The sequence below is a fragment of the Ciconia boyciana genome, chromosome 1 (assembly GCF_034638445.1).
Source record: "Ciconia boyciana chromosome 1, ASM3463844v1, whole genome shotgun sequence".
Lineage (NCBI taxonomy): Eukaryota > Metazoa > Chordata > Aves > Ciconiiformes > Ciconiidae > Ciconia > Ciconia boyciana.
Genome location: NC_132934.1, coordinates 99,691,717 through 99,763,805, shown reverse-complemented (window position 1 = coordinate 99,763,805; position 72,089 = coordinate 99,691,717). Strand labels below are relative to the sequence as shown.

The 72,089-nt window shown below is 37.6% G+C and overlaps 1 long non-coding RNA gene across 1 annotated transcript; it reads right to left on the bottom strand.

The window, feature by feature from the left end:
- Nucleotides 1–11,621: 11,621 nt before the first annotated feature.
- Nucleotides 11,622–39,680, bottom strand: LOC140647153 (uncharacterized). The gene is made up of 3 exons (XR_012040679.1): nucleotides 39,558–39,680; nucleotides 25,029–25,090; nucleotides 11,622–11,665 (listed from the first exon to the last, which is right to left on the bottom strand). It is a non-coding gene; the product is annotated as an uncharacterized lncRNA (long non-coding RNA).
- Nucleotides 39,681–72,089: the final 32,409 nt, after the last annotated feature.

Genomic DNA, 72,089 nt, shown 5'->3' with positions numbered 1-72,089 from the left:
AGATCTCACGTTTGCATACTAAATAGGAAAACAAGTTTCTGCCTAATGAAAAAATGTTACAGATTATTAGGAACAGCCACAGAAGTAATCAATCAATTTATCCAATGGACTGGGCCACAGTTTGCTTCCAAGAAGGCTTTTTAATATTTACGGCTCTTGAGTTGCATTGTTTAATTAATTAAATGACATGAAACTTCTAATCTTAGAGATTTAAAGATAAAATATTTTCCTTAAAAACAAATAAAAAGAATTAATGATAGGTTCACTACTCATAAAGAAAGGTGGCCGGACAATCCCCCATTTATTCGGGGAGGAGGCAACGTGCACAGCAGAACAATGCTCCCCATCGGTAGATGCCTCGCCTGCAACTCGATGGGATTGTTCGGAGGCGTGAGAACATTTCCTCCTCAACTTCTGGTACTTATTTATGAAGGTTCTTATTTGTGATGTTGATATCCTCCCCTCCTTCACGGAGACCTGGACTGACACAACGTTTCCACATAAATCATACCAAGAGCAGCTTTTCAAAGTCGTTCAGCCATCATTTAGGCCTCGAAATAAGCATATCTTTTCAGACTAACTGTTTAAGTGTTGAGCTTAAAATATCATAATTGGAAGTGTTGCTGCTTGAATTCATCATAAGGCAGCAGTCCACCATGGGCCAGCCTTGGAAATGGTGACCAAGGAGGAAAAACCCTCCTACGAGCCGCAAAGTAAGTAGATTTACTTGTTTTAAGTATTCTTTGGGAGAGATTTTATGACATAACCCAAAGGTCTCTTAATGTACAACGTTGCCCTGAAAACGCAAGCAGATGAGAAAATGCAGGATGCGGGGGAATAAAAGACAGGATGCAATAAAAACAAATGATAAATTAAGTGTGAAAAGTTACTTTAAATAAGTCAGTTATTTAAAGCTAAGCTATAGCTCTTTCTAATCAATACTTACACAATAATTATGTGAAAATCCAGAAAAATGGATTAACTAGACAGCATAAGAAATTCAGCTTTGAGCAGCAACATAGCTGCAATTGTAATTATGAAGCGACTGCACACCAATTCCATAATGAAAAAACCCATGACTTATTATGGAGATGGAATACAGTAGGAAAGCATGCAAAATGCAAATGCAGTTTAGCTGCAAATTTTCCCCATAAAGGCTGAATCATTTGTTAAGTATGCAATAAAAAGGTGACACTCCAAGCACTTAGACTGAATTTACCTATTTGTAAACAAAAATCTATAGAAGCCATAAAAGAGAAGCTTCACTGGCATTACCGCCAGTTTTCAGAGAAAAGCAACATTTATGTGCAGGAGGGAGTATTACTGTATCATGAACAAGCTTGCCAAATTTCAGCTTGGACTGAGCATTTACAGTAGAAATCTATGAAGCCTGTAAAAACAGACAGTATTATGGAGATACTGGCAGACCTCCAGTAAGGTGCATAATGGCAAGTTTGATTAGTTTATTTTTTTCTTGCAGATCACAACGAATGTTCAAAAAAAAATCTGTTGTAAAAAAAAAACAAAACCCTCAAGAAGTGAAATGATTTATTCTCATGTATTTCAACTAACTGACTGACTTCCCCCCCCCTTTTGGAAGAGACTGTCAGGCAGTATTGGACAATAAATAGGCAGACACATTTTAAAATAAATGTCCCAGTACTCCTAATACTGGAGATCAGGATCCAATTTAGGGAATGCACTTGGAGAGTGCACAGACATATTTCTGTGATCTGGCTGAGCCGGATTTGAAGTATCCCCTTGTCTTTGCAGAGCCAAGCTTGCACACCAACAGCAAAATAGGTCGTCTATTTTTGCTAACTAAAAAACTAACTGCAGAAATAGTTATTGTAAACTACAAGTTTAAATTGCATATTGTAAATAATTTGAAGAGTCAGTATTCACAATACAAGGAAACTCCGTAACAGTTTCATTTCCACAGTGAACTTTTTGCATTTGACAATTAATTGGGTATCTTATTGCATACTTTTTAGCTATAGTAAAGAACACCTGAGATCCCATATATAAATTTGATTCTTTTATATTTCGTGTGGATTTGCTGTTTTTTCTCAAATCCTCTCGCCTCCTCCCTTGTAGTCAAAAATAGGGTTTTCTCCTCTTTACCCTCTTAGAACTGGCACCGTCAAGTTTTATTCACAGTCCAAGGAAGCATCTGGGGATGGAATAAGATTGGTAAAAGGTCATAAAGTAGCATTATCTTAGAAGCCTCAACTTCACATCTAGCACAAAGGTATGAAATAATTTTACAACTTTACTCAGAATGGCAAGACATATATTTGATTGCATGGTGTACATGTAATTAGTACTTCCCAATTAAATGCCTCCCCCAAGAAGAAAATCAGAACTCAAAAGGTGGTAACCTTTTTCAAAAGACTTGTTCCCAGCTCTAATGACTGCATGGAGATGAAGAGTTCCCATTTGCTTCAAAAACTGCTTATTTCAGGTCTTTGCGGAGAGATTAATTAATTCGGAAACAGAGAACAACATCATATATGATGATTAAGAGCTGCATCAATTCAGAACAAATCCTTGTCAGGGTACACAGGTCTTTCAGAAGTTCCTTCACAAAAGCAAATGTATACTCCCAGCTTTTATCCAAATTATTGAGCCTCCAATCAAAATACAGCAAGAGTAACACCATAAAAGTTGAGGGAACCCCCTAATCCTAGCTCCCCGAACCAGACTTGCCCTCAATCATATTCAGCAACATTTGGGTGCAGAACACCTTGTCAGCAGTCTCCCTTGTATCGCTGAATGCCTTCAACTTCTGTCACGGGTGTGAAACATCCCCATCCTCCTGACCCATCATCCCTGCTGACCCTGGGCATGCTCTTAAGTCTTCCAGTGTTTTCTTCTTGATTATAATGACTTAATCACTTTGCCAGAACGGATGAGGTAGCTTTTTATTAATCCTCTATGGCACCTTGGGCAATGAAGAATTGTGGTTTCTGCAAAAGACTAAGCTAACATTATCTAAATATTATTCTTCACAATATTGTTGGTATAATTATCATACAACACATGCAATAAATAATTCTGCATCATTAATATTCTCCCAGCCCAAGAGGAAATAAAAGACCCATAGCAGGACAGTCTGTCAACCTTGGGTCAAGCAATTCTTATCCATTAAATAGGATATTTTGCCAATATATTTTCCCCCCCAACCCGGTGGCCAGCTGCAGCTCTGTGGTGAAGGATCCATCTCCTCAACCTTTCTAACTCAGAAGGCCCACCAAATAGGGCTGCAAATGCAAATATTTCATATTCTGTGCTGCAAATGTGCTATCCATGTCAGGAAAATGTATTACAAAGATTTCTTTTTTTCCTGGATGTGACAAAACGGGTATTTCCCACTGCAACATCAGACCTGGTTTATCTGAACTAAATTTTCAGTATTTTAAACACCTTTATTAATCAGTGTTATTTTTCATGATACAGATAGTCCAATACTTAATGGGACTGTTAGCTTAAGAATTTGCATAAATAGCTTCTCTCATGTTTTTGAGCTGTCACGAAAACGTTAAGAATGTGTATGTTAATTTTATGGTACCAGAAATGGAAAAAGCCTCTGTTTATTTCCTAGTCATTTGTATTACCAAACTAAAGAAAAGTCGCTAGGAAAAGGCATATAAACATTGAAATTAGTAATCTTTCTGGAGGCTTTAATGAGAGAAGTAAACCTCCCAGTATTCACTCATTTCAGTCAGATGCCTTCTGCACCACCTTTGGAACTGGAAAGTAATACCAGGATGAACAGAAAGATGTGACAATTAAATAATTTGTACAACATGGTCACGGAAAGAATTTTATTACAAATAGTGGCAAGATTTTCCTAAATGAATGCAATGTTCTAGCTCGAAAGGCAGCTGTAGAAAACATACAAAAAAGGGACCATAATAAAAAAAATTCTTGGAAAAGCTGGGGGCAATTAGTAGAAAACAGTCCACATTCAGTTTCTAAGCTGAACTAACACTAACATCATATCAAGCTGCAAAACTAAAAATCTAAAACCCGCTAGAATCAAAGAGTATTTCCTGAGAAAAGAAAAGAGGACGCTCATCAAAAATGACAGAAAATCAGTGCCTTACATAAAATGAAAGAAGGAGACGTTCTGCAGAAGGTCTGTGAAAAAAATTCAGGGGACTTGCCAGATCTGCGGAGGGGAAAGTTTTATTGAAACACAATATATGCAAACAGTGTACACTGCTGGTTTTATGGATATGCTTCCTCTGATGTCACTTTGTTTTAAATAATACTTTGCTTTAAGGCGGCAGTTGGGTGACTTATTACCATTGCCCAGAAGGGAAAGGAACTGCAGCATATACAGAAGTAAGAGCTGCTGAGATAAATCACAGGGAGTGGAAGGACTGTAACCTCCATCCCTGCTTAAGAATGGAGACCCATGCAGACGCCTTCAGAGAAATGCAAAAGCCTGAGATCCAAGACCCAGAGGGGACAACATTCATTCAAAGACAGAAGATAGGGTCAGATCATTTATAATACAGGTCCTGAGTGTTGTGTTGTTTGGTTTTGGGTTTTTTGTTTTGTTTTGTTTTTAATTAAAATTGCAAATTATAACATTACTCATTTCTAAAGCATTTACTGTTCTATATATTTCAGATCGATATATGCTGGGGCACCTGCCCTTTAGCTTTTCTTAAGAAAACTGCAAAAGATTCTTGTGAGTTCTGGAATAATCAAGGCAGCGTCTTCTATTATTTTATACAGTATCAAATGTTCTGTCTAGAATTAAATAACCAAGCCACGTTGATTTTGCCAAGTTTTTTTGATGAAGCAATCTGCACTGGATTTATCAGATAAGCAAATATATTTATATTCCTGTCATATATGTTTTCTTATTTCATTTTAGACCTTTTGCAAAGGAGATACATAGGTTTCTTGGAGGCTTTAGAAGTTTAAGCTTATGACCTCCAAGCTTTTCCAAGAGAAAACAAAAGGTTGCTTACTAAATATTAGGAAGGGTACTCCATTTTTAAAGGATGTCATTATTTGCACTGGAGTGGTAATGGAGCTACGCCACACCTACTTAGAGAACAGGGCCAAACACTGCTTTCAGTTACAGCAGTTTAAATCCTTGGAGGCCTTTATTACTAGGAAAATGGAATAAGATTTCAGTAAAATCAATTTTTAAAAGCACTAGGAGTTTGCTGTTGACCTCAGTTACAGCAATCTTTGCAGCTTTGCAAAAACATGCTCTCTCTCTTAAATCTGACTGACGCCATTGATGAATTGTGCTGTAAAATTTACTGTTTCAATCCCTTAATACACAGAAGCTGCTGCTTATGTTTCTGGACCATGAAGTAACCTGTGAAAAGAAATACTATTTCAGGCAAGTGAGCGGTCTTTCCAAACTAACTGCAGAAATGCATGCACAGAAATACAGGCATCTTGTTCTTCTGTCTTGCATCCCTTCTCAGCTCCTTTAGCATTAGATTAACCCATAGCAGCACTGGAGATTTCGGAGAATGGTACAGTCTTAAAGGTAGCCCCAAACCAAATTGCCCCCAGCTCTATATCCTCACAAACTATTAAGCAAGCAAAAAAGCAAAAAAACCCAAACCATAAAATAAGTTTGTTAATCCTGATGCAATTGGAGACTAAATGGCTATCTTGCTGAGCATTATTGTCCTAGTTTTTTTTTTTTTTATACTCAGCTGTCAAGTGTGTACCTGTTATTTCTCTTGCTGTATATGTAGTGGTTTAGTCCTTTGGAGTTTTAATTGTGGGGCTTTTTATTGTTATTATCATTACTGCATTATGGGATTTTTGCCCATGACTATAGCATCTAGCATACCACAGTAATTCAAGAAGGAACTATTTCATGCCTTCAAACTTTCCTTGTTCTGTGCACACTCAGAGGCTTTTGGACTTTTTAACTGAGACAGAGTGAAATACATCTGGGATTCATGGCTTTCTAATGAGGTAATACCATTTCCATTTCCTCTTTTGTTTTCAACTTTTTTCTCCATAAAGGATTGTCCTTGGTGGCACCTCATATCACACAAGCGAGCAGCAGTACGTAATATCTGATCCAATACATACCTATCAATAATGCATATCCAAACTTCCAAAGTCTTTTTATTTTTTACCATGTCTCTGTTTGCCATCAAATCATCATGTGCACTCTGACCCTGCACACTTGACACGTTTTAATAGACAGAAGGAACAAAACTATCGGTTCTCCCTGGCACCATCTGGGGTTCTTTTACAGTTACTTTCTTCCTAGCTGCCTAGAGCTCGATTCGGCTTTTTTTTCACAGCATCTCCCTGAGCTTGGCTTCAGGTTTCTTCACAACATCACCTTTCAAGCCTTTACCTTTGTCATGCATTCCAGGCAGTGCTGCTGTAAAGCTCAGGAGAGGGTTTTTTTCCCCGTTGCTATTCTCATTCTGCTTCGAGTGCACTGCAATTACAACAGGATATGAACTATCCTCCACCGTTATAGATGTGTTCAATTTTCTCCCTGTTAGTAGAAGTCTTTTCCCATCACTTTGGCCTGACAAACGTGACATTCACACATTGATTGTATATGTCTGCTTTACGCAGCATAGCTAATGACTTTCCCTTATCCTGACTTGAATTTTAGATTAGTTTCTCTACTGCTGAGTATTCCATTCCATCAATAATTGCAGAACAATTATCTCATTTGTGATTTTTTCCCCAAATGCTGAACAAATCCATGAATCTTATGGTATATGATGCAGTAAATGTAGGGTTTTAAACTAATACTTCATTCTAGAGACTTGCCTCGCTGTGTCTATCAGCCTGCAGACACCCCAATGACTTCTGCAGGGCTGCATATTCTCAAAAGGGAATACAGTTCACCTCATGCATTGCCAACTACTAAGTTTTCTCTGAAAGTAGTTATGTGGTTCTGTGACACTAAATGTTAAAAAATTTGAGACTTAATCTTAAAAACCAAGAAGGAAAATAGATTTCTATCATAAAACCTCGTCACCGTCTCACCTGATTCTTCCATCACTTGCCTTAATACAAAATGCTTTATAGATCACACTGTTTTCTAGACGCAAAGGCCAATCATATCACAGAAGATTTTCCTTTTATCTCATGGGGATCTCAAACATTATCTCTTTTGCCAGCTGCTATTTTGGGCAATGAATCATGGGTACCATTTACTGTATCACACGGCTCTTCATTTTGGACTTTCCATCTTGAGTGTAAATACCAAGCCTCACTTGAACTCACTTGTCCATTTCTGCCTTTTTAAATTATTTTTTTATAGGTTTTGAAATGAAAAAGAAAATAGTAGTACTACCGATCTGATTTCAGATATCAAAGAAAGGTGGGATGGAAAGATCTGTTTCCTGATCTGTAGACTCCTCTCCCTTCCACACACTGAAAAACTAGCCTAATTTCTTCCCACTAAAAATACTGTGAGGCTGTAATCATTAAGAGATACAAAGCTATCTTTGACCTGTGTGTCTCATTTCTGGACCAGATCCTCCTTAGCCTGAACAGATAATCTGACTTAGGAAATGAATATGTGCAAATAAATTTGTGATAAAAAATGAAGTCTCTTCTTTTTGTATCTGATTGGAAAAACTCTAACTAAAGAATACTTAGTGCAGGTCTTTACCAAGAAATTTAATATTTAAAGTTTTTCCTAAAGATGCATATGACGTTAAATTCAAGGTATGTGATGTCTTGAGGCCAGGATTATGACCTTGGTGTTTCAAACTCAGGAGACATGTTCGTGGTTTTGACTGTCAGTTTCTGTATCTCAGAAGCCTTGTGGTTTTGCTTAATATATCTTCCAGTGCATTAAATTTTGTGTGCATTCAAATAAGAGTAGATTAATAATGTGAATATTTAAATCCTCACCACTCCCCAGTACTCCTGAAATTTAAAAGGAGAATCTACTAAAATTTAGTTCACTTTCCTCTTTTTACAAACAGGAGAGGAGAAAAACTGAGTTATCCATGCATTTTTTCCATATTTGAACAAAAATTACCCCAGTGAAAGACTGTGGCAACTGTAATTCACTGGACACCTTTATACTTTGTGGTTAATAGAAAAATGAGTATAGTGACAATGTGACAGAAGGTTTTCTTTGTGTAACATAAAACAGGGGAGTAAAGAGATATGACTGAGAGAAATCAGGGCTGTTGTCTCTCAACATGTATTCTGAGAATTGTAGCCTCTGTAGTTTAAGGGAACCATTTCAATATTGAGGACAAAATTTATTCTCTGAAAGCATTTCATGGGTCAAAAAGATGAACATGACTCCATCAGAAGCAAGGAAGTGGTTACAAATCCACTACAAAAGTTAAGGGCATGCTGGAATGAGGAAGGCTTAAAATAGGTCTCCTATGAAATATGACTATATTTCATATTTATCTCCAGCGGAGGTTGTAGAGTGTTACAAACATATATGTGTTGTTTCTGTGTCTCACTCAGTTTTATTGTAGATCAGTCACGGAATACTCTTCATGCATAAATATATTCCTGCCAGTGCTTTAGATATAGATTTTTGCATTATTATTTTTCAATTCCTTCTTGTGCTACCTTTACATGGTCCTAGTCCTTTTCACTGTGCTCCCAGGAATTAAATTGGTGCCGTCAGTTTTCCTTATTTCACAGAAAGGAATAACTGCCTTTCATAACATTTTTATCATTTCACCACATCTCCCCATCAATACATCCCTACAGGTACACACATGAATATAAACAGCATATACAATTACTCTATCTTTTTTTTTTTTTGCATTATAGCAGTGCCTGGAGATACCAGCCAAGAACAATGTCCTTCGGAGCTGTGATCTATGAGAATACAGTCCTCAGCCATAAAGTCCTTGGTATCAACCCAATAAGATATGCAAGGCGCAGACAAGAAATTGAAGAGAAACAAAACCACAAGGATTTGTTCATTGCTAGTGCGCAGACAGAAACTGGATTCGTAAAAATCGATTCTCTGCCTCTTTTGGTCCAAACCATTACTAAGTCTTTCACCCTTATTGAGAACAACCCTAAGCAGTTAAAACACTAGTTAATCTCAGAAGCTCAAGTTAGGAACATTTCAGAGAAAAAAAAAAATGCTAGCATAGACAATACTAAAAGGGAAAGATACCGCTTTGATAATGTCTCAGAACAAAGAAATAAAGACAAAAGCTTTGATAGCTATCTATAGCAGGGTTCTGCAAGGTTCTCCATTTAAGCAGGGGAGGACTTGAAGAGATGGTACTACTCACTGGGTAGTGAATATCACCTTTCAGGTGATGACTACCAATCACAGAAATAAAGCTTTGAAGTTTTGGTTGGAAACAATACTACTTATAGCTAAGCTACCACTATTCTAAGAGGGGCAATCAAGGAAAAAATCCAGCTTGATGTACAAGAGATTTTTATTGCTTTCCACGAACTGGTGTCTTGCACTAGCAAATAACATTTGCAGCTATTGGCAGAATTGCAAACACTTGCAGAAGTAGATTTGCAAGAAAGATTAAATGTGGAACTGTGGCTGTTCCTGTGCTAATATTCAGTTCACTCTATTGCTTCTTTCACATATCCTTCAATGTTTTCTGAAAATCATGAGCTCTCATCCCATATGTTGTTTAAAGATCGCATTTGGGGAGCCTGGTTCTCTGCATAATCACACCAGTTTTGCATAGGCCCTGTGTAAGGCTGCAGAATCAGACAGAGCCAGGTAGGTTGCTGGGCTGAGCACCTCAGCAGCCTGAAGAGCCTGTTAATTCTTTCAATAGCCACGAGGAGGCCAAGAAGAGCGCACAGACAATAATGCACTTGCTATGGCTGCTGGCACAAGCTTGCGCACAACGCGTCCAGCTTCACCAGGTCCACATGAGAAATCCTTCAAGTGTGCTACGCACACGCCAAGCTCCCTCATCCACCACAGCACCCAGCTGCCTTAGGGTAAACAATGCAAAGCTTAAGCTACTATCCCACTAATAGTTAAACACTACAAAATAAGGACCTACGCTGCAGCACACTATGCATGGGATCTGGATGTTACTGTAAGGTTTGAGACACAGCTGCTAGGGACTTGGAAAACACGATTTAGACAAATTTTGTAACACAGTAGAATTGTTCTGAGAAAGAAAAGAAAAGAAAACAGCCCTCGCTGAAAAAAAGGGAAGTCCAGGAGAAACTCGTTCTGAGAAAAAGAGAAGCATAAAAGAGGGAAGAGAAATGGAATAACAAAGTGAAACAACAACAGGTATGGGATTCTTTCTGTCAGTACTCCTGCATCTTCCCTGTTCGCTTTTTGGTGGGTCACTTCAGCTGTCATTCTTGCATGAGAAGCTGTAACAGAAATAGCCAGTTTAGTAAATCTGGGGCAAACTAGTGTCATACAGAAATCGTCTGTCCTGGAAAAATTAACAAAGGTAGTTTTAATGGTGAAATGTGGGTAGTCAGGGAGATTTCACAGCTGTAGCAAAAAGGACAAGATTTCAGGGATTTCAGCTACTCATTACAACTCAAAGCCGTCAGAAAGCAGCCAGCTAACTCTGAGGAGACAGCTCTGGTCTGTTGACACCTATTTTTCAGAGAACAGAACACCTGCATCTCCACCTAATTTGCAGTAGTGGATACTAGTCAATACTGTGAAGGTAATATCCAAAGAAACCTGTACTGGGAGGCTCCATGACCATTCATTCAGTCCTCTGCCCCTCCAGTCCTATCAACTGGTCTGCCTGTAGCAGTACTGTAAGGCATAGCTGAGCCTGACCCTGTGCTTCTCTACAGGCCACTGAGAATTGGGGACATGGCTGAAGGATGTCCTCCAGCCCAAAGCACGCGAGATGCTCCACAGGAACATACCACTGGGCTTCAAGCTGGCTGGACATCTGAGCTGAGCCAGTAGTTTTCCTGAGCATGTCAGTCCTTAATACAAAATTCATCTGCATCTCTGCCTTTTCATGAACAGCATACGTACTTGTTAGGGAAGGGTACCTAAAAAGGAAACCTCCCTGACAGTACACCTTGTGGGGCTGTGGAGTTGCCCAATCTCTGTTTCAGGCTACCGCTTCTGCACAGCTTCAAACACTCTTTTAATGGGCAACTTGAGAAAACAAGGACAACCATCTACAGACAATCTCAGACTATACAGATTTGCTGAATGAATGCCATACTGAGTCAATACCTCAGCTGTTTACCCTGAGAAGATGAAAATCAGATGAAACTCCTGAGGTTTTTGGCAGGTGGAACAATTTTCCCCACAAGGAATAGGTACAGTGAGTTTGCATATGTATTCCTGAAATACAACAAAGGTACTCAATTAATTTTGGAAAGTCAGTATCAATTTCTAAACTTCCATTGAGATACCATAAATAATGCTTTGCAAGATTATTAATTTAATAGCTCTGATATTCATTCTGTTTCATCATGTGTTTCCTAGGCTTTTATTCATTTTGATTTACTTTTTCCTCCTCAAATATTATTTTAAATAGCATTCATGAAATTGCTGCATAATAAGTGTACCCTTTTGTTCTTATTCAAGGAAGCTCAGCAAAAGCATAACAAATAATAAAGCTGATAAAAGGATACATGAAATGCATACCAAAATCCAGGAGGTTTATTCTGATATCAGCACCGTTTAACTTCAAGCCAAGACGTGAATCTCATCAGGCAGAGTCTTACCAAGCTGTTGGGCAATGGATTCAAACCAGCATCAGAGCCCAGTAGATAGTGGAATTCTGTTTTTACCCTCATCGACCCCTCCTTACTGTAAGTGTGCAATAGAGTAATATGTTATTTAGCCACCCAGCTCAGAAATTTAAGAAGGCCATTTTATGGCATTCAACTTTGCTGGGTGAGCTAGAATTAAAATTAGTTGTTAACAAGAAAACAGAATATGTAATGATCATGGTAGAATCTAAAATAAATTATGACATTTATGCTCACGCACCTATATTTTGGAGAGTGAATGTGACTGAACAAGGCAATTATCTTTGATTAAGGGGGGGCTAGGGTCATTCCATTAATTATGTCCATCACAGCTAGTTAACAATATTGATTAACAAGACAAGAAGCAGAATAAGCCATTCATCCCTGAACGGGGTTTTTATAGATTTTGCAGTGAATTCCTACAATGTATTTCAAAAGGAAAATAACAGAATTGGAGGTGCCATAATTCCAACAGAGCAAGATTTCAAAAAGGCTATTCTGAAAAACATTCCTGAATCAATCTGCTTTTGTTAATATGGAATAATAATTGAGCTAAATAAACATACAGGAGCATTCCATAAGTGTGCCTGACATACACGGGGAAAACACTCTTTGATCCTTGAAGCAAAGGGATTCCAGGCCCAAACTTTGCAGGGCTGAAGACAAAGACAAATTAAAATCTGATTAAAATCCAAGTGATTTAGAAGAAAGCAGATTTGCCACAAGGAGTCCTGAACTAACATGGAAATGGTTGTCTAAGAATGGCTCAGTGTAATCCCTGGTTTAACTCCAAAACAGTCAGTGGAATCAACTTATGATTTATTTTCTCTTTGAGATATTATGAAAGAGAAATACAGGCATACATATGTTCCCTCTCTCTCCCTCACATACACACACACTTGCTTCTCCACGTGTTTTGCAATAGACAAGTTCTCAATCTGTGAGATGTCCTACTATTTTCAAAATAAAAGTCAGGGTTTTTTTCTGCTTTTTTCTTTCCCTTTTTTTTTAAAATATATTCTCTCACAACATAGTCATTGATCCCCAAGTTTGGTGGCAAGCAACCAAGTGGATATCAAACATACGTGGTGCTTCTGAAGCCCCAGAGCCAAACTGCAAATTGGAAATGCGCTCCTGGTTACTCCATCAACAAAAGAGATTCTTGATGTGCAATTCCACTCATCATCCCTCTTAAGCCATTATCAGGCAGCTGAGATGAGACAACAATGAATGAGCATGTGCCTGATTGTTAGCATGTCAGACATACATTATTAAAAACAGTAGGGGCAAGAAGAAAGATGAGAGGGAAGGCATTTGCTTCTTTGTTCAGATGTTGGAAAGCTTATTTGTGAAGAAAGGAGTTCTAGGACATACTGACATAGATATAAGGACTTCATGCAATGAAGGCATCCAAACCTTCTCTGTGTATTTTGGATAATGAAGTTTTCAAGTATTTTCCATTTTATGTTAAATGAATACATATGCTAAGCTCATCTGATTTAGAAACATGCTCTCTCACCTGGGACAATTGTTCCTATATCTTAATATCGCGGTTTTTTAATATTGTTTTGAGCCAAGCACCTATCCCACAATTAACACAAAAGCAAACTTATTCTGACCTTATCTATAAAATACAAGTTCTTGGTCATATTCAAAATCATCTTCTCATATTCACTACTTTAAAAAAGGAAGGCAAAGCGTGATAGTCTTTAGGATATAAAGCGATCACCAATTGTTAACAATAATATTTAAATTATTCTCTTAAAGAAAACATTTAAGAAGCATTTAACTACATTGTTCAGATCAAAAATAAAGCTATGGTTGGGCTGATAATAACTACCATCCTCATTTAGCAAAGAATTAGACCCTCTCAGAACACCTGCTTCGGACCAGAGATACAATAGAACAAATGCTAATGGGGGAAAAAACCCCACTCTACTGGAAATACACAGCTTTTTTTTTTCTCCATAATATGTTTGTTTAGGTAGACTTAGATTCTTAAGAGAAGTTTACGCTAGCAAACATATGTGTGTTTTACATGTAAATGTAAAATAGCAAATCATCTGACCAAGAAAGAGATGTGCAACCTTAAGACAAAGTAAGCTTGTAAAGCATTTTATATGGACTGTCAGAACTTTGAGAAAAAAATCAGAACTGACTTCTGTCAAACATTGATACTGTTGTGTACCAAGAAACGCTGCAAGCCAAGGTTTGGCAGTAAGTTTCCCAACATTCCAATTCCTTACTTATAAATGTAAACTTCCAAAAAACCATTCATTGAAATACGGACTATTATAAACGTATTGGACTGTGTACTTGTTGTAAACACTTTAACAATGAAATGACATTTCTTTAAGATCGGTGTGCTTGACAATGGTGCTGACAAAATTTGCAAATGCCTCTGACCAAAGCATCTGAGAAGGCTCCAGAAGATACTCACTAGAGATGCTGCATGATAAAGACAACTGAACAAATGGGAGCGTATCCAAATTGAACAACAGCGCTATTAACCTTACAACATGGATATTTTGACATCCAACTGTATGTGAATCAAAATCATCACATACCTTTAGCTTTGACATAAAAACACAAAAGGCAAAAATACAGATGCTTTCAAGACTACAAGAAGTTTAAAAGATACCATCCCAGAGTTACTTTAGTGGAATGACTCCTGTTGATATCAAAAGGCTATAGCTGAGACCAGGTATTAATTTACCCAAAAGCTTAAGTTCATACTAAAAAGCAGTTTCATCAGTGAAGAACTGTGATCAGAGAAATGGTGATCTCTGCGGTGACTCCTGTGTGCGTTGGATGAGACTAGAGAGAACGTCGTGAGGATTGTGGGTGCAGATGAGAAAGGGGAAGCATTGCCAGAACATTGATAACTTTTTGAATAATTCTAGGAGTTAATTGTAAAACTTGATTAAACCATGCTATTGTTTACAGATCTTAATGCTTTCAACATTACAAAGCAAAACTTTTTTTTCTTATGCTTTTTGCTAAGCACAGAAAACACCGTTTCTAACTAGATTACTTGAATGCCACAAGATATAAACTACAGCGTAACCACAGTGTTCTTAAATTCACAGTAGATCCCCCCTTCTTTGAATTTCCTGGGGCTGAATACTCCAGTGTTGACTTCTGTGGTTGAAATCCGTAACGTGTCTCCCTTTTTATTCACTTATTTCTCCCCCTTTGCAATGCTTTTGAAAGAATCTTTCTCTACTAAACTCCTGCATTCTTGTAGCTACCAAGTCTTTCATGTTTCTGTCAACAGAAAGAAGCTTTGAATAGGATCAAGTGTAATTACATCAAGCTTTTTATTGTTATCACTATTTATATTTATTAAGGGACAGCAGACTTTGTAAGAGACACTTTTTTTAAACAGAGGTGGTACATTATATTCTAGCTATATGGCACAAGCAATTCTATTTCTGCCCACATTACAGCTGTCCTGCAAAAGGTCAGATTTATAGAAATGAGGGGAATTTCTTCCTTTAGATCTGTTCAACAAGGACCACGGTTTTAACTGAAAAGTTGTGGCTCAGTAGGTAGCTCTGCATCCAAAAAAGAACATTTATGCCTTCAGTTTTATTTGCAGATATGACAGAACCCACGAGCTGTGAAGGAAGTCTATAAAATTCGTAGCTCTAGCGCACAAAAGTCAGTGCATTCCTGTACCAACGGGCAGGTCTCTACCTCTGTGAAAATGTAGCTCCAAGATCCAAAGAGGAATTAGAAGCAAAACAAAAAATGACATATTAAATAAATTTTGTAGTGTGCCAGCCCTACTACCTGCCTCATGATACTTCTGCATAGATTAAGTAATAAGCATCTGCTTATCTGCAGTTGCCAGGCTCTTTAGTCTCCAGTTATCAGGTCCTCTGTTTCTTCTGCCTCTCCTTCATGCTCCTGCAACGTCCCTCCTGTGCTTCATAGCGGCTGTGGCATTTCACAGACACCTCAGACAGGTGACAAACTACAAACTGTACTGTTCTGCACTTAGTCTCCTAATCTGTTTCTTGGTAGAATAGCAGTACTGAACTGTACTAACCTCTATATGCTAAAGCAAAGTTTGTCATATTTACTTCTGACTGCCGACGTACTGTTTGGCTGTTTACTTTCCTGTTTCATTTGATTGTGATAGAAAAACTTTGTCAGGTATAGGAGCTGGCTGCCTTAAGCAAATGACATAGCTAGGCAGTCCCAATTCAAAGCGAGTCACTCTTACTGCAATCTCCACCCCCTTAATAGGGCCTGAAGTGAAAAGCCAGTTACATGGAGAAAGAACTGATATACCTTGGCTAACATGGGGGTCAATGTAGTCAGCTTGCAAAGCTGCACAACTCATCCTCAATAGGTCCCAGACGTAGGACCATGCTGGCACTATCATCTGAAGTAGCAGGACCATAACAGAATTTTCTCGGGAAACCAAGCTGCACTGGGCCATCAGGACTCCCAGCTTCTTCATAGTACCAGAAAAAGCAGGAGCTGCTTGACAGGCTTTGTGAATGCTGCCACAACTTTAAAGGATGCGACTGTAAGCAACCAGGTAATCAAGGCTGACCCACCTACTTAAATATGAACCTGGGGTGCAGGCCCAGGGCTATCCCCAGGCAGCACATGGTTTGGGGGCTCTGAGAACCATAGAAGTAGGTCTCCTAGGTCTTTGCTTTACATCTTCCCTAAGGGAATTAAGGGATTCTGGTATTCTGAAATGTGGCCATAAAGTTGGGCATCCTTTACCTAGGAACTGTCTGAAAACAAAATGATAACCAGGGATGTGCTACTTCATGTCTAATGAAGTCACGGTCCGTTGTTAAAATCTAAGTCTTGCGCCTACAACTATCTTTGCCAGTGCATCTGAGCCAATTGCCATCGACAGCAACTCAAAGAATCACATCTGTATATTAGAATACAGACATTGTTTGTGGCACATAATGACCAGGTTTAGAAGAAGATTCACATGATTTATTCCCCTAGCACTTTCAAGCAGGCAAAAGCTCAAATATACTAGGGGTCTCTAAGGGACCTGCAGTTTTTGTCGCTGTTCATCAGCAAGACGACAGAACCCAGTAAATTGGCAAGAATGACAGAATATTCTGATTGTAATATTTAGATAATGCATACTGCTATGAAATAAATTGGCAAATATATTTTTGATTAAGCAGAGCCTAAATCATTTTTAACCTTTGAAACACTAATCAGGGCAGTTTCAGTATTTTCATAAACACATTAGCTGCATTTTTGTCTATTTAAAGCTGCGTTTATTGTTCTCCACAGAACACTGGAAAGCAACTGTGCTTTCCTTCCTGCTTTACATAGATGAACAAGGTACCTGTGCAACTAGGTTGATTCACAGTAAAGCCATGACCCTTGTCAACACAGTGAAGTCAAACATGTCCTTAGAAATCTATTGCCAAACACCTCCCACCAGTATCGTGCAGCAATGAGGAAAAGAATAACCCTCATTTGCCTTTCTACACCTTGGGTTAGATCAGACACAGAAGCCAAATAAAGGCAGGGTAGTCCATACCCAATTAGGGCATTTAGTCACTCAAATGCACATTTGCATTGACCCCAAGAAGATTATATTCCTTATGCCATGGCCCACGATTGCGTTAGCAATTGCCAAGAAAGAAAAGAGAAAACACATATGCTTAGGAGATATATAGATAATTATGTCACATATTTTACATGTTACAGCTAGAGTCTGCCACAAAGCCACCAAATTTGTTATAAGCTTTGACTTCTTCATACCATGCTGAGAGGGAAGAGAGGTGTTAAGGATCTTTCTTGTCCCAAAATATCCTTAACCCACATGATACCAACAAGGAAGACTGTGAAGGATCAAAATGTCAGGTTGCTCTGAGGCAGAGAAGTCAAACACCTTTTATGTGTTATGATTCCTCATTTCTGTAAAGCACGTTTACAAGATTTCCTCATCTGCTTCGGACAATTGTAAGACTTGCTTCCTCACAAAACCGTGGTGACACCAGTAGCTTCTGCCGACATGTCATCTTCATCACTTCACCTCAGTCCAATTCTTAATCTTTACTTGTGTACCATTCTGAGTAACCATTTCAGAGCTTTTCTAGGACTGTGTGCAGTACTGCCAACATCACAAGTCTTTAGTCACACTTCCAAAAGTTCTACAGGCTCCTTAGCTATTTTTTAAATTTTCATAAATAAAAGTGGGAGCTTGCAACATCTGTCTCTGGGTTTTTTATGCTCTGGAAATATGTAGATGAGTTTTCAGGCTTTTTTGCAGCAAAAAAATTTTTAATATGAATTTACGTCAAAAATTTAAATAAAAAATACAAAAATAACTTGGAATTTAAGAGGAAAGTATGATAAGCAGTGAATTTTGATCATCCGTGTTGCTCAGTCAGAAAAGCCTCAGCCATGTGAGATGCAAACAATGCTTCTTCAGCAGTGCTATTTTCTCTGTGAATCAAAATGAACCCATTTGAAAAGGTTATCAGAATGTTCTTTAATTAATATTATCGATACCACAGGCCAACACTATCACATAAAAGTCATGTAGTTTAGAAGAATGATGATCTAACAGTGCTGATGGAGGGTTCACAAGGCAGCAAGTTTAAGTCACCCAGAGGTGGTCAATAACTGTGATTTTCCAGTACAAAAACTTGTGCCGATGTCGAAGACACTTTGGGCAGAAGAACAGATGAGCTCTTAACTGAGATGCACATTCTCACAGGGGCAGTGCTTATTATTCTGTGATAGTCTATTTAAAGCTAAGTTTTAGTTACACAGTAGTATCTTTGATGAAGGTCTGCAAAGGCTTTTTAGGAGATTAAGAATCATTGAAATCAAAACAGCTTCTACATGCTCAGGTGGATCCAGGTAACTGTGAGCCCTGAAACACAGCTGGTAGGGACTTGGCAGGCATGATTAAACAAATTTTGTAACGCAGTAGAATTGTTCTGAGAAAGAGCACAAATGAACCCTCGATAAAAAAGGGAATTCCAAGAGAAACTTGTTCAGAGAAAAGGAGAAGCAAAAAAAGAGAGAAGAGAAATGAAATCATGGACTAAAACAATAACAGGAGTGGGACTGTGACTAACAGTCACAGTGACTAATCTGTCAAGAAATATTACACGTGAAAGGATTCTCATAGAAATGTTTCAAAACTGCTTCTTAAGCAGGCAGTACCATCAATACTCCTAAATGATGAGTTTGAATCACTATCTGTCTGTCCTCTTTTTTTATCTCCTGTTGCCTGCAGTGAGTTAGGTCTGGACAGTTCCTGCTGTCCTGAGTGAAATTACTCCGTATTTGATATGATTTCTTATCCATAGATCACATTTATGAACTTGAGCTGGCATTTTCAAATAAATCCAAGAATAAGCATCTAATTCCTCATGGGACTTTTCACAGAAACTTCAGCATATGATCTTTTCAAACCACAGGATATATTCAAATCCACTTTAAAAGAGGAAAAAAAAAATGCAGCAATGTTTCTATTGCTTTATTACTTCTGCAAGAAATAATCTTTCCCAGCACTCATTCCATACCCTGTGCCAGATTTAACAGTGAAGACAGAACACAGTAAGTGTCTTTTAAAGCTGATTTCAAGCAGGCAAAATCAAATATATAAACAAACCAAACATCTAAAGTAGGTAAAAGAATGAAACTCACCCTAATTCTGCTTTCAGAGATAAAAGCCTTTTGTGTGTGTGTGAGAGCACAAAACTTGTTTTGTCATTTGTTTCTCATTAGTACTAAAAGAACATGAAACTTTAAATTGCAATTACACACAAAAATTACAACCAATGTGGGACTCTTATTCTGGATGATCCCAATTTCAGAAATAAGAAATGAGTAGGTTTTGCAGAGAGGAAGATCCCATACATACTGAACGTGATGTCTTTGTTGTTATATTCACATTTTTCCCCTTCTGCTTTCATGAGAAAGTACTAATTTTATGATATAGGCATAACAGGCACTCTGATAGCATTTTCTCCTGTCTGAAAAACCTTAAGTCATGGTAAATATTGACATTCATCACCATCTTGCATGCGTGTACTAGAGAGAACAGTCAATAGTTGACATAACTGCAGTATTGAAAAATGTAAATTGTAAAACTGAATACATACTGAATCTGAAGATAAAAAGATGTGAAAGGGTAACAGTTCTGTACAGTTAAGAAAAATCCCTTCATCTCTGTGGTCATGGAGAATGGCTAATATTCTATGGGTTTGGGTTTTTTTTTTTCCTTCTTTCTCAAGAAATCAAAGGAAAACCTGAGGTAGCTTAACTTGGACTTTAACAAAGTTTCAGAAGTTTAGCCTTCCTGTCTGTTTACTCCACCAAGGAGATGTTTTCCACTTAAGCAGCAGATTAAACTAATTAAATTAATTTAATCCATTCTATATCCCTAAGGTAGAAAACAACCGAATTTTCATTTATTTATGGGTTATTTTTCCTAGATTCTGAAACTAGTGGCAAAAAATTGTAGCGGAATTAATTTTGAAGACACATCTGATTTATGTTACCCGTTGCAGCAAAACCATCCCCTTTATGTTACCCGTTGCAGGAAAACCCTGGTTAAGGCTGCTTCCCTGATACCTCCCATCTGCAAGGGAAAGTGACTACATTTTTTCCTTTTTAAGGGAAAATGTTGTTTCCAGCAATCTCTCACCTTTACATAATGGGATTATAAAAAAAAATTTGGAACTGTCACGAATACTTCCCTTTTGAAGTCTCTCACAAACTTTTGGATGAGTTTCCCTGGCTAAAAGTTCATAATGTAGTATAACTAAATTAATACTGGTAAGGATTGTCTGTTCCTTTTAGAAAGGAAACAAAATATGTGCTGAGTTACACTCTGAAATTAGGTTAACATTATGCCAATTATAAATACTACTGCTCTGATTATTGACACAGGTAAATGTGGTTCATTTGGATGTCCCACTGCTTTTCTACATATCAGTTAGATAATGCTCCTATCTCCTCAGTTTCCTTTTTTGACACAGATTGCCTGTGGAAAAGTGTGAAGCCAATTTAGATGTTAGATTACCCTCAAATCATCACAAAAATCAAAATACAGTGTTAAAAGTGTAGATCTGTTCTTTTTAAGGTTTCTAGCTAAGACCACTGCTTAAACTAAAAAGAGAAAACCTCCTTAGTTTGTGTGTTGCTATTTGTGGGTCTCCCATAAAGTGCTATCCTTAGGTTTCAACTAATTCAGAATTAACTGAATAAATTAACAGGGCTTGAATTCTCTGTTACATCAATTCCAGCTTTAAGTAATTTCACCAAGTACAAATGTTCTAATCTTCCTAAAATTTTCTCAAATAATCAACATAGAAATGGGCATCCTTTTTGTGTTTCAATTTATTACCCTTGGGGTGATGCTATATAATGGAAATGTTTAGACTCTGCTATTGAAAGGGATGTTTCGCGTGTCCCTTGCTCATGGTAAAACAGATTGGTGGAACATGACTTGAACTAATGGCTCTAGACATGGACTGGAAACTCAAGGGCTCGCTTTGCTGTCAGTATCTAGCTAATACTTCTGCGGAATGAAGAAAAATTTCCCATTCACTCACAACTGTTTTTACTTTGGGTATATTGCGTATCTTAAATTTCAGCTATAAACAATAGAGTTACAGCCACATTATAATTCATGCACAAAATATTTGCCTTTTTCCATAAATATGTTTCAAATTTCACCTTGTGCACTTCAGTCTGGAGGGTATCTATATTCTCTAGATCTCACTTTAAATTGAAAATATGCACATTTTCATACAGCCGAGCTGTTTGCCCACACCAATATTTATGCTCAGATCAGCTGAAGTAATTTGTCAGCTTTCGTCAAACCCATTATTTGTAGTTCATTTGTTTTTAAAGGAATAGAACTGGGGTTTTTTCAATTTTTTCTTAAAAGATACCTTTTATAAAGTGCCTACCGTATTTTTCAAGCCCTAAATGATTTTACAGTAGTCCTTATTTGATGAAAAGTGAAAAAATGTTTCTTACAGGTAATGAAATATTACATACTTTCACCATTTTCCATGGAAAAAAAACCAGCTTTGTTTGAAAATACTGCACTTCAGCTACATCTTCCCTTCTAGCCATCTTTCCTCTCAATGTGAACACTGATAACAATTCACTTCAGATACTCTGAAAGGGAAAGTAACAACAAAAAAATATGATCAGATCCCACTGGAGTTAGTGACAGTTTACAGCATTGTAAAAGTTAAGAAAACGTTCAGTTTGCAGCAATGACTGCATTATTTTTCTGGCTTTTCAAAATGTGGCATTTGATGTTAATGGTTAGGTTACTAACAATGATGCTTTTACATCTGTAAATTATAAAACAGTCCTTGCTTTTAGAAGAATAACAACTAAAATACTGAAGAAGCAAAGTATTTTTTAAGGCTGTATTTCTTTTGCATAGTGTTAGTCACTGCTAACAAGCATTCCTTCAACTATAAATTGAGAATTACAACATAGAAATGAAATTGTCTTTTGTCCAAAAGATCCCGTACAATTCCGTGAATTTTAAAAAAATACATTGTTTCTTTTTTTTAATGCAGATGAATATACTTCATTCAATCATTTGCTGATTCGCAGATGTACCTCACATACGCTACCCTGTATCACTACTAAGCTATTATACAATTGGCAAAGACTTTCTCTTATCAACTCTCTTGTCCAGTTGCCAAAGATATAAGCAAATGAAATTCCTTTAATTTCAGTGGAGCGTAACTCCAGTGCCTGTTGGAAAGAGCCACAGCAGCAGTTTCAGATGTGTGAACATTAAACAAAGATGCCAAATACATTTTGTGCTGTTGACAAGAAATAAATTAGAAACGAGAGTCCAGAGGTGTGAACCGGTATGGTTTGTACTTTTTCAACATTATTCCTGTTAGAAACTTTATATTAATAATATATATTTTACAGTTTTACTCAAAATCTCTGAACAACTACCCTCAGCTAGAAAAGTCAAAATGGGAAAGTATATGGAAGAGAGACTATATTTTTTAAGACCGGTCCAGCCCTTTTTACTCAGTCTGAAGGGGCTCCAAAGAACCCAAGAGGATCAAGTGGTTACTCCTTCATGAGAAGTTTGCAGGATCAGGGCTTTCTTGATAAGCAACGCTTACTCAAAGCTCATTCTCAAATACATTTGCAACATCAGAATTTCACTACAGAGAAGTAGGAAGAGGATCCTAATTTGCTTTATTTATTAAAAAAATGGGTGTAAGTGGATGTGGATATCTTAATTTCATGCCATCAGCACTTTAATTTACTTTGTATGCTTTCTTACTCTCAGACAACAAATAGGTGTTACCTGAGTAAAAAAAGGGCATCCAAATAATTCAGCAGTGAGCAGATTCCCTCCTTTGCTATACTTACAAGGGAAAATGATACCTATTTCCCTGGGTTAGCCATCTTGTCCAATTCTTCCACTTGGGGTGCCAAGGAAGGGAAGAAGCTGAGTAGAGCTGGAATTAAAATGGGGCAAGCATACTGACATGCCAGTGAGGCAGCCTTGGGATCCGTCCTTTCCAGCAATCAGATTAGCGGCTTTGGATCAGAAACTCTGCAGAGGCAATGCATCTGCTGGAGCCACTGTTCAGGAAATAATTTTGTTATCATTTCTCTCCTTCTCTGCAATAAAGTAAGATAAGGGGAAGGACCCAATACAAACAGTCATCTCTGTTTTCTGCAGTCTCAGGACTATGCTTAATCAGTATTGTCAGCCTTAGGCACGCATAAATATTGAGACTGGCTTAAACTGAAACACACTCTACAAAAGTCCAAGACAAGAATTTTGTTTTTCTTGCCTTCAGTTTGATTCTATACTTGCAAGTCTTTCTCTGAAGACAGATTTTTTTTTGTTTAAATAAAAGCTGAGACTTTTTCCACTTAACAAGTAGACTCAGAAATACAGCTTTAAAGGTGGAAAAAATCCCCACTAAATGCATATCACAGGAGTGGCCACAGGTATAATTCTTGTGCAGTAGTCTTTCTAAATGTCTTTGAATGTTCCAGAGGGCAGGATATCATATCTGATATTCCAACATTTCTAGAATGCTACCTTCACACTGCACATTTAAATTTGTTTTTAGAAGCAGTACAAGCTTCATCCTGTTTCAGTCTGCTGAGTACTATTTCCAAAACAGAGGATGGAAAACACAAAGGACATGTCAGTTTAGGTCTCATTCCTGTACCCAAACTAGTGAAGATCTTCATACTCGTTAATGGGGTTTACCAAACAACAATTTCAGTTTACTTATGCCCGCCACTTGTTTTTGAACATCTCAGCTAGCGCTTTTTTCCAGTTGACCGTGAGCCCTGTTCAGGATGATATCCACTCAAGCTAAAATACGGTGTGATGTGGTGATAGTGCTCCCTACACCCTGCCACAGTCAGCAATTCAGTCACAAGGAGCAGCTATCCTCCACCCAGACTGCTCCAGCCAAACCTTTCCAGTGACTGGAAAGCAGGAGGGCTGGGCATGCTACTGCCCGACGGAGGAGGTAACGCTCCTGCCTATCCTTCGAAGTCTCCTTTCATCACAGTGCAGAAGCAGCAGTGGTCTACAGCTCAGACTTTTTTTCTTTCAAACCAACATTTTTTTTTAGTTACTGCCTACTGTTTGAGTCAAGCCCATCCAAAGGGCAGTAAGTGCTGAAATAGCAGCAGACCCTTCTGGCTGAGAACGGCAGTTAGGTAAGCAAAGACTGTCTTAACCTGATGCAAGAACATAGAATAGACTCACTGTCACAAGGGCTTCTGTGCTGTAGAGCCAGCACTTTTTCTGTAACACACAGTCTTCAGTGTCATATTGTTATTTACAGAAGAAGAGGGTTTGAAGACAATACCTACATTATTTCCAAATTTAAAACAGATTTTTAAAACAGATTTTTCTTGTACTTTCCTATTCTATCACATTACCTAAGAGATCACCACAACTGAAAGTGCAGCTACTTGAACTGCACAGAGCCTAAAGGATACATTCTAAAAAGATAGGTACACTAAGGAAGGGATGGGGTGGCAGTTATTCCTAGGTACACAAAGGCTTCTTTACATTGTGTCACCGTAAAGCAACCTTGAAGTGACCCAAGTTTATAATTGTACCATTTCAAGAGTGCTTTACATCCCCAGAGCTAACCAGTATAAAAGGGGGGCGTAGTGCAAATGAGAACCGAAGCCCCAGAGTTCTTCAGTATTACAGCTTTACATTTCTTGTTCCTTCTATTTTTGAAATACAGCACGTATTATTATAGATAGTTATATCTGCATATTACAAGCAATTACTGGGCAAAGTGCTTTTCTTTGTCAAAGTCATTGGCAAAACTTACATTATCTTCAGAGCAAACAAGCTGAGATCAGATCACTGTGTACACTGTGAAAGCTAAGCGTGCTGTAAAAAAAGGAAGATGGAAAGTGCATTAATTTACAACATGTGCTCTTAAGAAAAAAAGAGCACAACTCAAAGATTCATATTAATATAACGAAATCTGACTTTCCTTCAAAGAACATATTAAAAACTTTACACGTCAATCCTTGGCACTAAAATTTGGTAAAATACTTAATTTATCTCAGCTGCAATCCATACTGTCACGGACTCTCTAAGGCTTATTGCTGTGTTACTGAAACATGCACATGGCCCAGAACCTTACAGCATCCTTCTGCACTGGACAATTGCCTACAAGGAGGTTATTAGCAATTGCCGTGACACAAGGTATATGTGCCCCTATCTCATTCTTCTAGGAAGCTTTTACAGTTCCTGAGCAGCCTAAGAACATTGCCTGACCCTCCTGACCCAGGGGAAGACATGTCGCAGCACCAGAGCGTAGTGTTTCAGTCTCTACAGTCTTTTTATTTAAGGTACAAATTATAACTTTCAGGTCTATACTTGAATCATAGATAGTAAAGATGACTTTACAGCTATCTCATTGGTTTGAAAATAGTGCTTCACTCAGAAGGTTTATAGCCCATTAAGACAGTATGTTTTTCCTTGTATTATCCCCTCCTGTGCAGTACTAATTTCATTTTAACACTATGATTTGAACACCACATACACAATTAGTTTCTATCAGGAATGAAAGCTCTTTCACTCAAGGTCAAATTATACAAAGTCTATGAAGCAGGATGAACCAACGATTTCAGATCAAGTAAAACTAGTCAAAGCTCTATTGTTTTGGATTTTTTTTTCCTAATTCTAAGAAAAGTCTCATTAGAGCCAATCTAGAAATTTAATACATTTTAAAAAAACCCAGTTCTTTTTTCTTCTATTAATGTTATTCCTTCACACATACTGAAATTCAGTTTTAGCCAAATTAACAACAGTTATCTACACAGATAATTAGAAAATATAATGAAGCACTGTTTTAGAACTTCACCAAAGAGCTCTCAGTTCAGGAAAATTAAACAGGAGTGATGTAACTAGTGTGGCATAAAGCACTCTAAGAGAATATTGAGGGATTTTTTGTTTTGTTTTTTAAACGTCCACTACAACAAAAGTTCAGGTAAACCCATAGCTGTGGTGACAGCAGACCTCTCTGGCTTATTCCATTTGTCAGCTGGTCACTCATTTAGAGGAGTAAAGACAGCTTTCCATGAACGCTTCTCATTTCTTATTTTAGAAATCACTAAGTTCATAAATCACCACAGTGGTTCTAGAAAACAGTCATTTGTGTATACATCATCCTACAGTGTTTAAATTTTCCTGAATGAACTGTGCGTCATCTCCAGTTTTAATGTTTGTAATATATCACATCTTACCTACAGCCCAGCAAGCTGAAAGGCTTGATCACTCTATCTTCCTCTTGATACTTGTAACTAAGTTTTAAAAATCTGTCTCTAACCTTGATGTTATCTTCTTGAGGAAGGAGAGTATATGCATAAGTTACAAATTCATGTGGATAAATTCAGTACTTCAATAGATTTGAAGATAGAAGAAAAATCTTTATAAGGCCAACAGATGCAGTTAGGAAAATTAAGCAGGTTTCTTCTGGTCTTTAATAGACGCAACAGATTCAAAGGCAAATGTGAGGTAAAAGAGCCGAGACAAAGCTGGGATAAATACACGCCGGGACTTTTCTGAGTAAAGTTAAAGTAAAGTTATCTGGTACCTGTGAAGTAGAGGAGATTTTAGGAGAGGATAGCAGAGAAGGAAGGGAGAAGAGTGAGGGGAAAAAAGGGGAGAAAAAATAGCATGCACAGTGCAGGGATACTAGCAGGAGTAAGGGAATGGGAGATTACAATGAACTGTAAACCCAGGCTGGATCAGTTGTATCAAGTATCTACTTCTATAACACACTCACTTAAAAAGGCATGTACCTTACTCTAGATGTGTTTATGTTTTAAAGGAAAGCTATGCAAGTAAACTAAAAGTCTCTTCAAAACTAGGAAATAAAGAATATCATCCATCACCCATCCTTAGGATGCATTTTCCTCCTAGGTATAAATGAGAGAGTGAGCTTCATAGCATTCGCTGAATCAACAGTTTTTAAACATTTCCAGTTAAGGTGGACAGCAATGGAGAGAGGATTTTTCCGTTCATTCCCAAAGTTTACACCAGCTTTGGCTGAAGAGCACCAGCTAGGAATTAATGACTGGAGGACATCTGAGAAAAGATGGTGCATACTTATCACTCTGAGCTCACCGAAACAGAGGCTTTCCTACACTTATGGATATATTTTTAAAAATACAGTCATTCTGGCCATTATTATTTAATTCAGGGTATTATTATTGAAGGGAAATAGTACCTTTGTTTGATACAGATCAGTTTAGAGATTCCTTAATTTCATTTCTGCTACAGCAAAGTCAGCTGTGTCTATGCCTTGTTATCCACATTTTGAAAGCCTTATCAACTGTTCAAATAAGCAAGAGAAAGTTGGAGTACTACGTCTCCAGTCAATGGGGGTCCTATTTAGACATGTTTTAAAGACTCACTTGCCATAATTGGAACCGTTTGTGGCAAATTTCAATGTATGTTTTCAGTCTGCAATGAAATGAATGTTAAATTCAAACTTAAATCTGCAAATAAAAGCAACGTGGGATTAGGCAGCATGGAATGCAGGTATGTCAGTGAATCACTAAATGCTGAAACTGCTTAGCACCTCTCAGTATAAAAATTCAGCTTTTGTCCTACTTCTTCTGACAAAAGGAGCCATTCATTTGATGGTACTCTTTCTTATGTTACCTTGTGTCAAAAGGTGCTAGAGTTGTGGTTTCATACATTTGGGAGAAAGGCTGCGCAAGTAACTTTAAACCAGCTGAAGCATCCTCTCATGCTTGTTCTTCCTGCTGGGCTATTACAGTTCCCTCCGCAGCAAACTGGATCAGCAAATGCATCTGGCTGGGAAAAATTCTTTTGCAAGATTTTTTTTTTTTTGAGGAGGAGGAAAGGGAGGCAAGTGGAGGAAAGCATAAGTGAACACTATCAGTAAAGAAATGCTCTCAGAAAAAGGTGTTTAGCTTGATTTCAGAATGAGTATTCTCAGTTTTATAAATGAATATTTAAATATTACGCAGTTACAGGTGTAAGTCTCATTCTCATCACTGCAGAACCACATCCAACATCTAATTGGCCTAGCAAGTCAAAGAGTTTAAATGGAGCAGAGTTATGCCCTACATGAAAGCAGACAATACCTTCCACCTTTAGTACCTATAAAATCAGCATCATCAATTTCCAATGTATTAGGAGCTTCCTGGCTTCTGTTCCCACTTCCTGACCTTTTGAAAGAAATCTTGAATTCCTATAGCTGAATAACTACCTAAAGATCTCAGGAATAGACTGGAAAACTGAATTAAAACAATCCTTATGTGCCAAAACAGAGGTCTATAGTGATGCTCCAGATCTGTTTTTGTAAATATCATAACAACTCTGATAGTTTCTTCTTTCAAGCATCCTTTTAATATATTATTTCCCATTTATTATTAATTTGCCTCCTGCCTTTTATAAGGATAAATTCTCAGCAACTTCCAGAGGTAGAAAGAGTTGGAAAAACATTAAATAATACAATTAATACTAGCTATGTTTCAAGATTATTTTCATTTCTTATTTCATCTTTACTTTCTTCCAGTGGCCTCAGATGAAAACATGACCATAGGATAACATATACATAACAGTGCATTTGTTAGCTGTTTGCACTATTGCTCCACCAGAAGTCAGAGCATACAACAGAAATATTCAATGCAGTAATGGTTGTTTTGAGGTTTCAAGTAATCCAGGTAAAATGGGGAATCAAGAGCTTGGAGATTTCCCCTTTCAAACAAAGAAGAATACATTGATGTATCCACGATTTTGTTTTGTTCTTATTATGGAAAATATTCTTGAGCATCTGCTGGACATAGAAGTAGCAGCTACAAGTCATAAAATCTAGCAGTAATTATGTGCAAGTTAAATGTAATTGAGGTACAGTGGATTTTCAACAGGAAAACACCTCCCAGGTTCCCCCATTGGCTCAAGCACTGAGAAAAAAAAATAAAAATAGCCTTGCTCTTCTGTGATGCACACCATACATGAATCAAGTAAGTGCACAAGAGTGATCTGTAAAGCCCCAACCTATGCTGTATTTTGGTGGCTGTAGCATCAGTTGATTACCAGTGCATGCAAAAATGCAAATGGCACTGGGTCCCTGTAGGTCTATGCAAAATGCAAATTCATAATATGAAGCAGAAGCTGAACTGCTCACCAAGTCCAAATGAGTTAGCTTTGTATAAAACTTTATGAAGAGTGTACCTGGAGGTGGACAACATACCCAAAGTTAAAGCAGAAGAAATGAAGAGAATGGGTCCATATAGATGCACTGTGATCTGGCATGGGGCCCTCTTAATCTACCAGCGGGCCTCTCTTTCTGCACAGGGTCCTCACCATTTTGTTCACCCCTGTTAATCGCACTATGCTCCCCGCTGACTTAACGCTCTCTGAAGTGAATCCCAGCACGTTGCAGTCCTGCCTGATGGCACTGCATCATCCTGTTCTTTCACTTGTGATTCATCATTGGACGTGCAGCTATCAGCCGGTGCGGGAATTTCACATTCAATTTAAAGATACAATATTTAAATTTTGTCTTCTATGCCTTTCCGGTGTGACTTTTCCTTCCTATATTGGAAAGCCAATGGATAAGTCTTATTTCACTCTACCCTGTGAATGAAACATAGCACGCACATTACCCACTGAAATACACATCTGCAGTAGTAGAATATAACAATTCATTAAGTGCAAAGTTACAAGTCCCGTTCCACTCTATAGTTAATGCATGCAGTGAAGATCCTGTTCTACCTATATTGAAGATAAATAATGCAAACGTGTTTTGGGAAATATCATACTTTAGTCATACGTGTGCATTTGTACATTTGCCTCCTCTTACATTTGTCCGGGTTGAGCTCCCTGAAAGCTGTTGTGTACTCAACCCAGACAGTCAACAAGAATGATAAAATGTGACTTATCTGATTAACCACAAGTATGCACTATTGTTTAAATTCAGAATATTCATGATCAATCAAGTCAGTAAATTGTATCTGGGAAAAGCTATTAATAAAAAATATTTGAAGAGATGAACTCAAGGAAATTGTGATCTCTTTGTGGTTATTCCATAAGTAGAAAAGAGGGACTAAAATCATTCAATATACTACTTCTGCCGGATTATTCGCTCTGCTCCACTGAACACTCATAAGCACATTCAACTATTAAATTAGCACTGCTAAGCTGTGCTATTTGTGTTGGCTATTTTTATACACAGCAGGCAATAATCATTGCTTAATGAGAGACTAGGCTTTAACACCAGGTGTGATTTTGTTCGTAGGAGATCTATTTTTCTACTTTTCATAGTTTTCATCCAAACCAGTTTTCATCCCCACCAGTACCACCTATTTCTGTCCTGAGGGTTGTATGGTGAAGGCCGATTGGAAGCTCAGCATGGTGCACAATACTTGATTTGCACTGATTGTCATAAAATGTAACGCACAGCGTTCTGTGAAGATGTGCAACAAAAGTGTGATTTTTGTTATGTTCCTTGCATTAGAGATCACTTCTAATTTGCAGCCTCTTCTATTCAGCTCTTCTCTTTGCGAAGAAAAGCAAAGCTCTGTTCAAAATGTTGGTTTCTCAAAAATCCACCTGTAACAATGAAAGAAATGTATTCACAGAATTTACTGTCAGAACACTACACAAGGGAAGCAAACATTTTTTCCTATACTAATGACAAATGTTCAGCATATAAAGAGCTTAATTACATGCTATAAATGGCTGACTTTCTGCTTTGCTAGTCAGCTATTCAACCAGAAAGAATGTTGTAAAATCTTAAGAACAAAAATCAAAGAAGAAAACTCATAACTTCTGCACACATTACAAGAGAAAGCCCATTTTTCAGACAGTTGCAGATGGACATAAACTCCTGCTACAGGCATTTCTGGGCAAAAGACAAATAAACAAACAAAACTACACATGACTCTGCATTTGCCAGATTTTTTTTTAGACTTAATGAACTTAAGTACAACCAGATCAAGCAAAAACATGCATTCTTTCTCCCAACAAAACACAAGCAGATCCAGTTCCTTTCATGCGAGACTTTTAGCCCAATCTGGAGCAAATACAGAGCAGAGCTCTAAGCATTCACTCTTATAAAATCCCATTACCAAAGACAAATATGAAGCAACTTGGAAATATCACTTCACCTGTAGATTACAACTTTCAAACTAGTCTAGAGTACCAATTCTGTAAAACTGACACCAGCTTTAACTGTGTAAAATAGATTTTTAAAAATATTTCTGAATTGAAAATCTCAGTCAGGAAGCTAAACACTAAAGCAGTCAAGGATGTGGGAATACCCTCACACTTACAGAACTTCTCTTATTTTTGGGGACACCAGAGGATAACTTGGACTGTAAATAGGGAACTTCAAAAATACTGAAAATGGAATTCCAAAGCATGCATACTACTTGAATGTTTGAAAACACTACTCTGAAAAAGCAAATATTGTTCAAACTAGCAGCTTCTGTACTTTATCTCAGTTTTAATCTTTAGGCTGAGGATAGTATCACTTGACTATTGCAAGGCAACAGGTTGCAGAGTATTCACATTTTTATATGTCCTGTGATACTCACAAACGTCATGGAAACACTAAAGAAACCAGAATTAGTATTTCCTGTCTTCCATGGACCAAAGGGGTTTTTTGTTGTTCGTTTTGTTTTGTTTCTTTAAAGTGGCACTTGTTACTGTTATAGCATCGAAAACTCAGTAATTCTCCTGGTCTCCTGCAATCAGCTTGAGAGTACTGACAACCTTAGAAATCTGAGAAAACTTACAAATAGCTCTGTGGAAGTTATTTTATCCAAAACCTAGCAAGACTGGTTAGGGTGCACACTACTAAATATTACTGTGGTTTGCTAAAGTAGTGTTTGCAAGATGTGATGATACAGAAGCCCCAAGTTCTGAATTTGAATTCCCTGGTGACAATTTGGTCTCATTCTGCTCTATGTATCTTTCTAATCTTATGGAAACTGGATGGTCTCCGTTCCAGTTACCGTCAGAATCTGTACCTGAATAAGTATTTTTCCTAGTTTACAAATGTAGAGCAAGACAAAGTACTACACCAGTACTACATCAGGAAACCTCAACTTAATCAATTTGCTTTGACAACATACTCTCATAGCATTTACTCTCATAACCAAAGCACTATGGATTCATCTTTTTATTGCACACATCTCAGAGTGATGTGAAATTAGTAATTATCATCCGTGTAGCTCTTAAAAACCCATAGCGAGCTATGTAGAAATACTATTAACAGTCATTTAAATTAACTGTCTTGTTGTGCAACCAAAATTTTACAGCATTCAGAAACGGCAAGTAGAAACAGGATCTCAGGCCAAAAAGAGAAAAGTAATCATATGATTGAAAAATATTTGCTACATGACATTGCAGCATAAATGTTCCTATACTATCCCCCGCAGCCACATTTTTAAAGTTTGTTTTTACTTCCTAAGTCTTCAGGAAACCCCAGAATTTTTGTAGAGGTACTCATATATTGCGTACATTTTGCACCAGGTGGGGGAAAATCCAACACATTTTGCTTTTTCCCAGCAGCATTAATCATTAAAATCTTTGTGCTATGCTAACACCACACACTCACCCACCTAGACAACTGTCACTACTGCAAAGAGGAAAGTGACAGTGCCTGGATCACAACATGGATCACTGCACACCCTGCTGCACACGTCTCCTTCAGATCAGTCTGTTGTCCAGCTGAAAGGTGTAAGTAAAGTCCCATTTGTTAAGGAAACAGTCATATTCTTCTTCTATATATTGACTTCTATTCTGTGCAGCCCGTAGCAATATATGAATATAACCCCTTTTGACAAATGGTAGTTTAATGCAAAAGGGATTGCTCTCTACCAAACTTTAACCTGTTCATCCAAATTGTACTTATGGCTTATTAGCAATGCCTTCTACTGCTATACATAAATCACCCAGATGCTATCGAAGAAACATGGTTGTGTCAAAAATAATGCATCTCTTCAGCAACATATTATGGATCTCCACTTATCTGTGAAAAAACAAACAGAATAACCAAATCATCATGTTTAATTGTAAGTGTTCTTTCAGATCTGCACAAAGAAATGACTAATCAGAAGCAACTCGTCACCTGGCTTCAGTTTGATTTATGGGGCACGTTTTTTGTTTATTTTTCTGCCCAGAGAGATGTTGGAATCTCCATCCTTAGATGTTTTTGAGGCTCAGCTAGACAAAGCCACAGCTGAGCTAATCTACCATTGGTGACAGTCCTGCATTGAGCATATGGTTGGACGTGCATTGGTCCCTTTCAGCCAACACTTCTGCAATTCTACATTATGAAATCAGAGTCTCATATGTGAACTGGAAGTTAACACCACATTTCTTATGCTTTCTTTTCTAGTGCAGCATGATTTTCCTGTCTAAACACCCTTGTCCATACTAAGATTTTTCTTTTCTTGCTTGTCAAGGCCACTCTTGTACAAACATTAAGATACTCCCAGTCCTCCTTTCACCAACTGCCTGATCTGGGCCTGACTCAAACACAAGTGCTTCCCTCAGAAATTAAGCAGAGTTGCTAGGTTGGTCCTCTAATGATGATCGCCACTTAAATCCAACTGCCAACTCAATTTTGCTTCTCTATTATTAATATAGCAATAGTATCAAGCATGCATATCTAGATATCTGTGCATCCCCTATGCACGGGATGCACAGATGCAGCAGCAGGTGCTGTACAAACACCCAATAAAAAGATAGCCCTTTGGCATACTTTCCCAGAAACTCCTCAAGTATGAGATTTCTTGAGAAAAAAAAAAGATTGCATCACATATTTCTGACAAAAGTTATTTACTGAGCTCCCATGAGTAGCAGCATTACGAAAGTTGAGGGAGGGACAAAAACCACATAAGATTAAGGAATTTTCTCTTTTTTTAAGACAAACTCAGCAGAGGGAGAAGGGGACTGTAACAGAAGTGAGTGAATGCAGAGTAGCCAGGCTGGTCTGACCTTTAGAAGCTCAGAGTATTTAAAGTGTGGCAGTTGCATTGATTTCCTATGTCTACCATACTGTATTTCTCCTACACTGACAAACAGGAGACTGGGCTGATTCATGAGAGTCACTATTTGCATGTTAAGTTTATTGGCTTTCTCTACTATAGCTTCTGTCAGTAATGTTCGACAAAGACCTTTTCACAATGTATTCTCCCTATTGTGTTCTCCATGTGAAAGATTAAATACAGCAATTATATATACCCATACATTTACTTTCTCTGCCTTTACTACATTCTAATTTTAATACTTTAGCTATGAAAATTGGGGAAAGTAGTGTCCGCAATTTTAAGAAAAATAACGTGACTTGGTCTGTGCTGATGCACCTTCTTCTGTCAACGTTCCTCTACCTTGTACTGGAGAACCAGTTCTTGATTTTCTCCTTCCTGTGACAAAACATTGGTTTTCCTCATGGGAGTTAATCTCTGAATAGGCTCTTCCTTTCTTCCCTTTGTCTTTTTGTTCTTGTTCCAGTAGGACAGTATTATATTACTTATGGTATAACACCAGCCAGGCAGCCTCTTCCAGTGTAAAATGTGGAAGGCATGTAAAATGCTTCAAAAATTAAAAGCTTCAGGGCAAACTTCTCTAATCAGGTAAGTCTACACGCATAAGTCTACTACTGTAGATGCTGAACGTTACAACGTCTCTCTGAGGTAAACTACTGGTACTGTCTTGGGTTGTCCCCATATCATATGCAAGTCACCACAGAGGGGGACTGGACCCAAATTGCAGGAGTCGTCAAGATGGCTAAAGCTATATGAACTACTTGGCACAGGACCACAGGGAGTGGGTGTATTAGCTGTGCCTTGCAACAAGCCAACACTAACAGAAAGCCTTAGAAGACCGTGGAATGGTGGAAGGGTGATTCCGCGCGCACAAGCGTGTCTGAAGCCATCACTCCCAGGCACAGCGGCAGGCTTCCAGAGTAACGGAGGATTCTCTGCTGGCTTTCCAGATTTTTCTTACAACACCAGGCAGTAGAAAATGTTTTTCTGAGGTCTCAACTTACATTTACAGTTCTTTGAGGCGGCTGTTGCCCACATGGCTGTGCAGCTCTGTGACTATGGTGTAGGCTTGACTTGCTCCCTGGCTCTATAAGAAGTTTTTGACTCATATAACTTGCCTCTCTGTTTTCGTATTGCCAGTAACATATGTTCACAGCCATTAGGTCTGACTCCATATCTTCTTATTGCCATATCTTATTGCCTCTTATGGTCATATCATTGCTAAGGCAAAGGGCATAACATTGATCTTCTATGGCAAGCTTTTGTAACCCTTTCTCTGTCAGCCCAACAGTGTGTTGATGGAATTCACGCAAATGTTCAAATATATGTTTATTGTACTTGCTTCTTTGTAGGACCACAGCACTCTGTTGGATCTTTTCCACATATTGCATTTTTTCCTAATTTTCATTTCAATGTTAGTTTTCTTCATAAGCATCCTCATTTTCCTACCTATATGAAACAAAGCATCTACATGTCTTATACGCTCATTGCATAGTATCATTTGTACAGTGCTAAAAATTCTGTCTGAAAACAGTTAAGTACGAGTTTCACTTGATTTGTTGTGGCTGAATTTCATTTCTTGAACTACTGCTTGTATTATCATTCCCAGCAATTTAAACTACCTAACTGGTTGATATCTACTGCTACTGTCTGTCATCTGAAGTATCTTAAGACACTACAAAGAACTAGTAAAGATTAAAAAAATTTCCTATAGCAAACTGTTCTAAGTGAAAGCAACTGTGAGTTAAATAATCAAATGCTCTACTTCATTAGGTTCTTCATAGAATTAATTTTATAGGTTAAAAATTTATTCTTTCCACAAGATATAAAAGCAAAGCAATAGAAATTATAAGTATGTTACACATACGATTATAACGGTGGTATTCAGCTGCCTAAACATATGCATCTAATGCTATTTTAGATACTCTAAGGTGTGCAAGACATGCATATTGGGACAGCATGCATGGTTGAGGGCCTCCACCCTTCTGGAGCAGCACTTGAAGTCAGATGTAATTGTGTAGTGCTTCTAAGGCAGTGCTAGACCAATGTGATTTGCCAGCTGAATCACTCCCTAAAAATGTAATTGCTTTTAAAATATATACATAATTGATAATGTTACAATTTGGAAATAAATAGAATATTCTACAGACATAATTAAAATTTCAAAATGTCAATATTTTAGCCTAGCTTATGACAGAAAACAACTGAAACCTCTCAATATTCCTTCATGGAACCAAAATCCCACATTTGGCTTGCCTTGTCACTATATTTGTATTACTATACCACTTAAGATAGAGTCATTAATGGAGCATAGACTGTAGACTGAGATTCCTGTGTCTGTCACCAAATCATCCCTTTTTAAATCACTCTCCTTACAAAATGCTTAAAACTCTTATGTTGAATCCTCATCTTTCACTCATTTGACATTATAATACATAAAGATTTATGTTAATGAAAAAAACTGATTACATATTCATGGATTTGTAGTGTCAGACCTGCAAAGAAACTTCAGAAGCTTTTCAAAGAGTACACTAATTTCTGTGATTTCTGTGTCCATTGCACAGGACTTTCCTTTTTGGCAACGTTAGGATTTTTTAGCTATTATGGTAAGCTATCATTACTTAGTGACATTTGTGGGTTTATTCAACCAGCCTAACTCAGTCTGACTGCTAAAAAAGTTGCAGACAGGAAGTAATTTCAAACTTGGCTTTAACGCTGGATGCAGACAAATAACATAACAGGACTATCAACTCCTGTATTCATTGTGGCTCTTAATAAAATGTAATTAATTGAATAAAAAGATTAAAAATCTTAGTCTGAAATATTACTGATCCCCAAATAATGTTCAACTAATGCTAATTATTTGAACTTTAGGTCTCCAGTTTCCCACTGAGCCAGATCATGACTTTGGATGGCATAAAAACAGTAGCAGCAGCATTGAAGTCACTCAAGTATAAAAAGTATGAGATCAGAATCAGCCCATTTATCTAGAAATGTTAAAAAGAAACTTTTGGTTTAAGAATTTCAGTTTAAGAAGTTTTTCACTCCTCCCATGATCAAACAATAACTCATTATTAGAGACAGCAATAAAACAAAACCTCTGACTCCATTTACATTTTACAGAAAAAACCCTTACTGTTAGTATTGCATAAAATAAGCATACTGCCTCTATAAAGCACAAGTTTATTCAAGATCATGCAAAACTCATCTTACGGAGTGATGTATTGAAGCATTAGAATTTATTTTATATAAATTTGTTGGTTTTAAGATGGATTTTAGTAGTGCTGTAATAACTAATAGTTAGGTTCTAACTAGATAGTCTACGAACAGAGCCAGGCTCAAGTTTCCTACCAGAAACACTGCAAGGAATACGTTGTGTATAAATTTCCTATGCTTAACAGGCCTTAAGATCTCAAAAAAGATATAGGGATTCTAGGCTATGTGGGTCACTAACATGATCAATTGCATTATAAGTAAAAATTTCATTGTTATTTTTGATTCTTCATTTTTTAGATTCATACGGATTAAAAGCCTGTTAAATATTCTTCTGCATTCGTTAGGTTTTCAGTAAGTGCAAAATTCTCACCGGCATTACACTAATGAAGTACACTTAAAGTCAGCTGGTATAAATTGTGAATGTGGCACATAATGATTTGACTCAAATACATCATGAGATTTAAATTCAGGGAAAATTCCATAATAGCCTTTTCTACATTTTTACTCAATTTATTCCAAGCCATTTTTTCTTTCAATTGCTAAATTGCAGCTTAATTAAAAAGGATCAAATCTTCGTTTTTGAAAACTTATCCACAAACTGGGATTTTATACAAACAAGTCAAGTCTTTTTGCCTTCTTCCTTCTCAGTAAAATTCATAAAGATTCACATCAATTTCCATCAAATAAAATTGTCACAATAACAGCTCTGTGCTTTTCTCTTTTTGAGCACTTAAGTTCACAAATAGTAGCTTTTGTTACCAGAAACACTCACTGTTTATATCTGAAACAAATCTATGCAGTTTGATTTACTTCTAAAGCAAGGGCCAATTAGTAGAAACAGAAGAAAGCAGGGATACAGACCAGTAAGTAATCTCACCCACAGAAATAACCCTGCAGTCATGAAGGAAAAAAAATCCACTCAGAAATCCTATGTGTGCTTGCGATATGGCATGATGTTTATAAGTCAGCATACATCTTTTACATGGCAGAGATGTTTATGGCTAAATGCTGACACGTTGCCTAACAGCAACAGCAAAATGATGATGATAATGAAGAAAAGTAGATGCAGTCATTAGTTTTTTCTATTTATACCAGGAAAACTTGCCAATTTCCCCTGAGAAATAAGAGTCATAGGCTATGTCTAGACCGCAGTCAGAAGCATGACTACAGCAAACGTATCCTTAGCCAGGATAAATTGAAGACATCTAGCTCAGGTATTAGCAAGAGAAAAAAGCACCATATAAATACGTGGCCTAATTATTCTGAGTCCTGGCTGGAACCTTCTTATTTGTATCTGGACTAACTAAGTGGATTAAAGCAGGGCTTAAGTGTTTTCCCTGTCCCATCAAAACCAGCAGGGCTACTTTAAATTAGAATCCCTCTCTGAACTAGAAATAGCTTTTCAGTGCTAAATATTAAAATATTCTGGCCAGGTTGCTTGGCTCTAAATGTTGCCTCCTCAGCTGCAAAAAAAGTCTACTCAGCTGGAGAGCAGAGGACAAGCATCAGGGCCTGGAGGCTAACGATGCCAAAGCAGGTAAATGGGCAGAGCCCTGGGCTCATCCCGGTTGCAATTCTTTCTCCCGAGAACTGCAGGGGAAAGGAGAACCACGTTGCAGCTGCACATCAACATCTGTCCCAGCAAACACAGCAGATCCTAGCAGATAAGAATTTGCCCTTGTAACAAGTGAGATGCAACAGTCTTTATGCAGGCGCTCAATTAAATCCTCTTATTATATAACTGGTGATCACAGCTCCTCACAATAAATGTTCTATTGTTTTCAAACCTGAACTTAAATATTCTATCCACTAGAAAATAATAACACACCTTTATAGCAGTATAAAAGCCTGCTTATCAACTTAAAAGGAGACTGCAGTTGTACCCACTCAAGTGAATTTCACCAGTAACTTGGTATCATACAGCTCATAAATCACTTATGGCTAAAATAGGCCTGTGCTTGTCCTCTAGGCAGATGATGCAGAAACATCCATACTGAAGGTCTGGAAATCCCTGTTTAAGTCTGGTGATGGAAAATTATGCGTCTCCTCACCTACTTCAGTTTTGCGGTAGACAACCACCTCAAGAGAAAACTTACCTACTCTACTTTCTCTCAGACCCCTGCCAAATCACAGTATCAACACCAGTCTTCTCGTGAAGGGGAACAACTTCAGCTGACGTAATCTGTTTTCATCTGGAACGGGAATAATATTCTTCCTGAAGGAAGACTTACCTGCTATTCAGCATGAGAGCTTTCATATGACTAGGAGCTAAAATCCTGCCACTAAATGGCTAGAGTACTCTGCTGGAAACAAAAAGTGCCCCTGTTTACATTAGCATGCTTGAACCGCCAGCAGGTTTTTTCAATTAATACTGTCACTTTGCCAAACACTCATGAAATTTGGCAGAAAACGTTGATTCACCAATCCCATGTGAAATTTGTCCCTGGAAAACACAATGCGTAATAATAGTCATGACAGAAAAATGCTAAAACACACAAGGGTTTGTAGGAATTCTCAGCACTGATCAATGATAGCCAGCAGAAAATAAAGCAGGGCTTCATAAATAAACTGCTAAGCATATTAAGCTCAAAATAAGATTACTTGGGAGATCTGGTAAATTTAGAGTATCCTAAAGCAGAACGAGCATGCAAATAGACATTGATTTTCTTGCTTGTTAAGCACTGAACTAGTCTTTCTAGCTTATTAAACTGAAAAAACATTCTCTTTGTCCATCTCAGGAGTTCTAAGAGATATTAGTTAGTGGCCAATCACACACAAAAAAGGCAGCAAAAAAGCAACCACCAAATGAAGTGTTTAGAAAATGGCTCTGTCTTCAACCAATATTTTGACAAGGAAAAGCATTACAAGAAGGATGAGAGGCCCAGACAAGCATGGGATGACTGCAGTACATGAAACACCACTAGTATGTTCTGATGGTCAGAGCAATTCAGTCTAATAATGTTGAGAAAACAAAATTTAACAAGTGACATCCAGTAAATACATAATCAGAGAATGCTTAAGTGACTTGGGATTTGGAAGGCAGTTACTTAAGGAATAAGTTTAACTGTTTATGTATTTGAGTTAAAAAGACGTTAAGAAGAGGGTGTAGAATGACTTGCTAGATGTCTTTGATAATAATCCAGCAGGTACCACACAAATAGTTTTGTTAGTATTGGCAAAACTAAATAAACCCTGAGGAGAAGTATGATTGGAAAAAGCAAACCTTGTGGTGTAAAATAAACTTGCATGTCAAAATCAAGTACGAAGTTCACTCAGATTCCTGACAGAAGTCTATAGCAATGAATTGGCAGCCTTACTGTTTATACTGCTCTAACTCATGTGTTACTTTAAAGGAATTTTCTTTAGCTAATGTTGAGGCCTTGAGGCAGGAAGGTCTCCATCTTACTGACATTCAGCTGTAGAAAAAGTGGCAGCTCATCCATTGTATATCTCATCCCATCCTATATTCCACCACCAAGGTCTGGGCGATAAAATAGATTGTGATTCACCAAAGCAAGCGTTTGGTTTTTTTCTTGCAGTTGATTTAGACTATAAAAACACAAACAGGAGAAAAAACTTTGAACACAGAGTTCAGAACTCTAATTTTAAAATATACTAGAAACACAAAACATTAACTCCAGTGAGACAAAGTTTGGATTTATATGCCAGCCTGCAGTAACTAATCCGTACCAAGCCAGCAGGGGCAACTGCTGAAGGTAAGAGAGGAAATAACACATTCTTGCTTTCAGCCTTACTACAGACTTACAATTTTTGAGTCTTGTCCTGATCCAGATTTTCAAAAATCTTCTCCTGACACATTTGCTTCATGATATTCAGGTACTAATTACAGGCTTTGTAGGTTTTTGAAATGATGGAGGGTTTCCTTTATAAATTATTGTAAATGCTAGGGATTTTGCAATATTTGCTGGGATTCCTGAATTAAAGCAAGTCTCAGATACAGAAATAAAATAGACATTTGTGAAAGGTTACATGAGCCAAGGCTATGTGGGATGAGCAAAGCATTTCCACTGGCTTCAGTAGAACTAGATTTAGCCAAATCAGAGAAAGGGAAAAGAAAAAAAATCACAGTCAGGCAAGCTGCTTTCTCATCTCCTGCTGTGCAGGCAGACAAAGATCAGTGTGACAAATAGCATCCTTCCTAATCTATTATGTCTGGTAGGTGACTCACTCTCTCTCTTCTAAGCCATACTAGTAATGCCAGTAGAAATTATTGACTAAACCACATTTGCTGAGACTTACTTGGATGTCGATAGTATTGAAAGGAAATTAAAAAAAGATATCCATGCAGCCCTTGATGGTTGTGAGTAATTTTTCTGGATCAAAATTACATATAGTTGTGGTATGGTTTGCATCCAGGATGTGGTTTAGCTGTGTCTGGAAATCTAAATTAAAAAGAGAGTCTAAGAGCACCCAACACAATTTGAGCACATTAAAAGTACTGTATGTTTGACAGAATTAATTTTTCCTACTTAGTGTTATTGACTTCTTTTACCAAGAAAATCTGTCTGTGTTGCATGAATATGATTTACATTCAGAAAGTTCTGATTAGATGTGTATCTCATGCTCTTGACTAAGTTACAATTTCTTAAAATATTTGATAACCACAATGAAGAGATTCATCCTGGATATTGGACAACAGTGGAAATTGCTGCATAAAGATTACATTAATCGTAGAATCATCAGGCATTAATTCTACCAGCTAGTCAAGAGGCCAATATTTCTCCTTTGTGATTAGGGAAGGACAGTGGAGGTTGCCAAGCTTATCAGCAAGTCAAAAACCAACCTGGGACTAGAATTTGAGGACCATGACATCCAATCAGCTGGAAATTTCCACAGGATTCAATAATGACAATTATATTTAAAAAAAAAATCTACATGTCATACAGTCCTAACAAGAAAACAGAGCAGTAAACACCCCATTTGCCTTCACTACATCGTCTATATAGGGACTGATGAAGTTTCTGAATGATACCTACTTTTTGTGAGTGGGGTGGTTTGCTTTTTCTTTTTTTTTCCACACTGAAGGACCAGAGGATCCTAGCTTAACTTAAAGTATCCTTTAAACTTATCAACATGTCTTACATAAGGAAGCTTTCCCAACAAATGCAGAAGGCTCATGTCTTAAAGGAGGAGTTACTGTTTGCCATTATGCCTCTCCATTGATTTAATTTTTTTTTATAAAAACATTGCACGAGAGGAGAAGGCAGTCTGTTAAATGACAGACATTCATTCTTTCCTGTCTTCTCGGTGTCTTTAAATGAAGTTCTTACACAAGCTTAGTACAAGTTTTAGTACTGAATGAAATAACAGCAGTTTATATGCTTAAGCAATACAAAGCCAATCAGAGACTCCTCTGGGAGACAGAACATTTTTTTCACTCAAGACTTCTTTTTGATCCACATGGGTAATTCTCAAAGTGTTATGTTAAAAAACCATTATGCTAAGAGGCCCAGCATTAAGAATCCTAAGCTTAAACTGTCACTTTATGAAGCAGATTTATGCCTTATGACAGTAATTGCTCACACCAAAGGAAGAAGCTGGTGCACCAGCCAAGCACAAAGCAGAATATGGGGAGAGCATAGAGTTATTGCTATTAGATGAGGTTAGGGATCTGATAATGTCTGGTTTTCACAACTAGAAAATAACTTTTCATTTAAATAAAAAAAAACGCATACTATACACAAACAGGCACTTGTTTGTGTAAATGAACATAAATGATGGCATTTTTGTCCAGCTTTGTTTTTTGAAATAACTTGAATCACAATAAGCATGTTGTACTTGTTCTCTGTGCTTGACTTTGTATTGCTTTAAATGAACTAGTTAAATCTTAATTTAAGCTATCCTGTGTTTCTTGAATTCATGTGCTCATAAAAGAACTAAAAAGAAAAAAGCGAATATAAAAGCAAGGCAAAGTAAAACATCTGTTAGAAGGAAAGTAAATCTTCTGCCTGTAAACTGCTGGACTGGGATCTCTGTAAAAGGCAAAGACCAACTCTGTGCACCCAGGAAGTAAATGTAAAAATTTTAGCATGGGCTATTAAACAGGGAAAAATAGAAAGCTTTCCTGGTTGCAAAGCTACATATTAACCAAAACAAAATTTGGTCCTATGTCCCTCTTCTCTCTCTTTCCCTACCTCATTTTAGATTTGAAAAGCTTTTCAAAGTGTTGCAGTATGCACTCCCTCAGAAAACTGCATAAGCAAAAAATAAAACAGCTCCATAAAGTATAGTTTCTCTGATATGTTTTTCAGGTTTTGCTCTCCCAGTAAATTCAAGCATGATCTGAATGGTAACAGCAAGTTTATGGACAATGAGTAATAGCATGACATAGCTAATTAATGCTATTTCAGTCCAGACTGTTTAAACAATCAAGCCTAATTGTGCTAAACAGTGTGATGGTTTTATGTGGACAGCAGTGAATGAGCAAATCCAATGGAGATTTAAAGCTAAAGCCCAACTAACTTATACTTTGCGGGTATAATGAACTCATCCCAGTACCTTCATTACTTGCAACTCCTGTTGGTTCTGTGGTCTTTCCTCAAAAAGAAAAAACACGTGCTGTACTACGCTTTGTTTGGACAGTGTTTCTGTCACTGATTTAAAACCAAAAAATACATGCCATCTGTTATGTAGAACAGCTCAGCTGCTGAACATGCACGGATGCTTCCTGGACATTTATGCCTCTGTTAGGCAGGTTCTTGAACCTGGTTAGGCTCTTCCTAATCACCATGTGGCTAATCTTGATAGGACAGAGCATGTAAACCTCCGCATTCTGATTAGCCTCTATAACGTGATCAGAGTTCTGGGTGCGCTATAACACCCCTATCAATTTCTTTAAATACAGAGGAATCAAAATAATCAAAATTGATTGCCTGCAAGAAGTCCAGTTTAATTTTATTTACATCAAAGCGAACAGCCAAACTTACTGTACTCCAAAGTTTCCTTGACAATGTGGAAAGGTGTGAAAGCAGAGAAAGACAGAACAAGGATGCAGCTGAAAGGCAAAGAGCAGTCAAAAGCAGTTTGTCTGCATTCTCCTCAGCCCCTCTGCAGATTCCTAATGCTATCCTTCCTCCCTGCCAAACCACCCAAGCTTCATCACTACAGCAGCAGATCACAAGTGTGCATCTTCAAACATTACCATTTCATTTCTTCCAATTCTGCTTTGAAATCACTTCAAGATGTGCAATGGTCTTATCCCAACTCTGCGCAGTCACAAGGGCTTACCCTCTTACCAGGCATTTCTTCATGCTCTTGCCAGGCAGAGCCTGGCTTCTCCATCACAAGCAAGGCATGGGAAGTTGTAGACAACCAAATACAGAGGACAACCAAATACATAGCTAGGTTTATATTAGGAAAGTAGTTTTTGCTGAGTAAGCTTAAATTTCAGATCTGAAATAGACATATCGATGTAATTTTATACCATATGTCAGTCTGTAGCATTACTATTAACAGATACAGTATTAAAGTACACAAAACTCCTACAAAATGTTTTTACTGCCCTAAGAGCTTTATTCAATATTTAAAGAGACTTACTACCTTTCTCTACATAATTTTCCTTTTAGTCAGTCAGTTTAAGCACAAGTCTAGTTATCTGTACATTTAATCTTCACTATATCAAGATAAAGCTGGTAGTAATTGCCATCCCAATTAAACCACATTACAGAGCTCCACAGGATTTCTCTTCTGCAATATTCAGGCTGGCCAGCAATTTATGTCACTTTTGATACTTGGGTTCTTCCCCATAATGAGATTTTTAAGTGTCCTACCTGACATTTACATTCCTAATGAGATTCCTACACCTCTGCTGGGGTCCATAATGACTAATATAATAGCTCAAGCTGTTTTACTGGATTAAAAAAAGTTAGAATTTACTTTTATATTATGGCCAAGTATAACAGCACTTTGCAGTTCAAATATACTATACACACATGGCTATAAAGTGCTTCACAATTAAATACATTTAACTTACGCATGGTAGAAAAACACTATTATAGTTGTTGACTACGTCAGCAGTTTTCCCCCAAGAGAACCACAAAAAGCTTCTCATGCCAGGTACGCCTGGCCTTTCTCTCTACCCCACTTGGTTTTCTCTCTCTTCTGTTTGCTGCTCCTTTTACATATACCCCAAAAGTTCTCCCCTCCACTCCACCCCCCGGCAATAAAACTGGATTTCCTGCAACCTGGGGGTTTGTGGGGGAACAGGAGATGGCAGAGAGGGAGAGAAAAACAAGGCAAGAGCTGGAGGCATGCTATACGTGGCAATGGTGAGCCGGCAGAAAAAGGACTGTTCCCTCTCCCCCCTCCACCCTTTCTCTTCCCCCTGCCCACGGATGAGTTGAAGAAAGCTGGGAGGACATGCCACAGTGGCTGTACTAGCACTGCAGATGGGGCAGATCCCCCGTTTCCGATGGGGCAGCAAGGGATGCACCCATGCCTGCAGGGGACTTGCAGGGACTCAGAGGGAAGCTGCTGACTGGAGAAGAGGGATGCAAGCATGCCCTAAGCTGCAGTGGTGGAGTTATCTCTGCTGTCCTTGGGAAACAGGGACGGCTTTTATTTTGGAGGGGGTGGGGGTGGTGGGCAGAAAAGACAGGTAGTGGAGAAAAAGCCAGGCTGGCTGCTACAGGTGGAGGAAGAGAGGCTTGGGGCAATCCAGAGGGCTTAGTGTGTGCAGGTGGTGAGGTTAGAGGTAGATCAAAAATATTTCGAAGGGAAAAAGGTGGGCCAGTCCAACGGTGGCTCTGTCTCTGCTACTGCCTTTTAACATACCAGAAACTCCTTTCCTGTTTCAGGATGTCTGTGAGGAAAGTACTACTGAGCTGTTCAGCCCAGGTGCCAAAAGAGAGGGGAAATGCACTGTGTTTGCTGCCTAAGAGGTTTTTTGTTTGCTTGCTTGAAAGAGAGCCATTCAGACTGAAAAGATATGATTACTCTGCTGGTTATTTTACAGGTGAATGGACAAAAGCACAGGGCAGGGTTCTGCATTATCTGCACTGTTTGGTCACTTAATAGCATGGAAGGGGTTGAAAATTCTGATTTGGTAACACTTTAGTGCTCATTTAGTCAGGAACAAGTGATTTCAAAGTGCTGGAGATTCAGACTTCCATAATGAACTGCTTTTTCAATCATCATGCAAAAAGCATATTTTAACACCCCACCCCTTTTAACTCTAACAAAAGTATAGTTAAGTTACCTGGCATTTACTACAGGGTAAAGATACTGAATAGTGATCATAACACTAGAGAAACCGCTGAAATCTTACTGAACAAGGCCACGATTCTTATCCACAGGTTGTATAATTGAGGCGAGTTTTCTTACAGTAGACCCTGAAACAAGCTTAGAAAAGGAGATGTACTGACTGGTTTAGCAGTCTGGGATTTTAGGTACACAAAATCTTTTTACCTGCTGATATCACTTGTGAGTATCTTCTGACATGTCTAATAGATAAATACACATCAGCAAACTCATCATCACCCCATGTTATAATTTCTCATCTCTAAGAAATTAATGTGCCTAATTTGTTTCTGTTTACATGCATATTATAATGGCACAACAGCTTAAGCAAATGTGGCGTATTTTCTGAGTGTCAGCCAGGGGCTGGATGCTTTCCCATATTAAGCAACAATCCTTCATGAAGATAGAAAGTGACAAATATTTTTCTCATGATAGAATTGATTTTTGCAAATGGAGTTTGGTTAAAGTGGTCTAATAATCTTTGCTACTTTTTGCAGTTGTTCAATGCACAATCTCCTCATTCAGTCATAATCAATTGGGTGATAAAGTATTTCCCTCATCAGTGAAGAAGGAGAGCTAAGAAATGCCTTGTGTACCCAATATCAGTAACAGTCATATGTTTAGTTGGCTAATAAGAGGTTGCACCTTTGTCGCGGATGGAGTGAGGGTGCACTTTACTCGTAAGAGAGAAGTAAAAATATAGTCTATTGATACAGAATAGGGAGTTAACAAAGTTCAATGCGACAGTGTTTTAACAAGATTCGATGGCGAGGCACACTTGATTATTCACTGCATAGAGGACAGGGTCAGACAAAACTGACAGGGAGACCCTCCCGTTGAGTCATGAGGTTCGGAAAGGATCCCCTTGCTTTCTAAACTCCTTCTCAGAGAGGAGTCTAGGTGCAGCTAGATCCAGTCCTAGTCCCAGACTTGGTCAACGGTTTATGTCTAAAGGATTATATATGCGCAATCAATCCTTTATATCACTTAGCTAAGATTTCAAAGTTTAGCATGCTATTAGTCACTTACCGAGGATCTGTTGCGGCAAGGAATCTCTCAACCTCGAGGAGTAACCTTGAGAGGCGTCCCTGCTCAAGGGGAGATCCTGGCGTGCAGCCCGCTGCTGTGCAGGAGAGCTCAAAGGGCCCTGGGCTGTCCACTATTTAAGGAGTAAGATGACTGACTTATGGTCATATTTGCATATCAGCAAGAGGTTTAGATCCCTGCTTCAGGCAGCCCTTGGCTACTTTGTTGCCATTCGTCCTCAAGGTCCAGCATAAACTGGATGCAGCTATCAGGATGACTCCCACTGATGGTTGCTGCTTGTGCAGGGCGCAGGGGTGGGGGGGAGCACACCGCCACAACCTCCTAGCGAACCTAACTGCAAAAACTCCCTTACCTTTTAAAAATATGGCAAATGCACCTATCTGCTTCAGTGATTTCAGTTCCCAACTTCCTGTAATGTAAATGTCTTCGGATGCTTATCTCTCAAAGTTCATTGTACAACTGTGTATTAAGACAAGTTCTCTGTATGAGAGCTTGCTGTGGAAACTGAACATGCAAGACGAACTTCCCTGATGCAGGGAGAGAATCTTACAGTTCCTGTAGCTTATAGGATGTAGTTTATAGGAAGATAAAAAAAAAAATTAAGAAACTACCAGACTAATTTCTATTAAGAGGAATTCCTATTTCTGGGATTTTTTTTTCTGTTCCTCTAAATAATAGCAGAGATCTTGCTCTTTCTTCAAAATCTGTGCATGAATATTTGTTATACGTAGGAAAAAGTGGTGAATTTTTTTTTTTGGCCAGGTTTTGTACATCATTATTTTAGCATTTGAAGCTGAAACATTAAATAAGATGGATGCACAGAGTTTCATTGAAGCTAAGAATATATTTGACTTTTGATTTTCAAACATTACTTTTGCTGTTTCTTTGTAAAGTGTCTCTTGTGTTGTCACTTCAGTTCTCTCTCCTTTCTTGAGAAGTTTCAAGACTGTTTTAGAGCTTGGGGTATGCTAAATGGTACTTGTGAGAATAAGCTTTCTGCCAAAACTCATGGGATATCACAAACTAGTAATTACTCAATTTTTAAAAATTATTTATCTATTTCTTTTTGAGAGGACACTTACTGTGCAGCAGCTGTTCTGTTTACATGGCTGAAGCAGGTATGCTAACAACTAGTCTCGGCTAAAAATAGCTGTTATTGTCCTGTAAGTGCTGACTTCTCATTGCACGCTAAACATGGATCTCAATTTCAGCTGCTTTGATGTCAACACATATGCACAGTCAGCTACGTCTCATTGATTTTTGGATGTTGGACGGAATACACATCAGTTTTCCTATAGCCATTCCCAAAACCATTGATCCAGGCACCATTTTTCACCAGATCACTATGTGCTAATTCAATTTGATGGGCAGAGTAGGCAATAATATATACTGCAAGGAACTTACTTTTAGTAGTGTACAAAGTACATCCTTTTCATCCATACATGTTGTTGATGCACATCAAATGAATTTTCATATAAAACCTTTACTGGTTGTCTTTCAGTAAATCAGCATGTTGTAGTAACATTATGCTTGTCCTATTGCTTCTTTTGTAGTTTTCCCATGAGATTCTAGAAAATATAACACCACAACTACCAACACCACAGACAAGCCTTCTTTTATACATAGTACAGATTTCTGTACTGAAAAAGTTCTTGATGAATTAATTTTATGATAAAAGTCAAGTAGCATATTTAGCAAAGCAGAAGTTTAAAAAATTTGCATTGCTTTGTATGGCATTGAAAATACAGTACAGAAGCTGCCCAAAGAGGGAATAAACTGGAATTGTTCCACTTTAGCTCAGTCTGAGGAAGTAAAAGGGGAAAATCAGAAATCAATTAAATATTAGACAGCAATTAAATATGGAGGTAACAGTGGCCCATACAAATTGACTGAACTCTTTATCTGGATATTACTAAACTGGCAATAAAAAGAAGTGGAGCCTGCAGTTGGTAACCTGCTTTGGAACAAACCAAGCTGCAACAAGAAAGCTGCTATTTTAAACAATAGTTTCTATTGACATGAAATTGCCATCATCTCCATAAGGTTAGGCAAACCAAGTACACCTAATAATGTGTTATCCTCTCAATCCCTATAAAAAAAACAATTTCCATAAATACAATATGAATATCCCAAGAAAAAGTACGGAAACATAAGTCCTTGCCAGTTACTGTCTTAATTTCTTTCTGTTTTAAGAAGAAAAAGAAAAAATTCTGGGGACAAAAAGAAAAAGAAGAGATAGGAAATGGAATAAATTGTCATCTTTGTGAGCCCACATGCTAAACAAAGTAAAGTTACCATGACGAAAGGGAAAAATCAACTTCATATTGGTCTAGGGATATGACCTTTGGAGTCTTAATCAGAATTAGGAAAAAGCTAAAGGAAGCATCTCTAGATAAATTCTTGCTTCTATAATCTGCGAGAAGGGAAAGCTAAAACAGTACAGGAGGATTTTGCAAGTGATGCAGTGCACATACAATTAATAGCTCATCATGGGTTGTTAAGGATGTGATTAAAGGGTAGCCATTTCACTAAGGACTTAAGATGTTAATGGTGAAGAGAAAAAAGAAGTGACAATATCCTCCCTTCCTCCTCTCTCCCCTTTTATTGTGATAAGCATATGCTTTCCACACATCTATGAACACAAAATTACAGATTTTCCTTGTGAATTTAAATAAGCACACCACCTGAGAAGACACACGCAAAAATTTAGTTGGAAACAAAAATAAGGGAGTGTGTGTGTTGTAATGCAGTGGCTAAAGGAGATTTTTAAAGCGTTTTAGGAACCCAAAGCATTTTGAAAGGCTAAATTAATAGCCACTACGCACTTTGTGAAGTTGTTGAAGATTGATAAGCTATAAGTGAGAGACAAAGATTCACTTTGTCCAAATGTGGCCAAGGCTGGCCATGCTTTACCTATGCCATTTCATATTACATACACTTGAGAAAATGTGAGTTAGGGTGCATTTTAATGGGATTTTTGCTCAATAGAATAGTTTTAATGATTTCTAGGTCATCATGAGACCAATGACCTTTTCTAAAGGGCAAAAATGGAAGCAAGGTCTTTCTAAGACAAGTTTATGAATTCTCCTTCTTGTATCCTGCAAGTCATGACTGACAGTCCTCACTCTACCCACAGACCATGGGAATTTACATGAACAGCATCAAGTCACTGTACTCCCAATTGTGGTGGTGTTTTTTTTTTTTAAAATATGAATCGTTGCACCTTACTTCAACTTGCATTATAAATTGGGGAGGGGATGGGGAGAAGGAAAACTGCATTTTATTACAAATAGGATAATGAGATTTTTGTAAATATTTCTGAGCATTGAACCAGTAGTAATCACACTACTGTTTGAGCCAAAACAGAAACCACCCAGTCTTCAGGGTTAAGGGCCTCTATCAGGAACAACCTGTGAGATGTTAATTCTACAGAATATAAATCCTTAGAGGTAGATAGGCAGCAAACAGAGTAAGAACTTTACTTAAGAAAGGCTCAGAATGGTTCAGAAGCTTCTTCCCAGACCCGCCCAGCTCCAGAAATGCAAGGAAGCTTTTGGAGCACCAGGCTGATGTGGATTTGAGACCTCTCGCTTGCAAAACTGCTACATTTAGGGAGTATGTCTGATATTGGAGAGGTCCAAGGTAAACCAGGCAGACTGAGTTACGCAGCTTTCTAATCTAGAAGTAACTGAACTATGGGAAAAAAAACACGGTTTACCTCTGTTTTTCAAGCCGAAGGCAAAGGCAAAGACAAGTTCTAATGCAAAAAGGACATGTAAATCCTTTGATTGGCTTTGTAAAGCCAACCCAAAATCTGTTGTCATAGGAGTGAGATAAATATGTAACATACCTCTCTTCTAAACATTGCTAATCTCAGTAACTTCAGGATAGAAAAAGTAGTAGAGATCAAGATAATCAGCTCAGTTGCACCACAGAGAAATCTTTTTTGCACATGTATTTCAATCAGCTGTGAGCAAACTTGAATGTTCTTCCATGTTTGAAATTATGAAGATAAATTCAATAAACACAACAAAGGGAAGATAAATATTTCCTCATGAGTAACAGCAGCCTTTACTTTTACATTTACCAAGAGAGAAGTATGAGAGCCACTCCTTGTTTGTACCTGTCCCTACAGTGTCTGAAGGAACAATAAAGTAAGTAGAACCTGCATTCTCTACATCTATGTGCATTTTTAAGATACCTGATTATTAGATTTAACCTGTATAAAACTGAAATAAACCATGGTCCTGGAAACAACTGGATTCATCGTGGAGAGCGTTTAGCCACTGAAGCCAATTCCAGTGACCACAAAGAGCTTTCTGTGAACAGATGCAGCCATCTCTCTGAAGTACGCCAAGCGTTACACCTATTGTATCTCTGACACTTAAGGAAAAATATTAGTGATGGTGAGCTGACCTAAGGTCTAATCCTGCAAGCATACATGTAGCTGACTCCATACTGTCCCTATGGTGATTACTGGGGACTAAATTCTCAGCTGTCCTATTAAAAACCCATAAGCCACCTAAAAGGGTCAGAGACCATCTGGGGTTCTCCTTTAACTGCTATCATAAAATAAGCAGCTGAATCTATGAAAGATGGCCACCAGGAAAACAGTCTCTTTGGTGTTTTAAAAGTAAACCAGTCACCACTGCAAATTATTTCTGAAGTCATGCCATTAGCTGCATTTTGCCCCAGGTTTGTTTTGCCTCTGAGTTCAGTTGAAAACAGCAGACAGTTTGCATGACAGATTGCAAAGTCACGGGTCTCCAGGGCTACTCTCGAGGACTAGGGGGCACCAGGAACAATAAGTCATTCTTTCCAGCATGCAGATGATGAGCTGAGCAAGGCATTTATGAGGAAACATGAAGTCACAGAGAATGTTATTTGAAGGAAGTTTATAAACTTTGTGCTTGATATTCTGTCTCTGACCAATCAGTGGCCAAACTACCTAGTGCAGCAGCATCCTGAATGGAGTTTGGGTAAGTTCACCATAAAGATCAGCAAGAGTTTCCAGAGAAGCTGATACATTCCTAGCAGTGCTGAAACACTTTGATGTGGACCAAAGGACGGCTTGGGTGGGGGAAACTAAAATAAAACACACATTTTTGTTATAATAAGAAAGATGTTCTTCAAGTTTACTTTAGTCCACAAATCTAAACAGGTCAAATATTAAATACTATATGCCAATCAGTACACTCAGAGCTATAAGCTTAGCATTATTTTAATTGTGAAAATATTACTCCTGAATCCTTAAGTGCAGGATGGGGGCAGAGGTTAGAGCCGTTTCCACCACCACGGTGGTGGTAATGTAGTCACATAGTCACGGTTACAATTTAATACATTTCATCTCATGTCCTGAGGGCAGTCCCACCATGAGGAGATAAAGAAGCAATTGCTTTCGGAGGAGGGTGAGGAATATCTAGCAAGAGCCAAATAACTTAATCTGATGTCAGCAGCATTAAAATATAACAGTTCATTTTCACACTACAATAAATTCAGCTCAGGTGATCCTAAATCTGTATTTCTTGAGTTAATTGCTTTTGATATTAGACAACTCAGACTTCCCTTCAACGCATTTTTTCTTAAAATCCAGGCTTGTGATTTTGACAAAATTTTTTACCTAGACACACTTTGAATATTCATTTCAATGAATTAATAACCAAAATTTGAGGTAAACTGAGTTGAAGTTATTTTCTGTGCAAACTGGAATTGTGTTTATGTTTAATGAATTAAATATCTTGTTCACTTCTATTGTGTACTGTGGATAGTTATATAGCTAATGTTACTTTCCCAAGCAGAGCCTGAGCCTGTTAAGCTGTACAGTATAGAAGCTTTTCCTTTTGAGTCCAATGATTAATTCTCAATCAAGTGCTATATTAAAATAAATCTATTAAAAAATCAAAATTACAGGAAAAAAGTTTGTTGAAGATGGGCTATTGTTAATGAGGATGCCAGACCATTAATTTTGATTAACTTGGAGTATTTTGAATTTAACATAATAGAAACTTTCTTACTGAACTGCCATTGCTGAAGAGTCATTATTTAGCTTTTTTCCTCTCCCATTTTAATTATATCTGCCCTGAAAGAGAAGCTATTAATAAATTTATTTTCTATTACTGTATTTGTAATCAGAAAATCTGCATTTCAGTATGCAAACTATATGCATGTCTTGAAAGAAAAAGGTAAACCTTGTACTAATTAAATAAATTTCAACGTTAACTTAGTTTTGACTTAATGTTACTAAATTCCAATAGCTAAATCAAGTGTCCACAACAGGAGAGACTGGCAATGTGTATCATTTTTGCCATTTTACTTCTCAATGATGTATTTAATTGATTTAAAGTGTTCTGGCACATATCGGTAAGAAGAAAAACCACAATGTTCACCAAGGAAAAACTTTTCCCATGATTAGCCTTCCACCTAAAAACCCCAGTTGCTACTGTTTGTCCTGATTGTACGGGTGTTAATCAGAATCTATGGGCTCAAATCTTGGAACTTCACAGGCACCTTCTTGAAAGCTGCTGCCAAAGGCTGAAGATCATTTACACTAACACTGTATTCTCTCATTTTAAGCAGTCACAAAAATGTCACCACTTGAACACAGCAATACACACTCTGACCAGCCCACCCTCATGTCATGATCATCTCAGGTGCTTCAAACATGCATAGGATTGCTTGAGCCTTACAAAGCAGCATACATCTGAATCATGGAGGTTGTTACATGGAGTCTTGGATAGCTGGTGGCTCTTAAGCTGCCAAGACTGCAGCAGGGGGAAATGAATTCCTCCTTTAATATTTTTGTATTAAATACCTGAAATTGTAAAACAATAGGGGAGGCAAATGATGTTTCTTTATTACCCTGCTGCTGAAGTAATCAGCTCAAAGAAAAGGATGTGAAAATTCAAAGCTGGCTTCAAACGTTCAGCTAGTTACCATGGAGGACTATCTACCCAATTTTGAGCTACCTTTTAGGTAGCTTTAGGCTTTCCATCATGATCTGCAGGTGGTTCAGCTACGTAGTTTGTTTTTGTTGTTTTCTTTTGGTGTTTTTTGGGTTTTGTTTTTGTTTTTTGTTTGTTTGTTTTTAAGTTTGAGTCACTAAATTTTATAATGTGCCATATTCCTACACTTATCCATAGCATTCTGATGAGTTTGAGGGCTATTGCATAATAGAACTCATATATCCTCCATTTAAAAATACACAATATTCCCTTATACCTTAACCACCTTAAGTTTAGTATCTCAACTGATACTAAATGAACCAAAACAAAAAAAAAATCTGGAAAGCCACAGTTACTAATCTTATGTGTCAGAACCAGTGCATCTTTCTTAGAATTACAAATTTGCAGTCTCTCACTCATAGCTATGTGGGCTTACAATGGACCAGCTGTCCCAAAGCTGCATATGGTAGAATAACAAAGATGCATTACAAAGATCCAGTCCTTTTTAGCAGATCCTATTAGAACAAAACAAATAAAATCTCCAAGTCTTGTATCATCTACTGGGTGTAGTCACAAAGTCTCAAGAACTTCAAGCTTATTACAAAGTTGCTGGAGAAGGATAAAGATCATCTCACTTAGCTTATGTGAAGCTCAATACCTGAAATTCAAACTGTTATAAACTAGCCTCTACTACATCATAATCTCTATAGATTAATATGAAAGCAGCATACGGAGTTGAACCAAGTGTTTAAAACTAACTACACAGTTGCTTTACATCACTGACATCTCATCCTCCTGTGCCCAAACACTATTTCTGCCAGAACATTTTGGTCTTCAATTCAGGTCTTCCTCATATAAACAACAGAAGCTAACATGACATCTCATGCGAAAGATTTGTTATGGAAGTTTTTTTTATTTAAGTTCGTAAAAACAAACTCCCAGGGCAGTATTTGACTATATTATCATTATTATTTCTTTACGTCATTCTAGAAGGTATTTTCTACAGCATGGAGACTTAACTAGCAGCATAAGAAATGTTTATTTCAAGGCAAAAATACCCCCAAACCCAACCACCATCGCAAGATGCTATGGGGCCAAAGAATAGCTCCAAGCAGTTTCCTTTATTTGAAAAGATTTTTTTTTACATCAAAGTATTAGTGTTAAATTAATTATAAGATTTCCTCAATTATTGAATAGATTCAAAGGATTTCCTTCAAAAAAGTAAACTGCAGAACACTTGATTTATTTTTTTCTTCCTATCAATCACAGGTAAAATAATTGTACAGCTTCTACCACAGTATAACATTTATATTTGCATTATGCTAGTTATCATCCACTAAAATCTCTGCTATACAAATATCAGGGTACAATTATGATAGTTATCTTTATGCTATAACCCCAACATGCACTTAAGCGGATGTTCAATTTCATGCTTATTAGCAGTCTCGTTGAAGCAATGATACTGAATTCTATTATCTGTCTACTTTGTTTTCTTACTCTCCTTTTAGTTCCTTCTATATTTTACTATCCAGGGCAAAATAAGCAGATTTTTGAAATATGCTTTCAAAGAGATGCCCTTCACTACTCCGTGCTGTCTATGCTATAAATTTAAGCATTGCTTTCTTCACTAGACTATAACTTACTGTATTTAGTATACACTGACGCTTTTCCTGCAGCATTCTGCTTGATACCATATTGCCAACTGATACAATATCAGACTAACATCCACATTTTAATGCATGCATTTTGGCTGCAGAATGCATGCAACACTGAATGTTATATCATGAAAGCTATGTATATCATCCTAGTTATGGATAGGTCAACATAACCATCGCTCCAAGTGACAACAGAATTTACTTCTAACATCAACAAAAGCTACTTCCCTATTGACATAAAGCATTTCTGCTTTTTCAGATCATCTCTCAAAAGAAGAGAATAAACGCTGCATTGTTACAAGCTAGCAGCACCCACGGATACCCTCCAAATGGCTCCACAGAGAGACTAAGCTTCCTGCAGGAGCATCTGGATCGCTGCTGAATGGCCATCTGTGTTTTACTGTGAAGAGGATTATAAAACTATTTGCCAGATAGAACCTTGTGTGATTTTTTCCCCCTACTCCCAAAAGTAAGCTAATTCTTATGAGCAGTATCTTGAAAATGGGCCTATAATAATGAGACCTGGGTTTAGGCATTTCTCAGTATTCAAACAAATGTGCATGAACAAACTTTGTGCACTGTTCTTCAAATTTTAATTGGGTTTTTTTGTTCATTCCTCCTTTCTCTCCCCTCAGTTGTATATGGAAATCACATCTTTTGCTTGCAAGTTTTTCCAATCCCCCTTTCTCCATTATTTACTCAAAAACAAAGCAGCCCCTAATTATTTGGATCCACTACATTAAACAGTTTTTGAGAGGAAAGAAGCCTCTGCAGCTCTGCTTAAGTAATTGGAGTGCGACAGCACATCACACTGCAAGAGATGTTCCTCTCAGAAGATTAGGTATCTAAACTGTGATTGAGCTTGATATAATAGGAAGACTGACAGAGATTTAAGCAAGAGACAGGACAAAATATTAGCTGACAACTGGAAAAAACAGAGTATCTTGGAAGATATGCTGATCATATAAGATCAAATTACAATGGACTAGACATCCACCAAAAACAGAGTACAAAGAAGCATTTTCTTTGCCTTAGAGACAGAGTCTAGACTTGAGGGCGGAGGAAAGAAAGCAGGAGGGGGGAAGCTCCCTTGGAGAAAGAAACTGCAACTGTTTTGTTTTCACAACACCTTGTTTTGGCAATAACAAATATTCTATGAAAGAAAATAAATGAAAATTCAAAATGAAAAGTTTTTTCTTTCTGAGAAAGAGGTAAGGGTCTAAAAGAGACAAATTTCACCTGCAGTTCAGACTACTTCAGAAGAGCACACATAGCTATCTCAAATATAATTGTAAAAGTTAAAATGAGGGTCAGAAAAAAAAAAAAGCTCAGTCTTGTTTAAGTCTGATCTTCCTACTTGTTTATTCATTTGTAATAAGATGGAGAAGAAGAAAAAAAAAGATAAAAAATCTAAAATCTGAGTCCATACAGATGCAAAACCAAATCAATATAATAACTTGTTTCATATTATGATGTTTCATATTAAGAGTTGCCAAAGATACTGCCAGCTCTACATCCACAGAAAGAAACAAACAAAACCTATTGTGCTGGTTTTGGCTGGGATAGAGTTAATTTTCCTTATAGTAGCTAGTATGGGGCTATGTTTTGCATTTGTGCTGAAAACAGTGTTGATTGATAACACACTGATGTTTTAGTTGTTGCTAAGTAATGTTTGCACTGGTCAAGGACTTTTCAGCTTCCCATGCTCTGCCACGTGCAGAAGTTGGGAGGGGACACAGCCAGGATAGCTGATCCAAACTGACCAAAGGGCTATTCCATACCGTATGACATTGATGTCATGCTCAGTATATAAAGCTGGGAAAGAATAAGGGAGGGGTGGATGTTCGGAGTGATGGCGTTTGTCTTCCCAAGTAACCATTACGCATGATGGAGCCCTGCTTTCCTGGAGATGGCTGAACACCGGCCTGCCCATGGGAAGTAGTGAATGAATTCCTTGTTTTGCTTTCTTGCGTGTGTGGCTTTTGCTTTACCTACTAAACTGTATTTATCTCAACCCACGAGTTTTCTCAGTTTTACTCTTCTGGTTCTCTCCCCCATCCCACCAGGGGGGAGTGAGCGAGCGGCTGGGTGGGGCTTAGTTGCCAGCTGTGGCTAAACCACAACACCTATCAAGGATCAAATGTTTTTGTGATGCACCAAAAATTTAATGGGTTTTTCAGACAAAACTTCCTCACTGACTAAAGCAATAGATTTTATTCATAAAACATACAAGAAAAACCAAATGAAGTAATAAAAAACTGAGAATTTTGGTCTAGTGAAAATGGTAATTCCATAGATATTGAAGCATATTTCCCATTCATTATAGATAAAATGAAGGAAAAGTTGGTAAAGAGGAAAGAAAAAGCACTGTTACTTAAATTCATGACACCCTGTAAGGAAACAAAAAAGTATGCATGCATAAAATAATCCATTTGGATTAAGGTTACTTTGATAAATTGTGCTATTGTGGTAGATCTGGAATATATTGCATCAGAGCCTGGTTTGAGTAAGGACAGGCTTTGGTATAGATGAACACCGCTGAGTCCTGCACCACAAGAGGAAATTCTGGAGCACCCCCAGATGCATGCCCACAGAAGCAGAGCTCAGCTGGGAAACGTTCTGCCAAAAAGAAGTGTGAAGAGATGACATCTTGCCTTAGTAAGTAGGAGATGAGCACTTCCTGTAAGTGTTTCCAGAATAACCCTGAATGAAGCTACTGCAAATTAGTTCATCCTAAAAAGACTAAGAAGTTATCCAAGCTATGAATTTAGCTGGATCGGTAGCTGAGGTCCATGAATTTCCAGCAGGATTGGATTCTGTTTGGGGAAAACTGCTACAATTACAAGGAATCTGTAAAGTGGGTAAGGACTGAGGAAGGAAAAGAGATGGAAAAAATGGCAGGGGTGAGGAACTTTGTAGAAAGGATGCAGCAAATCAACCATCTCTAGAAGAACACTGGGAACAAACTGAGAACCTACACAGAATGGAAGAAAACAGGCTCACTGACGGACAAAGCTGTCTCGGATAACAAAACGTGTAACGATAAAGCAAGAACAGCCAGAATCAGTGCCAGACTTTGACAAGTATAACTATCAAGAGGAAACAGAGCAACAGAGATACAACCTAATAGCAGTATTGCTTCATGTGAGCCAGAGGGACTGGAAAATATCTCGTCCAGAAGACTGGGAAAAGCTGCATACAAAATCACATGTACAGTAGCAAGGATGTTTAAGTAATCTATTAGAATACGTAGAGTGCCCTGTAATTAGAAATCTGCAAATGCAGTAACTTTGGCAAGAAAGGAAATGCTTTGCATGACTGCAGTTTTAATAATACATAAAACTCTGGCTCAAGCTCTAAAGGAAAAAGGGTAAAGTACAGTCAAATTTACAAGAAACAGACTGATCCAAAGTAACCCAGCATACTTTCCCTCATAATATACCTGGCTTCCTAGAAGGAACAGAGAACAAAGAGATCCTCTGTTGGGATTTAGTAAAGCATCTTGACTTATTGCCACATGAAAGTTCCTGGTTAAGACCAAGTTTAAGAGAACAAGAAGAGGATTGTGCCCCCTGTAACGTTAAAGAGAAGAACTGATGGCTGGAGAAAGCTTAGTGCTACAGTTCCTCGCAGAGCAATCTGGGGACAAATTTTGCTGAGATCATTAATAATATGTTAACCAAGAGCAGGCCGACATCTCAACATTTGGAAATGCTGTCTACAAGGAGCCTACAGGAAGCACTGGATGATCTTAAGGAAGAGAATAAAAGAAACTACATAAAACAAAGTGAAAGGTTATGCCTTTGGGGACCAACAAATTTGGTAATCAGTACAAAACAATGAAGACAAGCCTGTGCATACTACTCAATCACAGGACATTATGAACCACGAGCGTGATGTGTCTGAGAAGGAATTGAATGCAGTCCTAGGATCCATTGAGAGATAAATCATGGCCAGCCATGCACAAGAAGGGGAAAAGCTGAAGGAAAAGGTTACAGCAATTTTAAGCGAAGAGGTGAAATAAGCTGGTTTGTTCAGCTTTGTGAAAAGCTGGCAGGGGATGAGACTGCTTTCTATAAATAGAATAAGAATAAAGTAAGGAGCATAAAGCCAGGGTGTAAAAGGACAATGTTAACATAAGAACAAAGGACGTAATGAGTAAATTCAAAACAGAAATTAAAAGAAGGTATATAACCACTAGGTAATGAGGTTTGAACAGCTTTCCAAGGAGGCAAATCAGATCTGTTACTAGGGCATCTTTTTTAAATGCAATTAAAAAATAAATTGATGTTTACTGGACTTTAATCTGCTTCCTCAGGCTTTATTTTATTTTATTTTATTTTTCTGGTGCGGTACTAAATAGGATACGGTCTATAATTTATTTAATTTCTGGTTTTTTACTTGTTTGTTTTGGAAAGGTCTGATTTTTTCAGTGTTGGAAAGGTTTTGAGTATTTGGGGGTTTTATCTTAACCCCAGCTACATGCATTTTGGATGAAATGTTTTGATTTTATCTCCATCAGTTCCAAAGTACACACACAGAAATCTATTACACACAGTACAAATTGCATGAAACAATTGTACAGCTTGAAGTATCTATAATAACTGCCATGGAGAGGCTATAAGGAGTTCTAGCTCTCCAGAACTGTGTGAAGTATATGAGTATTGAGCTTCTACTCTTTCCTCAACACACAGGAAAAGTGAAATCTTACAGCCTTACCGCATCCATGTTTCATTCCTTCAGATCCCAAGGTCTTGGAGTACACCTGATCCCCCTCTCTGCTAATCTCTGAAAGCTAGATCTGCTAGCTGTCTGTTTTTTCTCTCCACACTTATATAACATTTGAAAGATTATTTTTTTTTTCTGGGTCAACTGAACACCGACACTGGTGCCACAGAACTAATAATTCTTTAGGGGGAAAATGAGAAATGCTGACTTCCATGCATATATTCCACAATTATTTTTTTTAAAAACAAGCTTTTAACCATCAACCATGTAGAACATGCTTCTATGTAGTGTGAAGGAAATGACATAAAGGCCTATTGGTTACTTTGCAAGCTACGTACTGCATAACCTCTTTTGCCATTCTTACTCAATGCCAATTTAATCTTTGAGATAGAGAATCAAGAGCAACATTTTAATAATGCAGACCAGTTCTGCATTGCATGAAGGGTTTTTTGTTCACGTTGTAGGGAGACCATAATAGAAGGCCTCAGGTCAGTGGAATCTGAATTAATTGTTTCTGCAGATAGTTAGTCCTAATATATTTTATGCAGTGCATTCAGCATGCAGAGAGCACGTATGAACTTTTCAGAAAGCCTTTCATATTCAAATCAGGTAAACATCAAGCTATATACATTCATGAATACAGCAGTAATTACCATGCTCTGAGGATATGTTGAAATGACATTATCACTTGTCAGCAGGATACCACTGGCTGCTGTCATTGACAATTTACATTTAGCATCAATGTTAAATAGTCTGCTTATTAGTTTGTTAATGACCCCCCAAAAATCAATGATTTAAAATACTTTAGGATGTAGAATGTTACCTTATAACTTTGGTGGATAGACAAGATTGGCCTCAGAAAGCAGTGTGTACACAATAAAGTATTAATTCAAAACTATGGATCAGTTATTAGGAATAGATTGCACCCTCAATAGGAAAATGACATGACGATCATAAAAACAGAGAAAAATAATGGTATAACACTAGTTAATCAAAGAATATTAGAAGGGAAGATCAGCACAGTCAGTTCCATTCCTTTACTAATACAAGGCTTCCAACAGACAAGAAAACATTTTACAGAACCCTGAATAGTTACTTTGTTTTATTATCCACAGTTTACCTTGTCTGATGTGGCAGGTCTCCCGCTTTCTATGGCAGACAAATCTAGAAAAACAGTACTGATAATGAAGAAAAGAGTTTAATGAAACAATCTCATGGTAACATTCTGAAAGGTGATGGTTGGGATCTTTTTCCCATTTAACGATAAATAAAATTGGTTTGGCCTTCTCTAGTGAAACAAAAACCTAGTAGTGTCTGAATCCATTGATTTTAAACCTCTTCTATTCTTAGGGAATACTACCAGATCTGAAAGCAGCATTTCCAATGTGTCCTGTACCTGGTTTCTTTGCACACGTGATTGACTCACGCATGTGCAATAGTAAGTTTTCCATATGTATTTTGCCATGACTCCATCTGCCTTCACAAACACACACTAAATACTATCTTAGGCACAAATATGCTGAACCAAAGACTATAACTATTTTTCTTTCCAAGTTCATCCACTTTCAAGAAATTCTTCATAAATTCCTCTTCAGTAAATTTTTTCCTTCAGGACTTTGAAAAGCACATAGCACTTCTGCTCAAAGAGAGATGATTAGAGATTTTAGAATCTTAGAGCAGACGAGTTATATCTCAGCTGCTACAGGAACAGCAGGGAAAAAAGACATTTACAGAACTTCCTTTTCAACCTTCAAGAACACTTTTCAAAGCAGTATGAGAATGGTATTGGAGGTGAACCAAATTTGAAAAAGTCAACAAAAAACCCCCCACATTTGCTTACCCATGCAACACAGAGACCTTCCTTTCAGAACCTCCCTACAGATATGGGTAGAATTTAGAACTAGAAATACATCTAGAGTAGATCTAGGGAATGGTAAGATTTTCCATTAGCATCATTCAAGCTATACACTGTGGAAAAAAGATGCTACAACTTCTAGTGTTAATAAGCTGTCTGAGGGAGGGAAAAACCTTGCAGAATTTATCTTCTATAGACTTTGATGTGGCTATCACAGGGAGAGATTTGACTTCATCCAAATGGTGTAACTCTTTGCAACTAGCAGTAGTCTCTCCAGTGGGTAGATCATAAGTGGTTGCCATTCAAAACTAATGTATATTTTTTCTATGCATGGCCTGTTACTTTGAAAGTGTGTCTGCTGTGTGCGTATATAGCAAGATAGAAGATAAAAAGAAGAAAGCAAATACTAAGGATATAAGATTCCCTACATGTGTTTATTCTGGCTGACATTAAGGATTTCCAAAGAGAACAACCTGAAAATGTCAATAATATTTTGCAATAAATGCTTTGCACCAAGCTTCCCCAAGGTATTGTTAACCCTTAGATATTAACAAGAGTCAGAACTTAAGTAGCAAATCAGATTCTTCCTGTTTTCAGCTACCTCCATAAAGAAGAGAAAGTAAGCAGAAGGTTTTCCTTTACAGTACCATGTCACTCATGGGCAAAATTAAAATCTATGAATACCTAGAAGTCCTTAACTGCTGGAATCCCCTTCACAGGAGAGACTGCCAGCTATTCAATTTTATTACCCTTTACAGAATAGGTAACGAGCTACTCGATTTTTTGTCATATAGTCTTCAAAATGTCAACCTGAAATAAGGAGTTTGAGGCTGATCTATGATGGTTAAAGTTATATATCTTATCCCATCATCATTTGGACAGTGTGTTGCCTAACTTAATCTTAAGGCTGATCTACATACAAGAACTACATTTTTCATACAAGAACTACATTTTTCATACAAGCTGCAGTGAAGGCTCTTAAAGAAAGTTAATATTAGCAGACTTGCTGTGGCAGTAATTTGCAGAAAAACTGCCGTTTATTTCACTGTAATGTTGATGCCCTATATAATTGGAGCCCAGGTTCTTCATCCATATATATGTATATATGTGTGTAGAGAAGAACAAGTAAATTAAGGGTGTATCTAACACCAAAGAAGGACCATGTGTATGACAGTAATCAAGTTGCTTGGTCCAGGGACAAACTTTAGAATAGATAACTTCTTAGTGGCCTTTGGTGGTAACTATCAATTTATAGTAACTTTGAGAATTCACATTCCAAGACAAGGACCCTGTTTATCAATGTGTGCCAACTTACTGCAATGACCTGATCCTCTCTATAGCAAAAGGGAAATCCCACAGGTTTTTGATTTCTTGTGCTTTATGGGAATGTAAAAAGGGAATAACTTATAACAAATTTTAATAACGCCAAGAGGACATGAAGAATTTTATCTGCGGGAAGCAACAGCTAAGGAAGAATGTACTTTTAGTCTTCCATTACCCAAACACAGATTAAAGGAAGACAAAACCAGGGTCTAATCAACAGTGCACAGTGCAGAGGACAAAAACCAAGTCACAAGTTGCAGCTGGGGAAGTTCTGACTGGACAGAAGGAAAAAGCATCTCACTGTGAGGGAGCTCAGACGCTAGAGCAAGTGCCCAGGCCATAAAACACTGGCAAATTTTGCACAAGTTATCAGTTCTGTGTTGAGGGATATAAATATGGATATATTTTGCTTCTTTTTGCACATATATGAGGTTCATTCTCTTCCTCAAATTCCTTTTTCCTCCCACTGTATTGTCTTCCCAATCAGTGCTGGGGAATATCAGTATTTGGGTCTTGAACGACTGATCCAAGTTTTCAGTCTTTTGCCCAACTTCTGAAGGTTTCTGCTGAAGTATTTTGCTGTGCTAGTGGGCTACGCATTTGAAGAATGAGCCTTTTAGTCTGTGCTAATGGAAGGTTTAACATCCTTAAGAATGTAAGAGTGACCATACTAGCTCACATCAAATACCCATCTTGCCCAGCATCCCGTCTCTAACAATGACCCACAGGAGATCTCCAGGGAAGAGTTAAAGAACAAGGCAAATGTACAGTATGAGGAACAAGGAAAGCATACGGCTTATATCTCAAAATACTTTTCAAACTTCTAACAAGTTGTGCCTTGGATCTTTTCAGCCAAAGCAAATGCCTTTATAGTTGGGTGTATTTTTCTTCCATGAAAATGGAATTCATCTTATCATTAGACAGCACTCTTACACAAACATACGAACATACTCATTACACAAACATATCAAACTTAGTGGTTTTTTGTTTGTTTGTTTGTTTTCTCATGAAAGTTTTCCTAACTTCAGCATTTGGGCTTTACACATCTTCTTTATGTTGTACTTTTCACACACCATGGAAAGAATTATTAGAATACTAGTCAAAGCAATAAAGAAGCACAGAACAAGAAGCTGTTTTAGGAAGTACAAAATGTTTTCAAATGCAGAGTGAGTTCTAACGAGTACTTCGTGATTTTTCTGGGAAGAATGCAGCATTACAGCCAAAAGAACTTACTCTGCCCCATTATTAGATTTTGGCTCTTCTGCATCACTGCCTGTCCTCTGTACTCCTAAAGATCTATCGTATTGCATAAAACTGGCACAGCCCCGCTGTGCTGAGAACTTTAGTGATAGCTCAGTGGAAATTTCAGTCAAAGGCCCAAATCCTTATTAGTGCATAGATACAAATATACAAAGCAGTGAAAAATACATAGCCAAATGGTAAGCTACCTGACTTTAGGCTATGGAAGCAACCACAAATCGTTTTTCCCACAAGAAATTCTTCCTTCTTCAGTCTTTCCCACCTCTCTTTTAATGATCCAGACCCAGATTTAGATAGAGACTCTCTTTTAGAGCCCTGTATTATATGCAACATACTGGTGACAAGCAGACTGACAGTCGTAGTTAAAATCAGAGGTGACTGTGAATTTCCTGATGAAATCTGAAAGGTCTGCTCCTCAGAACTCAAAGTTATTCACAACTACAGAGTAACTGCAACAAAACTTTCACTGGGAAGAGTTTCAGAACAAATTCAGGCAGGGAAGGAGCTTGAATCTTGGCCCTTAACAAGCACAGTGAGTAACCCAATTTTGGCACACTAGTCAGTGTCAAGGAGTTAGCATAGACAGTTAAAGCAGAAAACCATATTTTATTTGTGCTCCCAACAATTTTCTTAAAACTTTGAAATGAACTCAGGTAAACTCTCTGATTTAAACAGGAAACATTAGTACCAATGCATTCAGTGGAATTTACACAGTTAACAGATGACCAATATTTGTTCCAGTACCATTTAAGACGCCATACTTTTCTATTCAAGAAACTAAGAACAGGGGAAAAAAAACCCCAAACCCAATCCCACAATCCAAATAAGTTCTTACATCAGATTTGTTAGCATCAGTGCATTTTATACAATACAACAGAATTGTACATATAGACTTTTCAGCTAAAAATTCCTCAAGCCTAATCTTTTTGCAGGTCATCATGATGTAATCTCTATTAGCCATCTCAGATGTGGGAGGAGAGTGGCAGGTGCAGCTTAAAACAACATTAAGTATTTATTATTATTTTTAATTGAGAAAACTATACACAAGCACCATGAAATTATGTAAGTAGGTGCCATTTCGAATTCAAAGAAACCAAATACCAGAAAAAAGTATCTTGAAAGACTCAGCTCATCTGCTATTAATAAAATGCCATCTGCCATTTTATGGTGCATATATAAACAGTAACAGATAGATGCCAAGGTAATTTAGAATTTCTAACTGCAGCTAGGCCGGAGCTAATTTCATTGAAGGGATAAATGAGGAAGTCTCCCTTTGCCAACTGACAAATGTAATGATTCATGATTAATGAAATCTTTTCTCCTCCACAGGCCTTTCCTTTAAACATGCTTCATTGTTATCAATGGAGTGAGGGAAACCGTACTTTCAGAAATGAGCACAGCAGAGAAAACAATCCACCCTTGGATGAATTGGATCCAATTCTTACTGAAAATCAGAGTAAGTAGTGATTAGAGAACCAGTAGCTGCCTCTACAGAATTCTAGCACCATGCATTTTTCCAAATGTAATTAGTAAATCTAAGTCTGAGTGGAGCAAATTGAAAATTAATATTAAAAAATGTTTCTGTGATAGCAATTTTACATTTGATGGAGAGCTTCAAGGAGGGGGGAATAATCCTTCAGCCTTGTTATGTATGAATTTTATCTTTATTCTATTTTCCTAAATCAAAACAATAAAACAGCAATAAACAATTCTAAAGATTCAGAGTGTTTCTTTCTTTCAACTCTCTATTTTGTTTCTTAGATTGGTAACATCTATCCCATCCTTTGCCTCTTAAGCAGGTTATCTAAGGAATTTTTTTTACAGATGTTTGTCTGATCTGTATTTAAAGCCTCCAAAGTGAAGGTTCTGTCTGTATCTAAACAACCTGCAGGGTTCACAATATTTACCATTTTAATTTGCCCCTTCCAACTCAAATTGTGGTAAGATAGCTTCAGTGGGAGATTCCAGTCTCTTTCAGCATGGATGTAGCGGTGGAAACAGATCATCCATTCTTGTGGTTTAAGGAAGCCTCTTGTCTTCAAATTTACTCCTCTAATTATTCTCTTTCTTTCTCTTTTTCAGAATTGTGAATGATTTTTTCCTGCAACAAAGCTCTCCTTTCACCCAAGCCGATTTCCATTTCCTAGTTCTCACTCATTCTTCCTAGTTGGAGATAGTTTTTTTCCCCCATCTCATGTATCAAGAATAGTCAATGACACATTCAGAGAACTTGCCTCTAGTTCACAGTGGATTTTCAAGACAGTTCAATGGTAGAGGTAATGCAATTTCTTTTAAGGTCAAGGGAAGTTTATTACCAAGTCCAGTAGGTGCCCATTAGATGTTGTACTATTCTACCACCTCTCCTCTCTTTGAGATGTCACCTCTGAGAATTCAGACTCTAAGCTTGGCAGAACTATGTTCCGCTTCAATTTGAATGCTACTAACTTGACAGTATGTGTCATGACAGAGTGAGAAGTAGCAGGTTTGTCACTTTGAACATGTAAAAACCACTGCTCTACTATTTTAAGTCAGAAGAAAGCATAATGAACAGTATGATATTGGTAAAAGTGATATTCATGAAAGATTCCTATCACCCCTTTTAATGAACTTTTAGCAGCCATCTTAGTAAAACATTTTAGCAAACATCACTGTTGACCTGAAGCCAAAATTAGAAGACAAGTGTACAAGTTTCTTGATTTTACAGAGGAGCTACACAAACAGATACAGCCAAATCTTGCCCACAGAGTACATTGATCCCTCGAAAACAGCCTTTCCTCCCTTCAGGATCACTAAGCATGAGCAGTGGGTTAGACTCTTGCCCAACTTATATTTCTCACATTGCAAAGGGATTTGGTCTTCCATAGATCATAATCACTAATAGAATGGGAAAATAGATGTAGTCACAAAAGGAGATGATGTTTAAATAAAGGAAGAAGAATAGGTGTTAATGAAATGGGACCACAAACTGATTAAAAACAGGATTAGTACTTGTAAGAACCTGGATGGCTAGATATTGATATGGTACGTACAAGCACTTGATTATTGAAAGATTATGTTCTAAATAAAACTAGATAGTATTCACCTAACTTGTACTGTGTTGCAAGACCAACAGCTGGAGATAAACTTAAGCCTGAAAATTGAGAAGTGGCTATCAGACACTCAAAAAGCTGGAAGGGAAAGAGAAATTGAGTCTTTGCACAGTCTTATACCTGCTGGAAATGCAACATTACACAGAATCCCATTTGGTTCAGGTTATTGGGTTGGTGGCCAAGATTTGAACTTGCAAAGGTGGTTCAGATTTTGCTGCCAAAACACCAAAGCTTTTGAATAAGCAGTCTGGATGCTAGCATTAGCATGCATGTGTTCATGTGTTAACATGAACTCAAACAGCAGAAATTAATCATAATAGATGCAACATTACAAGGGAGACTAAAGGACTTTCTTCATAAGAGAGATCAGATATATCAAAAAGTGTATCAATAAAAAATAAATCACTTCAAGCTTACTATAAATGTTTATTTTTTTGCAATCCCTACATGATTAAAAACAGAGTTGTGCAGCGCTCCAAATGTAAAATTGCTATTGACCTGATTGTGATTTTTTCTTGAGCAACACAAGTCTTAAAGTGAAAAGATTATACACAGATATGCTCAATAAACATTAGAGATACTTGCACATCAAGTTAATTTTCCCTGTGTCTGTAATCCTCTATTCCAGACCACATCGCCAGGACAGAAAGAGAAATCAAGTCAACAACCAGTACATGTACCCTGCAAGGATATTTTGGTCTTTTGTGTAATGAATCTTTTCACCACCATCTTAAGAAATAAGTACATTGGCATTGTTCCTGTACTATGAAAAATCCTCAAGAAAGTTTAGTTGTTAGGTTAGAACACTCCACTTGAAATTTCAGTATGTACATTGGAAAAGACATACAGTAACCATCTTCTTATTCATACTTATACTTTGCATGAGCACCTCATGATAACTACTTCTATAATCAGATTAAGAGGTCTGTAAATACCATTTGCTTCATAATCTAATTTTAATGTCTTCTTTGGATTAAGTAGAAACTCAAAAGCCAGAAGAATTAAAACCAAAAGAATTTTACACTCAGGCAAGCTGAAACCTAATTACACTGAGAGACAATGCAAATTTTAATCTTTAAGGTTATATCCAAAACTAGTAGTAGTTGTAGGACAACTATTTTTGTTAAGATCAAATTCAAATGTCCATCACAGAAAAAAAAATAAAAACTATGCAAAGACAACCTACATCTCAGAAAAGCGAGAAATGCTTCATTTCCCTCTATTTGACCCATTTATGAAAGGCTGGATGTTTAAGGATGAACTTGTACACCTTGTAAACCATCTTGTGCACAGAACATCAAATGTAGAAGATCAACTAAAATAAATGAAGAATTAACATTGACAGTGAAACATGTAGTTCCATAAACTTCTTTTTGGAAAAACATCACAGTACCTCTGTAATTAATACTCCATCCTGACCCTGGTGGTCTGGTTTTGTAAAGCTATCATCAATTGCCAGGAGACAAAATTAAATTAAGCAACTCTCCAGATATGTCCATCTGCAAAGATTCAGTGTTATCATCTATATCGTCTGAGTAACTATACAGTTAATTGGGGTGGTGACCCATATGAAAATACAACACACTAAAAGCAATATGAAGAAACATGGAACATACTGTTAATTCATTAACAATTACTCATAGCTGAAAACGTACCATCTGAATGGCAGGTATTTACTTCAAATTTTAGCATGGAACTTCAGTGTCACTAAATAAGAATATTCTTGTTCCATATTCAAAATAATAACATTTCAATATCAAGGCATAGGAGATACTCTGAAGAGCTTAATTGCTGGAATCATTCCAACACAGCTGTTCGTTCCAAGGAGTCTTGAAACTGTTAACGCTTATCTAAACAGGAAAACACCATGAAATAAAACTTTATTTACAAACTCACACTGCTGCAAAACTGAACCCTCCTTAAACTTTTGGGTTTTGGCACTATTCCTCTTGAATGTTTGGCAGAACTTATTACAGTAACATGCAGTTCTGCGATTGTTGTTTCTCCCTATTTCAGCAAAAAAAGCCCAGAACTTCAAAGAGGAATGATTGCAAATGGTCTGCAAACCTCTGCCTACAAGAGACCTTAAGGGAATAAATCTCCTACCCAAGTCTTTGTCATCCCAGTTTAAAATACATTCATAGAAGTCCTGACCAGGATTCAAGCAGGACTAAGGACACAGAAAATTAAGGTGCAGATATTTATCTTGAAACATTCCAAAATGATTTGGGATGTGGCTATTTATTTAGCCCTGTGCAGGTTTCTTGCCAACCTTAGCACAAGTATGCCAGGAATATGGCTGAAATGGAGCAATTCAAAAGAGACAGTAGGCAATCCCCAAGAGGCCTGGGAAATTAGAAGAGCTTTGTCCTCTCATTTACGCTGGGGTAATGTAGAAAATCAGATCCAAGAAGTGGCTTCAATAACCACACAGCCTCCCTTCCCCCAGACTTTAATTTCTGAAGGCAGAGGACAAACATGTCATCCTTCTTTCTGTCTATTCTATTCTCATGCAAATGGCATGGAGTGCTTTCCTCCTAATTACCCACCTTCTCGCCAAAGCTGTCAAAAAAAAAAAGCTAACTTTTTGGATTTATTTTATTAAACTTTTAATATTCAAATTTATGGGAGTCTTCAAGCCTAAATCCTCATTAGAGCTTATCAAATAATTAATGCTCCAGAAATTAACTAACTGAAACAACATGCACACCCCTCATCCAATTAAGCAGATGGATAATCCAGAGTGAAAAAACAAAAAACAGCTAGAACCTCTCTGCTGCATCCATGAAAGAAAGCATAAGAATATAATATACAAAGCACCTTTAAGATTCAAATACAAAGCCCATGAAAGTGGACTATGCACTAAAGTGCCTAGCGTTTGAGGGGAAACAGGTGATATTCTCACTTTTAGTGAAACATCACATGCAGCTTTATAAAGTTGTTATCCCTTGAAAAAGCGGTTAAAAATATTCCTCCTCTCTTTTTTCTATATTGCTTTTTAGAAATATGTGGCTCAACAGTTCAAAACAAGACATGCAAACACATCCGATAACTTAAATTCCATTTGGGAAACATAACTATGCCAACTTTAACAAACCTTGTTCAAGTTCCCCACCGAATCAAAATTCTAAATTTTGAAAATGAAATTTGCCTTCAAGACCATAAAAATCTGAAGTGAACAGATAGCCAGTAAACCCTGGAAGCAGTAGCTGAGGTAGGAACAACTGAAGTTGGTTTGCCAAGCTTCATTTCTACTTCCAAATGGTTTGAAGGCTCAGAACTGGGACATTCATCTTGCAGTAGAGTTCCCTAGGACTGCAAAGTCCCTGCTGCCCACCTAGAAAGCCACATGTGGAGGCCCAGCTCTGGGGACGGCCGAATGGTAGAAAGCCAGAAAGACTTGGGGAATTTTTGTCTGCGAAGATGGTATTGGAAGTTGGCCCCAAGATGTTCAGACTCTGAAAGCTCAGGC